The sequence below is a fragment of the Saccopteryx bilineata genome, chromosome 9, assembly GCF_036850765.1.
Source record: "Saccopteryx bilineata isolate mSacBil1 chromosome 9, mSacBil1_pri_phased_curated, whole genome shotgun sequence".
NCBI classification, from domain to species: Eukaryota; Metazoa; Chordata; class Mammalia; order Chiroptera; family Emballonuridae; genus Saccopteryx; species Saccopteryx bilineata.
Genome location: NC_089498.1, coordinates 65880625 through 65952713, shown reverse-complemented (window position 1 = coordinate 65952713; position 72089 = coordinate 65880625). Strand labels below are relative to the sequence as shown.

General features: G+C 37.5%; 1 non-coding gene across 1 annotated transcript; it reads left to right on the top strand.

Annotated features, from left to right (window-relative positions):
- Positions 1 to 46355: 46355 nt before the first annotated feature.
- On the top strand, positions 46356 to 46441 carry LOC136313822 (small nucleolar RNA SNORA35). The gene has a single exon (XR_010727249.1). It is a non-coding gene; the product is annotated as a small nucleolar RNA SNORA35 (small nucleolar RNA).
- Positions 46442 to 72089: the final 25648 nt, after the last annotated feature.

The following is a 72089-nucleotide window of genomic DNA, read 5'->3' as shown; positions in this document are numbered from 1 at the left end:
GTTTTCAGCATGCACTGTTTCCAGTATGGGGTCAGAGAGGCACCTGGACTCTCATCTGTTCAGGGCTTTCGTCCAAGGGCCCCTTGCTATCTCTAATTGTTAACCTAACCCTGTATATTTTCATGGCATTTTCCTACACAAACCATCTCCCATCACCATATATTTGGTGACATTACCTTTATCCTTTACTAACCTTTCACCCTCTTTTCTCTAGTAACCTACCATACTGTTTGTTGTCTGTGTCTATGAGTTTCTGTTTTATATTCCACATATGAGTGAAATCATGTTTCTTAGCATTTTCTGACTGATCTATTTCACTCAGCATAGTATTCTCAAGTTCCAACCATGTTGTCGCAAATGGCATTATTTCATCTTTTCTTATGGCAAGTAGTTTTCTATTTTATACTATATGTACCACATCTTCTTTATCTAATCTGCTATTGAAGGACAAATTGCTTGTCTTCATGTCTTGGCCACTATGAATGAGGCTGCAATAAACTTAGAGGTGTATATATCTTTGTGAACAAATGTTTTCAAGTGTTTGGGGTAGATACCCAAAAGAGTGATTGTTGAGTCATATGGTAACTCTATTCTTAATTTCCTAAGGAACCACCATACTGTTTTTCCATAGTGGGTGTACCAGTTTATATTCCCAACAGCAGTTCCCTTTTCTCCACAACCTCTCCAACATGTTATTATTGTCTTGTTAATAGTAGCCATTCTATCAGAAGTAAGGTGTATGTCATTGTAGTTTTGATTTGCATTTCCTTAATAGCTAGTGAAGTTGAGCATCTTTTTATATATCTGTTGGCCATTTCTATGTTTTTTGGGGAGAAGTGTCTGTTCAGGTCCTCTCCCTATTTTTTAATTGGATTGTTTGTTTTTTTGTTTGGTGTTGAGTCATATAATTCTTTATATATTTTGGATATTAACCCTTTGTTAGATCTGTTGTTTGTGAATATTATCTCTTATTCAGTTGGTCGACTTTTTGTTTTATTGTTGTTTCTTTTGCAGTGTAGAAGCTTTTTACTTTAATGTAGTCCCATTAACTTATTTTTGCCTTTACTTTCCTGGTGTTGAATTCATAAAATGTTTTCTATGACCAAGGTACATAAGTTTAGTACCTATGTTTTCTTCTAAGTAACTTATTGTTTTAGATTTTATATTTACATCTTTGAGTCAATTTCAATAAACTTTTGTGCAGGGGGACAAACTATAATCTACTTTATTCTTTTGCTTGTGGCTTTCCAGTTCTCTCAGCACCATTTATTGAAAGAGCTCTCTTTTCTTCATTGTGTGTTTTTGGCTCCTCTGTTGAAGATTATTTGTCCATTTATATGTGGTTTTGTGTCTGGTCTCTCCATTCTGTTCCATTGGGCTATATGTCTGTTTTTCTGCCAATACCATGCTGTTTTATTATAGCTCTGTAGTATAATTTGAAGTCAGGTTGTGTAACAACTCTGGCTTTGTTTTTTTTTCCTTAGAATTTCTTTGGCTATTTGAGAGTCTTTTGTGGTTCCATACAAATTGAAGATTTTTTTGTCCTATTTCTCTTTTTTTAAATGACATTAGGATATTGATGGGGATTACATTAAATCTATATGTTGGTTGGGTAACATGACCATTTTAACTATGTTGATACTTCCAACTCATGAACACAAAATATCTTTCCATTTCATTGTCCCTTTTCAACCTTTCTTAATAATGCTTTGTAATTTTCAGTATATAGTTTCTTCACATCTTTTGTTAAGTTCATTCCTAGGTTAATTATTCTTTTGGTTGTAGTTGCAAAAGGAATTGTGTTGTTGTTGTTTTTTAATTTTTCTGAAGTTTTATTGTTAGTAAACAGAAAATCTTTGAAACTCTAGTGTTGTCCTCCACACTCAGACACTGCAGTCAGTGTAGTAACAATGCATGGGCTTGGCGTGGGCTGCAGGAACCTGAACAGCTTCCTGTTGTTCTGCCCTCCAGGTAATGGTGACCTTGGACCTCGGCAGGGTCCCTCCTGAACTCCAATCCCTGGACCAGTCACAGAGATTCTATAGTACCAGTTCTCAGGTTCACAGATAATGTGCTCTGCAACATGACACTAAGGGTGAAGGAGGTGAGCTCTTGAAGATTATGGGGTGGCCAGGCTCTGTGGCGTTGTTTCTCTGTATGAAATGAGAAGCGCCTGACAACCACAATTATAAAGTGTTGTGTTCTTTCCCAGGTGTCTAAGTATAGCTGCAGCTTGAACTGCTTAGCTCCTGTAATAATACTCATTGAATATCTTTGCTTTTCTTGGCTGAAGGGAGTGCCAGCCAACAACCTGATTCCTCCCCTCTCCAGTCTGAGCTTTGAGGTAAGCTTTCAGCTACAGGGCTGTATCCTCGGCTTATTTCAGCTCTTCTCCCATCTCACCTCCCTAGTTTGCTCTCACTTGCTCACCTTTAAATGTTTCAATGCATAGATCTTTCAGGCATGTTTGCTCATTGAGTACAAAATTCTTTGTTGAATTAAAATGGTTCAAATTGTTTATACCTCAAAATGAGAGACCTAAGTGATGTGATTTCTGACCTTGCTCTAGATACATACCAAAATATACATTTTTGACCTTATAGTAACTTCAGCTAGCCTAATCAAATGGGAATAAATTCAAAAAAGGATGGTAGCTAAAATGGAACTAGAAGAAAGCCCTGGATATCTACTTTTACATTGTAAAGGCTAACCTGTGGTCCTCCCTTTATTCTTCCCCATTTTTCTACTCCCAGTTTTGACATAAATGAATCTCCATAGATCATGTCTGGTTTTAAGACTTTATGATTTAGAAAATTCAGTGTGACAGATATTTTCTGAAAGTTTTTCCATGGCAATAATATCATATTTCTACATTTTCTTCCACAATGTTGTCACATTCCATTAAGAGGTAAAGTCTATTTCTGATCCACTTTACTGACTTGACCAAAAGAATGTGGTGAATTTCATGTTATGTGGCTTTTAGTGATAGCTTATGAAAGGTGATGTGACTTTTGTGGTCTTGTTCTTCATAAAGCTTTCCTTTTTAGCCCAGCTTCCATGCTATAGGTAACCCAAATGAGCACTTATAGAATGGCACATATGTAAAGGAAATGAGACCTCTGACAATCAGCCCCGTGAATAAATTTAGGGATTAATTCTCCTGCTTTGGTCAAGCTTTCAGATGACAGAAAATCCACTTGATATCTTGATTGCAACCTCATGAGACAGCCCAACAACGTTTGTTGTTTTAAGCCCTGATATTGTGGAGTAATTTGTTATGCAGCAATATTTAACTAATGTACTTTTCTGTTAGGGTTGTATGAATGGAGACAACAACCTTTTGACCATACGTAAGACATAAGACCAGAAAAAAAAAAACACAAAAGAGAAAGACCCAGAGAATATGGTGAAGGAGAAAAAAAAATTCAGCAACCAAAGAAAGAAAGAAATTATAGTTTTCATGGCATGCTTTAAAAAACTCAAGGAGCTGAGGATAACTGATTTCAAACACAGTTGCCTGTGGCTGCTAAAAGCTCTTGAATCTTATGTCCAGTGATCTTAAAACTAACACACAAACAAACAGAAAACAGAAAATGCCCTGCCTTTTCTAGTATCATATGTGAGGCAAAGGACATTTAAAAATTAGAATTTTTGCAGCTTAAAGCAATTCAGTTTTCATACTTATGACAATTCTATTTTGTCCTAGCAAATGACTTGTACGACAACCTTATAACATAAATGCCAGCAAAAATGCAGAAGAAATCTCATGTTTATTTTAAATCTTCTCAAGATCTCGGAAAAGGAGAATTTGCCAATGTATGTAATACCTTGTACAAGCACTAACCTTTGGCAAATCAGAGCAGTGATTTCCGTGACATTCTGGGAACCACTATAAAAAACAATCAACTTCTGAGTGAAATAAAAGAAATGGTGATGCCACATTTTAGACTTTCTAAGATATCCTTGAGATCATATGTATTTTATATTTTTAAATTTTATTTAGAAAATTAAATTTAACAGGGTGACATTGATCAATAAGAGTACATAGGTTTCAGGTAAATATTTCTATAGCATTTGAACTGTTGACTATGTTGTATACCCATCACCCAAAATCAAATCAAATCACTTTTTGTCCCTCTTTACTCCCTTCCCCCAACCCATCTGCCACATTTCCCACCCCCTGGTAACCACTTCAATTTTATCTATGTCCATAAGTCTCAGTTTTATATCTCACCTATGTATGAAATCATACAGTTCTTATCTTTTTCTGATTTACTTATTTTACTCAGTATAATGTTCTCAAGGTCCATCCATGTTGTTGTAAATGGCATTATTTCATCATTACTTATGGCTGAGTAGTATTCCATTATATACATATACACCATATCTTTTTTATCCAATCCTCTATCGGGGAACACTTTGGTTGTTTTCATGTCTTAGCCACTGTGAATAACGCTGTGATAAACATGAGGGTGTATGTGTCTTTATGTACCAATGATTTTGAGTTATGGGGGTAGATACCCAGTGGAGGGATTGCTAGATCATATGCATTTTAGAATTCAGAGTTTCTTTGATTTCATAGTTTATGTATTATAGAAGTACCCCAAAATTAAAAATAGTAATATTTCTATAGAAAAATGAATAAATATTAACACAAAACAAAGTATGAGTAGTCTCAAATCTGTTCAGGTCAATGTTTATTGTTTTTTCAAATAAGTTTTAGCAAATAGAAACTTGTTTTTGAAATAAGTTTTATATTTGCACTTATAAATATATTTTGACGTTCAGAGCCTTTAGGATTTTAAAGTTGCAGGTAGGGATTATGTATTACAATGACAAAAATACTATTTGTTAGAGATAAAATTTGTGCTGGTAATCCTATATACCCTGTGAAAATAATGAAATTGAGGGTCACAGAGGAGATTAAGTAACATTTCCAAGGTTACAGAACTAATAGAAGACAAATTTAGGATTCCATTGTGAGACAGGCTTCAAATCTCCTGCCTTTAACTATTCTACCATATTGCAAGGGGTACAGCCCTGCTGGGATTTTGTTTATTTGTTTGTTTGATTATTTGTTTCTTTTAACAAAAGTAATAATGTTAAAGAATTTGGGGGGAATTACTTATAATTTACCATACTGACATTAATTATCACCTTTGTTGATCTTGCTATAGGTCTCATATCAGGATATACATTTCTGGTAATAGCTATAGAAGCAGTAATTCCATGCAGAGTGGTGGTGTAAAGAGAGGTAGGTAAAGGTGACAAAGATTTGAGATTAAGAAAAAGACTAGCTATAGAGGAATGAAAATTATTTTCCCACTTTGGGGGGGAAATGGTGGAGATGTTAAGAAAAGTAAGCAGTGATAGAACTCCCCCAAAAGCCTGACCAGGTGGTGGCACAGTGGGTAAAGCTTCGGACTGGGGTGCAGAGGAACCAGATTCAAAACCCCGAGGTCACCAGCTTGAGCACGGGCTCATCTGGTTTGAGCAGGTTTACCAGTTGGGCCCAAGGTCACTGGCTTGAGCAAAAGGTCACTCAGTCTGCTGTAACCCCCCAGTCAAGGCACATATGAGAAAGCAATCAATGAACAACTAAGGTGCTGCAACGAAGAATTGATGCTTCTCATCTTTCTCCCTTTCTGTCTGTCTGTCCCTATCTGTCCTTCTCTCTATCTGTCATGCAAAAAAACAAACTCCTCCAAAAAGATTGTTTTCCTTCAAAAACACTAAGAATTATTTGAGGTAGATAATTAGGTTCCCCAGATGACATAAGAAAGGATCAACTAGAAAAGAACTAAAAAAGTATCTCAAATCAGACAATTTCTCAGAATATTACACATATGAAAGCACAGTGCTAAAGCAATCTAGCGGGGTTCATTTTAGAAAGTTATTCACCCTATTGCTGCATGGTATAACATTTGACGACTTATATCCAACAAGCCTCTTTCTAAAACATTGTCTTAAGACTGCTGGCAGGAGGAGAATTAACTGGCCATCTTAAGTAGTTCATTGTCATAAGAACTGGGAAAGTCACCAAAGTGAAATATGTTATGCCCTTCTGATTTTAGCTCTGCAGCAAGCCAACTCATAAAAGCAATGTCTTTGACACAAAAGCCACCTATACTTGAGACTTAAAACCCTCTTAAACATTTGCATTTTATATCTTTTATGCCTTAAACCAATACTTTCCAATGAAAAGCATCATGTGGGTAGTATTTTAATGTGAACACATATGTTCTAAAAGTAATAAATACTTTAGTTTAGGAATAGGAATTGGAATAGTTTTAACCATCTACAGGAGAAGCACCAAGATCAGCAACCAGTTGTAAATATTAGGAAACAGTGCCTTACAAATTCATGCTTCAGAGGCATAGCTATAGATAATTGCAGATAATAACTATTTGTTGACTAAAATAAAATTGTCAAGCCTTGATCAGCACATAAGAGTGTGAACATTGACCCTCTATAAGATAAAAATGTTTGAATATTATATCTATTTTGAGAAAATTATATTTAGTTTTATTTGCTTGTGGACAATAATGCCTTTAAACAAAGCTTACATCTGGCTTAAAACAAATTATTATTAAAAAATAAAAGAAAGTGCCAAATTCATGCCCTTGTTTGTTGATTATTCTTACCTTGTGGAGACTTTAGCTAGCTATACAGTTGAGCCTTGAACAACTGAGGAGGTGGGAGGTGTTGCCAAGAGCACCAACCCTGCACAGCCAAAAATCTGTCTTTAACTTTTGACTTTACAGTGGGCCATTCACATTTGAATATTCAACCAACCACAGATTAAAAACAGTATTTTCACATTTCCAACCATGGATTAAAATACTGTTGGGAAAAGCTACACAATACCATCAAATGCTTCATTCTCAGCAATGCTTAAAATAGAGTTCCATGCCTAAAAGAGTGTGTTTTCAGGCTAATGAGCTGACATTAAATCTCTCACTTGTCCTTTCACAAGGGCAATCTACTGAAAATATAATGCACAGGTTTTCATTCAGAAATTGAAATATGGAGTATGAAATACTAATATTTCTTTTCTGAAGTTCAATCATTCAAATCTTCCCCATTTATCCCTTTATCTATATGGCAGGCTCCTGTTCTTCCTTATGCCAACGTCCTCTTCTTCTTGAACCCATTCTGAACTCTTCCCTAGGGTATGTGGTTCTCTTCTTGCTGTCCCTGTGGAATTCTGCAAAGAAACTAGTGCTTATTTTTATTATGATTTGTCTTTTTAAATGTGCTCCTTTCCTTATTAAATATAGGATTTCCCAAGGACAATTGTATACTCACCTTATAATTTCTACAGCAAAAATAATGCCTGGCATATATTAAGTTCTAATGTAAGTCTGTATGTGATGAAAATATGATAGAGGATATAATGATAATACTCTGTGTACCTAGCCATGTGCTAGGCATTTTCATTATATTATTTTATTTACTGTTCCCCTCAACACTGTGTGTATTATCATCTCCTTCTGGTCAAAAGGGGAATCAAATCCAAGTAGGTTATTACTGGCTTGATCAATGCTATGTTGATAGTAAGTGATAAAAAGAATCAAGCCAAAATTATCTGCTATCAAGCTTTTCGCACCACTGCAGAGGACTGTGCATATGTAATGTGTTTGTGTAGTGGTCATGCTGTTTTACTTCCATGGAATTGAATGGAGCAGTGTAAGAGACAAATGAACACTATGGATTAAATGAAGTGAGAAGAATCTTGATAAACTGGTGGGAGAACTTCCTAAGGGGTACAGCTACATGCATCTAAGAGGCTATAAATTGAATATAAATGAAAAACTATGCTGTCCAAATCAAAGAGAGTGAATATATCTATAAATGTTCTTCATCTATCCTTTCTTCAAATTATATGCAACACTATGTTTTGTATTAATTTTTTTCTTTACTCTCTCTCTCTCTCTCTCCACTCCAAAACTAAACACTTACTTTAGTGCAGGCAACATTATTTTTCACTCAATTGCATCCTCCCAAACACTCCATGATGATCAACAGAGAGTCACAGCTCAGGATGTATTTGTTGGGAAAAGATGCATTGACCAGCAAATGCAAGTATAATGGTGAATTTATCTCTATGTCATGTTTGATCTATGCACAACAATCTATCCTGAGCTTGAACTAAATGATCTCTGAAAAAAATTTTACCGTGTTTTCACTTTTGCCTTTTTTTAAGCACCAACATCTAGAGATAGTACTCTTTGTACATCATCTCTAATTCCACAGTAGCCCTATAAGAAGCATTTCTCTTTCTCTTTAGGTGAGAGGAGGGGAGATAGGCAGACTCCTGCATGTCCCCTGGCTGGGATCCACCCAGCAACCCCATCTGGGATGATACTCAAGTATCAAGCTATTTTTAGTGCCTGAGATTGATGTGTTCCAATGGAGCTATCCTCAGTATCCAGAGCCACACTCAAACCAATCAAGCCACTGGCTATGGGAGGGGAAGAGGAAGAGGAGAGGGAGAGGAAGTGAGTGTGAAGCAGATGGTCTCTTCTTCTATGTGCCTTAACTAGGGAATTGAACCCAGCACATCCATATGTCAGGCCAATACTCTATCCACTGAGCCACCAGCCAGAGCCATAAGATGCACTATTATGTACCTTGTATAAATAAGGACACTAGGTTCAGAGGCATAAACTAATTTAGGTAAGGTCACCCAAAAAGTAAACAGTGTAGTAAGTCCATTTGACTTTAACTGAAGTTTATATGAATCCAGGGCTCACATACTGTCCACTAAACCCAAAGTTCCTTGTGAACCTACATGGAAAACAGTTAACACATTGCTATAAAAATAAATGAAAAACTATACTATTATAATCTTAACAGTTTACCAAGGAAACAGTACCTGTAATGTTAGTGGCCAAGGTCAGGCAGGTTTACATGGGATTCAGGCAGATGGTAGAGGATGCAGAGCCAGAAAGTGTAGGACCATGCTGTTTGTTAGAGTCGTGCAATGGTGGGCAAGCACATAGGCAGGGGAAAACTATTTCTCACAGCAGCAGACAGACAAGCAGCAAAACGGTCCCTCATAGTGAGAGGCAAGTGATCTACCCTAACAGCAAGCATGCGTAGCCTTATATAGGCTATGCACCTGTGACTCTGCCACGTGTTCATACACTAATCATGCAAAGTGCAAGCAAGCAAGCCTACCACAGCTGTTGTCCCTACATTCCACCTCCTTAGGATTGCTCACTTCATAATCTATGTGATGGGCATCTTCCATGATAATCCCTGTGCAAGAAGTGAGGTACATTACATTACAGAAACAGTATAGACTACAGCAACTTCATTGTGAAGGCACAAGCTATACCAAAATGACAATAATTACAAAGATGCCCTTCACAATGTATCCCTGAGCACTCTATCCACAGAGTTAACTGGAGACCCATCTCTAGCTCCCTATCCCTTGATGCCAACAAGTTCACCCATCATGGAGGGGGGCAGGCTGTAAAGTCCAGGGCCATGTCCATTGATGTATCCTTGGTTTGTCTCTTCAACTAGATGGGAGCATCTTCCTGGTGCAGGAGGGCCTCTACAGGTGTCACAGTTCCCTCATCAAGGTCTTGTACTACTGTTCAAGTGACATGTCCATCCAGCAAGGGAGCCAGTGTCCCCCTCTTATCACAGTCCCTGCTTCAAGAGTCCATTACACCATTCACTAATCACTCCACAATAGACACCCAGCTAACTGCAAATCACTCAAGGTAAAAGTCCATTACAGGCAACTAGCCATATAGCTCTTTGATAATAAACTTCAGTGCCAATCTATATGTGTTCTGTTCATTGCCACAAGCTTCATCCAAACCCCGCAGCAAGCTCACAGGGCTTGGTAGGATTAAACACATTTAATTCTTGTGCAACCTTGACAGTTCTCTTAGCTGCAGCTGCTGCTGCAAAAGAGCACCTATTATCTTCTAGAGCCAACACCTGATGCACATTAGAAGGAGAACAGTGGATTACCAATTTCACGTGAGGTCTCTGGCCTCCTGTCTATCCCCCTTAGGTCCCTCAGCCTTCCCATTATTTAAAATGGAACAATGGGTCTTGGGGATCTTCTCCCACAGCTTTCTCCATCATATAATCTTGCAACCATGCAACCCAAACACCAACCTTTTTCTTGGCAGTTGCCAAGGCCACCAATTTCTCCCACTTTTTCAGCAGCTGAAACCTCTGTTCCAGTTTAAGCTGTCACCAAAACTCTAACAGGACTCTACTAGATCTGCCATCCAATTTCTATCTGCCCCAGAGGCAGTCAAATCTACTCATATCTGTGTTCATGTAACCCTACGGACCCATTTCTCTTGTTAGTTGGGGTTGGAGGGGACAGCACGGGCAGCCCTATAGTTCCATGCTGCCTCCAATTCTCCCAAATCTTCCACCATCTGATTGACAGTATTGATGGGCTCCACAGAGGAGCTCAAGATAGACATCAGTGACTCAAGAAGGGCTGTCAGGGCACTACAGAGAATAAAGTTCCTCATTCCTGCTATAAATACTGCCTTATCTGGCCCACAGGATCTCAGATTAAAAGCAGCATTCCTCATAGCCTAGTTCCTAGAGGATCTACTACAGCTCAGAATATGTCTACCACTGAGCCACTGCCCCCAGCAAGCCTCCAGCATTCTGCCAGATAGTACAAATGGCAGCCATCACCCATTTTAATAGGGTATGGTTTCCTGGGTTGTCATAGCAGTTCTGAACACATTTCCTCAAGGGAGAGTGAATAGTAATGGAGGCTAATTTCTCCATCTCTGCTCCAGAGAGCATGATGCCCTCCACCCACTATGTACCACAACTGCAGCAACCAAGCTTCCAGGGACTCAATGGGTTTCTGCCTGAATTTCTCCCCTAACTCTGTCAACGCTTTCTGAGTGTAAGGTCAAACCACAAAGTGCTCCACAACTTGTGGAGGGGGTTTTGCCTGCCCCTGCAGCACTTTTGGCTGCTGAGTCTTTACCTTCTGGATGACCACCAGCTGGGTTCTGTGTCTGCCAATGGCAGTTTCAACCCAAACCCCTCCTCCTCAGAAGAGGAGAAGTTGGAAACATCTGCTACCATTGACTCAGAACCACTCCAGTGGCATTAATGAAACTCCTTCAGAGATTGCTTCAGCTCTTGTAGCTGCTGGCTTTTGGCCTGAAACTAAAATTGGAGCTCTTGAACCCATATACATTTTCTCTAATAACTGTCAGTGCCAGCATTCTGCTTCTAGGACAAACTGAAGCTCTTGATCCCATAATTCTTCCTCAAGTGATTGTTCCAGTTCCAGGCACCACTGGTGTTCAGCCTGCATTTCATTCTGAAGCTCTCAAAAGCAGTCAGTCTCCTTCTCCAGCAACTGTTGCAGTTCAAGCCATCATTGGTTCTCAGTCTCAGGCTCACAATGGAGTTCTTGAACTTGGGTGACCTCTTGCACAGAGTTTTAAGTTTCTTCTTGCTGGGCTATAAAAAACACCCAGCCCATGGCCTCCAATAGGATAGCCACCAAGAACCATATGTTCAAGAAGAGCCACTCCTCTAATCCACCCTTCAGCAGCTCCATACCAATCTGATCTGAATTCTCCCCACTACACCAGATGTAATGCCAGTGGCCAAGGCCAGGAAGGTTCACATTGGATTTGGGCAGATGGTAGAGGAACTTTACAGCCAGAAAGCATAGGGCTATTCCTTTTTATTAGAGTCTTGCAAAGGCAGATGAGCCAACAGACAGAGAAAATTTTTTTCTCATAGCAGCAAGTAAACAAACAGCAAAATGACCCCTCACAGTAGCAGGCAAGTGATCCATCCTGAGGGCAAGTATCCATAGCCTTACATAGGTTGTACACATAAGGCTCTACGACATGCTCATGCACTAATCATGCAAGGTGCAAGTGACCAAGCCTAACACAGCTTTTTTCCCTAAAGTACCTTAGGTATTTGAGTATTATTGTTTTCTGACAGAGATAGTAATTGGGTGTGGGCTATCTTAGACAATGTGGAAGAGGTTGGTAGAAAAGCACATATGAGATTTATGCCCCCCTCATTTTGAGTTGACAACACAGTTTTATTTAGTATTATTTAAGATGTGTCTAAAGTGTTCTTTAAATCACAAAATTTTTATTAATTTCAGTGATCCCAGATCAACCTAGCCCATGGAGACAATTTAAATGACCTCAAATTTTGGCCATGATCTATACAACATACATCTCAAATGCAAATATGCATTTTAAAGTTATGGAGGAAAAAATACATTTCAGCAAAGTAATCTGCTAAAAACAAGGTAAAGTTTAAAGTAACGAAAGTTTAAGCAAAATGATTAGTTAGCCTCCATAAAGTTTGTTGCTAAGCAACCACATCAATGAAATATTTCAATTATGATTTGAAGTTCTAGAGCTCCCTTTAGAACTAACAAAAATAGACATTCCATGGCTAATGAAATCATCTCATAAAATATGAATACCTGAGACTAATTTTGTGAAACAATGTTTCCCAAAAAAACTTGGCAACATATTAATATTAAAACATAGAGTGAGGGTTTAGTAACTATAATCTGTTATTTTCCATTCCTTTCTAAAACAAGTTCTTACATAGGCCACTGTGTTCTTTAACATTCAGTAAAATAATTGGGTATTTCCTTTTTGAAATAACTATAGTTATTAAGTAGGTGAGTGATGAGGCAGTTATGCAACCTCCAGAGCTTCATATTTCTATTTAAAGCACAAATTCCTCTTTAGACTTTAATATCCATGTATTTTTGTATAAAATAAGAATGAATCAGGATGCCTTGCTATTAATTACCTGTTATAAACTGTAAAATTATTTTTGTATTTGAATGTAGGTTTCCTTTTTCCATTCCTCCAGCTAAGATCCGGTCATCATTAAAATGAAATAGTACAGGCTGGGCTGAGCAATGCCATGGGAAATTGTCCAGTACATTGTAACTTCTCCCGGTCAGACTATACCTGAAACAATTCTTGGCAAACGACTGTTGCTTCTCTCTTTGACAATTATCTTTAAAAATGAATGAAATGTCATCTTTTTAGTTATAACTAGTTTCAGAAACTAATATTTCTTTTCGATTAAAGAATGAGGAGTACTGCTGTATCTGCCTTAGCTTGGTATTCCCCAGGAGTAGATATTGGAGCAAAGATTCCAGTGCAGATAGTTGATGTTAGAGGTGATGCTACCAAGCACTGGTAAGACAGAGGAGGAGTGATACTAAGGATAGAAGGGAGCCTAGGAAGATGCATTATCAAGCAAATGATTACTTCAGGTAACTTGGACCTAATTCAGCTGGTGAGCTCTAGGAAATGGGATAGAATATATACCTGAGAACTATCCCACAGAATGACGAAGAGCTGGACTGTTTCTGAGAGAAGAAAAGTCTCTAATTCCCTGGGACTTCCAGCAAGGCACATGCGCAGAGGAAGACCTCAACCAAAGAGATGCAATATTCAGTTGGATTTTGGGTTAATGTGCACGGAAATGGTGAGGCATCGTGGGCACAAAGTGGAGTTAATGCTTCTATTGACCAAAGTCCAATGAGAATTGAAAGATAAGTCAGCTTCTTTGCCATTCATGTGGAATAACTCTAACACATGGACTATAATGATGTTCAGGGTTCAGAGCTCCAGACACCTGCAGCAATAACCTGTTTGATACTACTGTTGGGCTCTTTCTCTCACTTGTCTCAGGCTCCTGTAATCAAATCCCTAATAAAGTATTTGCCTTTACATCCTTGTCTCAGGGCCTGCTTCTGGGGAAAAGTAACCTAAAATATTAAAAAATTATTTTAACTTGTGACCAGGTCTTTTGCAAAGTAACAACCATTTTGCAGCAGTGGCAGTTAATAAGGAGCAAGACAGAATTTCATTATTAGCATGAAAGTCAAATTTATCTCTTCCTCTATTTTCTTCCCGCAAATGCTCTACCCAGATTAGTCATCTTATTTTTTCACTGTGTTACTGTTGTTGCATTGAATATTCAAATTTGCTGATTGGACAATAGCATATTAAAGTCATTGTCTTGGTATTATTGAAAAGATCACTCTTCCTGTGTCAGAACCTATCAACAGTATAGTAATTATCTCATCTGAGCTTCTCCAGGAGACTCTAAGTGCTATAAGTTCTCTCTCTCTCTCTCTCTCCAGTTCCACCATACACACTGCTGTCAAATCATGGCTTTAGTACATAGATGTAATAATATTACTTTCAAATTCAAAAACATTTGAGTATATCATGGTTATTAAAGAATACAATAAAATTTCCTTAACTTGAAATTCAATGTCTTCCAAAATTAAACTCCACTTTACATAATCAGAACAAGCTATACCACAGTAACTCTCCTACTAGGATCAATGTACAGCTTTTGGGCATATTACATGTGGGTGTTCGGGCAATGAACCATCCCAGTTTGTCTACAACTGACTGTCCCAGTTTTAACCCCGAAAATTCCGTGTCCCACAAAACCCCTTAGACCCAAGCAACCTAGGACAGTTGGTTACCATAGGTGTGATGGTGTACACTACTAATATATACTTATTTTTCATAGTTCAAGGAAATATTTGTGCTCAAATAAATTAATGGCCCTATGTTGAAAAACATGCACTTGAAAAAAAAAATATCCTACATGCCAAAACACATAGTGAAAGTGGAGGGAATATATATAAAGAGTCAGTTATAAAAGCAATAACTTATTATTCATCAGAATCAGAGCCTTATCACCTTATCTATTTCTCCCCAAATCCCTACTTTTATGTAATATATCATTAAACCTAAACTCCCTAACCTAAACCCCAATAACGCTCAAAGCTCCTACATTTCTGACCTTCAATCAGGTGTTCATGATGTTTTCCCCACCACTTGAAATGTGCCACACACCAGCCATCGATTCCTATTGCAGGGAATCCATTCTCCAGGGCTCATTCCAGTGACGTCACTTCCAGGAGGTTATTCCCGATTCCCTGCTCCAGGTTGGTTTTCTTTTCATTTAAGCCTTCATCCCACTTTGTTTCTTTTTCATGGCACTTCGAGGGCTTTCATTATTTTAAATGTATGCAGAGCAGTAAAATCACATTTCAGCACAGCATCACCTATACTTCCCAACCTCTCTGTGAGGCCCCAACCCAAAGCAAGGGTTCTGACACCTAAAGAGCCTAAAGTAGGTGGAGGATTAGATCAGCTGAGTTTAGAGTTTGAGTTCAGAGTTAGTGAGTGGCTGAACTGGAATTCAAGTCCAAAACTTCTAATTCAGGCTCCAGGTTCTGCTCCTTATATTTATATTTTTAAGCAACTCACTAGACTTAAAATTATTTGAGGTATCAGAGCCACACATTAGGCCTTGGCTGGGTAGCTCAGTTGGTTAGAGTGTTTCCCTGATACACCATAGTTGTGGGTTTTATCCCTGGTGAGGGTACACACAAGAATGAACTAATAAATGCATAAATAAGTGAAACAACAAATTGATGTTTCTCTCTCTTCCTCTCTTTCTCTAAATTCAATAAATAAAAATTAAAGAAACCTCACATTAGTCATAACTTTACATGGCAACAACATTTAAGTAGAAACTTTAATCTTAACATTCAAATTCTTCCCTTAGGTAAACCTTATTTCCTGGTACTTATCCCTGCAAACATACATTTTTCTGAGATAATTCTCATTTGAATTTTTTATAATTAGGTACCACATCTATTCTTTAGTGTGCCTCCCAGACCAAGGATACAATTTTAAGAGTACCTATGAGGCAGAGATAATCATTATAAAGCTAATCTCTCCCATCTAGATTACCTACAATAATTTACCAATTTTTAATGCAGTGTCCTTCAAATTATAATCTATAAAACATCTGCAATAGAATCTTCCAGAAGCCTTGTTTAAAAGGCAGATCAATATATCCTACCTCAGATTCACTGATTCAGAAAACCATGATATGTGGTCAAATGATGATCCTTATGGTAAAAGTTTAAACTGAATCTAAAAATTAAAGTTTACCTTCTAAACCTGGCATGCAAAGTCTTCTTAAATATAAAGATTATTACCTTTTGTTGGGAGCTTCTATTTCTGCCTGTCTTTCAGAATATAAGTTCTAGATCTGGTCTCCACAATGGCTATAACACCCTTTCTATTCATCCATGCCATTCCAATCTTACTCATTCCTATAGTCCAGTGATTTTCTACTGGTGTGCCCCAAGAATCTCTAAAACATTTAATACCTGACTATTTAGTCAGGGACATTGACCTTTTTTCTCTTAGGTTATAAAAAACTTAAAAAAATATTACAGCAGCCAACACAACAATAACCATCTGGTATGAATGAATCAAACTTATACCAGTTTTTTGTCAGATCAACAAAAATTATATTTTTTGGTGTGCCGCCGGATTTTAGTAATTACTTTATGTTGTGCCATGAGATGAAAAGAATGAATATCGCTGCTCTAGGCTAATCCAGTCTCAGCTCCTCTGAAGCCACCTGCTTGTCCCCTGAGTCATTATCATTGTGGTTGCTCTGGTTGAGGCACCACACATCAAGCACTTTATCATATGCCAAGCATTCTACTAAGCACCTTATATTTACTATCTTTGTAAGCCTCACAAAAACTTCATGGGTAAATCCCACCATTATCTTCCTTCTTCAGCTATTGAAATTTAAATCAAAGATGTTTAATGACTTGCCTGAGATCACACCATCTGTGAGGGACAGTGTTAGGACACAGACCTGTCCTAACACTGTGGGGGTCTCTGCTGCCAAATCCCATACCTTCAGTAACTGCACTATGTACCTTCAGTAGACTGTTTCCACCATGATAGTCACCTGTATAGTGACTATTGATGATGTCAACTCCATGAATAGCCTGATGATCAATAAAGCACAATGAATCATTCTTACTAGAAATTATGAAATATGAATAAGGCCAGTTTCTAAATTGTCCTTTTGGTTTGAATTAACCTGATTTAGAGGAAGAAAATTTTGTGAGCAGCCAAATAGTTTATTTTACTTCCAATGACACAATAGTCTACTCTACAAATGCTGCTAAAGATATTAAAAATGCATCTGATTAGTCAAGAAATAATAATGATGATAATAATGACAGAGATATATAGCTACTATAAAGATGGCCAGTATAAGCCAGGCACTATAGTTAGTATCTTTGTGTATTTGATAATTTAATTCTTATAACAATCTTAATAAGTAACACTGTTATCACCACTCCATTCTACAGATGAGAAAATCTAAACTCAGAGAAGTTAAATAGTCTGAGGTACAGCAATAAGTAGACTTGAATCTTAGTGTGCTTGACTACCAGACTCAATAAAGTTCATTGCTTTCTGCCTCACTAAAGAATCAATAACTATAAATTACTTTTAAAAAAATTTAAATACTAAAAAAAAATGCTCATTCAGCTCATAAATGAAGAGCAGACCACAGGACTTATCTGTGGGTCTTGAAGAAAGACTGGAAAATAGGCTTGCTGGTCACAGCAAAAAATGTATGTAGCTGTTAGCTTAGTTTGGCACCTACACACAAAATATATTATTAAAAGTCAACTGCAGCTAGCTACATAATAAAATGAGGTTGGACTCGGTCCAAAAAATAACCTAAATTTCAGATTTCTCTCAAATAGTTGATGTTTGTCAAAAATTGTTTCCTCTAAATACCACAAAGCAGCTCTGCACACACAATTTCCCAGCAGAAAAAGAGTTTCCCAGAGACTTGATAACAAAACAGAAATTTCTTCCAGATCAAGCAAGCATTCTGTCAGTTTGGTTTTACCTTTACTATGTGTATCACAGAAAGAGAAGGGATGACAGTAGACTAGGGAACATTAGAGGATAGTACTGATTTTATTTGACATTCCTTTGCAGAAGCTCTGTTCTCAGTTTTCTCCTCTGCTTCCCCTCTCCACCCTGGGGAGCAGGAGATCATGTCCACCTTCAACATCAAGCATAAGATATGAAGACTTCAATATTTTGTAATTTTCTTAGGTTGAAAAATATTTTACATAGATCACAAGGTGAAGATACAATGTTAAGGCTAGGCTACATCCTCATATCCTAAAACTCTTTTTTTTTAGGGATAAGGTAGCATCCTTCTCATTTACAAATACAGTATAAACATTTCCATTTCTACAGGGAATCTATAAAAAATAAGTCAAGTTAGTAAATGCCATGTAAAAGTTTTCTAATATCTTAAAGTGTTATATACACTGTGCTCTTCCCATGCGTCATCTTGATAAAGCTTTTTATTACTAGGTACATGAAGAAAGTTGTTCTGTGTGACTGATTAAAACTATATTTTCCATGGCTAAGGAATTTTATAAGCTGTCTCCAGGTGGGCTAACAAATCACATTCATTAATTCACTCATTTCAAGCGGAAGCTTCAAGTGGCACTTCCTAATTTTAATATACTTCATAAATTTGCTCTGCTCTCAGAACCTTCTGCTTAGTTTCTTCCTCAACCTATTTTGCTTTTTAAATATGGATTACCTGCCATTCTCCCTCTGAATATTCTTTCCAGTGCTTGTCCAAGAATCATTTCCACTGGAGCTCTCCCACATAGATCCTTATCTTCTCATACTGTATTTTTTATCCTCATTCTCAGTGAAAAGATTCTACTCTATCTCCTCTCTGTTAATTCGCCCTCTGTTTGACATTAGTTAGTTTTGTAAAGAGTCACTTTATTTACAAAAATTCAGTAAAGATAGGTAGATCTTTACAGGGACACATTGCTTAAAAGATGTTAAACACAATCAAATTTTGTTTTCAATTTTATTTTTCAGAAAAACCAAGGGCTCCAGGATTATTCTGCACATAACAGTTGTTGAGTTATCAGACAGTTTCTCAAAATTCCTCCTGCACAGGAGTAGACAGAAGGCTAACAAGAAGAGGTGGAAGTGCCCTAGTTCACTCCCCAGGGGAAGATAACAACCTCAGGATGCAGTTTCTGTGGAATGTTCAGAGACAGAAATGACTCCTTATCCCTCCACAGTTTGAAGCATTCTCTCAAAATTTCAATGTAGTGTTTGTTTTGAGGCAAAAACAAACAAACAAACAAACATTTAATTCCCTGGTTTAGTTTCTTGAAGTTTTCAAAATTATAAGTGAGTTTAGGACTTTTGGCAAGAATTCATATCTAGAAAAAGCTAAAATATTTTAGAAATAAAACTAACCAGCCCATTTTAAATACAAGTCATTTTCCAGGCCAATGTTGGTTTGGAATCAGAGCTACACTATTAAAAAGTCAGCTTGTCTCCTCTCATATTCTACCTGTTGGCCAGCCCAGTGACTGACTCTCAAAGGCCAACAACTGGAGTCACGAATGTAATTTCCTGTAGACAAGTTCTGCCGGGGGTGAGGACGACGGAGATGCAAAAACCCATTTCCGGAGACCTGGTTCAGTGACGCAGATCCACTTTATTCAGGAAGTACGCAAGCTTATATAGATGGGTTCAGCCTATAGAGTGTTACAGTGTGTCCTTCATAGCCAATGGCTGAAAAGATCAGGGAGCTGCGTGGTTGGCACTAAGTCACTTCCTTATAGTGGGCGAGCTCCCTTCCTGGGTATGCCCAGGAGGCTTCTGGGAGCTGGAGTATTCTCACAGCATTGCATCAGCCACAGCTGCTAGGAATGTGTTCTGTGCTCCACCCACATTTCCCCATTTCTCTCTTTTTTTTTTTTTTTTTTTTTTTTTGTATTTTTCTGAAGTTGGAAATGGGGAGGCAGTCAGACTCCCGCATGTGCCCGACTGGGATCCACCTGGCACACCCACCAGGGGGCGATACTCTGCCCACCTGGGGCATTGCTCTGTTGCAACCAGAGCCATTCTAGCGCCTGAGGCAGAGGCCACAGAGCCATCCTCAACACCCGGGCCAACTTTGCTCCAATGGAGCCTTGGCTGTGGGAGGGGAAGAGAAAGACAGAGAGGAAGGAGAGGAGGAGGGGTAGATAAGCAGATGGGTGCTTCTGCTGTGTGCCCTGGCCAGGAATCGAACCCGGGACTCCTGCATGCCAGGCCGACACTCTACCACTGAGTCAACCAGCCAGGACCCCCCTTTACTTTTAATTAGGGCCAACTGGACTTGATGAATAACAGCTTGCTGTTCTTGTAGCTTCTAAATGCTATGCATTATGCAATGGAACCCTAGTAGAACTAAAACAACTATAATACCTATTATACTATATGCTAATAGATTAGCTGGATTAAACAATGAGGCAAGCTTCTGTAATGTTTGACTAGTTAGGAAATAGAATGGGGGTCTTAAACAGGGGATTCCTCCTAGGGTCATGATGTCATTTCCCTCCCATTGTGTTACAGAGAACTTCTAGGTGCTGTTAAACACAGTTCCATTTTGATTGTAAGAAATGGATGTAGGTCCATGCATGCCCCCTTCCCACAAAGGTCCCAGAGTCCAAACACAGAATGGATGGCTTGCCACGGGCTGTGTACTGCATATGGTTGCATTTCGTCTCTCAGCTTCCAAAACTGGAGGGTTTGCAGGTGTTGGAGGCATCGTTGGTGGGGTCATCTTGGGACACTGGGAGTGGCCATATGTTCCTTCCTGTGACCCAAATTGGATGTGGGCTATTTTCTGGAAAAACACAAGCATAACCTCTCCCTTGTGTTAGAAGAGGGTGCGGTCCCTGCCACTGAACTGTGGCTGGGTCCTTCCAGCGTACTAACAGCAATGGGGTCGGTTGGCTATGAAGGCCTCCCCAATGTTTATAAGCAGGAGTTACTCCTTCAGAATCAAAAGTTAAATAATTGAGAGTGAATACAGCACTGAGGAGCACTTCTCCAGGTAAGGCCCGGGTCATATCCCCCCTTTCTTTTTGAATTTGAAGCTTAATGTTTCTGTGTCGCCATTCTATCATATAACAGCTTGTCCTTGGGTGTTATTTGGAATGCCAAGGTGGGGTGTGATTTGCCATTGGGAACAAAAGGCTTTAACCTTTGAGCTGGAAGGGCATGATTCATGGGAAATATCTCTTTGCTGACACATGGGGACATACAGGCTGATCCATGGGTCTGCAGCAGGAACACGTGTTGGAGAAAATGGCGTCTGAGAGGATGGGGTGGGGCATTGAGCCCCTGCAGGGAATGCAAAAGTAGCAACTTCCACTTTTCCCAGTGGCAGAGCTGATGGCGCAGTTAGCAATTCAGTTGGTTTCATTTCTGCATGCTCAGCCGCAATTTTGTCAAACTCGGAGGCTAAACTACTTTCCTCCTCAGTGGAGGGGGATTAATAGGGAGGTAGGGGCTCCTCAGAGAGAGAGGCAGCAATATCTTTGGCACTGGCAGAGGGTCCCCAGGAGGAGCACGGGTCAGGCAGGCATGTATCACTAGCAGGGCAGGAATGAGGCCGAGAGGGAAGGTTTGCCCTTCATGTACTTCAGCTGAACGGACACTCCGGAAAGCTGGGGCCCAAGTATCCGGGTCTCAGAGGGGTGCATCTTCGATCCAGGGATTGAGACCAGAGAGAATTTTCCAGTAAGTACAGAGATCATTTTCACTAACTTCAACTCACCGACTCTGCAATAGGGCATGCAGGGCTCGAGTCTGTGGGGCTCGAGAGTGGGGGAGAAGGTTTCCCATTGCAGAGGGTCACTCACCCATCCCTTGGATGCCGGTTAGGTCCCTGCCCCATGTTGGGGGCCAGTTGTGGACAAGTCCTGCCAGGGGTGAGGACGATGGAGATACAAAGACCCAACTCTGGGGACCAGGTTCAGTGACGCAAATCCACTTTATTCAGGAAGTACGCAAGCTTATATAGATGGGTTCAGCCTATAGGGTGTTAGAGCATGTTCCTCAAAGCCAATGGCTGAAAAGATCAGGGAGCTGCGTGGTTGGTGCTAAGTCACTTCCTTATAGTGGGCGAGCTTCCTTCCTGAGTATGCCCAGGAGGCTTCTGGGAGCTGGAGTATTCTCACAGCATTGCATCAGCCACAGCTGTTAGGAATGTGCTCTGCGCTCCACCCACAATTTTCTGCTCTAACTTCCCATTAAAATCATCTGGAAAATAGTAAACTGGTAAAATAATACCCTACCCCAGACCAATTAAAATATATGGGGTCCTAAGTGGTCATGGATGTTATTTATTTAAAACCTCCTCAGGGTATTTAACAGGCAGCCAGGATTGGGAACTATTGTACTTGACAAGAGACACAGACTTGATCAATTTATTCTTTGGGTCTGGAAAGTCAAGGATGAAAATTCTCAATAAGCAAAACCCTTCGTACTCAGAAGGAAAAGTAGAAATATTATTGGACTACAGAAGACAAGGTTGAGAGGAAAAGAGAAAGAACTTCAAGTCAAAGAGCCATCTGACATGAAAACTAATCACCCACCTATGCCTTCTGGGCAAAAATATAAGCCTTTACTTTTCAGAAGGGCTTTACCTTATTTAAACTATTCAAAATTAATTATATGCTCTTGAATATTGTCAAATGAGAAAGACTAATAAACAGGCTTTAAAATAACAAATCAGTGAGTATCTGATATAATAATCTAAATGTTATTTTGCTAAATAGATTTCAGAAAACAGAAAATCAGAAAAGTTAAGTGAATTACATGAGTGAATATCTAGGTCTGTATTTCCTGAAAGAATGTTCATTTTTCCCCACAATTTACCTACCTTGCAGATGTTTGTAACCCAGTCAGAGGTTGCATGAAAAGATGAGCTTTTCTGGACTTGACAGGGAAGAGAGAAAAAAAGAAGGAAGGAAGGAAGGAAGGAAGGAAGGAAGGAAGGAAGGAAGGAAGGAAGGAAGGAAAAAAGGAAGGAAGGAAAAAAGGAAGGAAGGAAAAAAGGAAGGAAGGAAGGAAAAAAGAAAGTAAAAGAAAGAGAAAAAGAGAGAGAAAACAGAGAAAAAGAAAGGAAGAGAAAAAAGAGAGAGGGAAGAAACGAAAGAAAGAGAAAGGGAGAAAGGAGGGGAGGGGAGGGGAGGGGAGGGGAGGTGAAGGGAGAGGAAGAGAGTAGTTGGACTCGTGGAAACCACAGCTGAGACAAACTGACCATGTTATCCTGGAATCTGTGAAAGAAAAGAAGAAGATAATAGGTAGAGATGAACAGAAGCTGTAGGCTTTAGAAACAGATTTAAAACCATGAAAATGCAAAGGATGAATTCCATCTTCACTGGAATTAAAGCATCTTCACAAAAACTTGAATAGCTCATGAAGAAAGACTAGAAATAAAATCTGACTATATGTGTTAAATAATTTTAATGCCACATAAAAGGTACCCTATGAACTGAAATTTTGAGAGCTCTCTCTGGGCACAAATTAAACTAATAAAAAGAGGTAGGGTTAATGGAGAAGTAACATAGAAACAAAGAGAATAGAAGAGTCTTGTGAATCTGTACTAACAGTGCCACAGCACCCAGAAGATTCATCAAAGACCAGTCATGCATTCAGTCAATATTCATTATGTACTTTAAAGTGGCAGCTATTGTCTAGGCACCAGAGATACAACATTTGACAAAAATGACACAGTCCCTGCTCCCAGAGAGCTTAGAGCCTCCGAAGGCCAACATATAAATAGGCTTATAAATAAATATGTAATTATAAAATGTGATAAATAATCTAAAGAAAAAGCACACAGGAAGCGTAGCTCAAGGAGGCCATGACCAAGAATGGAGTCTCAGGGAAAAATTTACCTGAGGCGGAGTGTGTGTGTGTGTGTGTGTGTGTGTGTGTGTGTGTATGCACGCGCGCGCGCATATTTGAGAAAGGATCTCCCAGACTGAGGACAGACAACACACGAAAAGGCTCTGAAGGGGAAATGTCTACAGACCATTTAAAAAACAAAGTGCCAGCTAAAGCAGAAAGATGCTCAGCCAGTGGGAGATATCCAGGCCTTAGACTGTGGAAAGCCCACTAAGTCATCATGTGATGGCTCTTTCTCTACTGAGGTGATTTATGCAAGAGAATCACATGACCACATTTGTTTTTTTTGTTTTTTTTTAAACAAGCTACAATGTGGTGAACATAGAAGGAAACAATGCAGAGGAAAGAAAGTCAGTTCTAATTGGTCTTAGCAGAGCAGGCAGGAGATGATGCTGGACGATGGAGCAGCAGCAGTATGGACAGATTAAGACATTTAAGAAACAAAACCATCACATTTTAGTGGCTTAGTGATAGATTTGGTAACAGGAATAAGAAAAAAGACTGATGAATGATGTTATCTGAGCCAACTTATTATATTCACTCATCTTTCTTTGGGGGGGGGGGCAGATGAGTAGGGGATTATTATGATTTTTACAAAAGTTCCCACCTTTTTTTTTATGCCATTTATATGTTAATAAAGCACACTCATTTGACCTGTCAAGCATCTCATATTCTGCATTTGAATGATTACTTTCTGGCCCTAGCTGGTTGGCTCAGTGGATAGAGTATCAGCCTGGCATGTGGACTTCCTGGGTTTGATTACCAGTCAAGGCATACATCAGAAGTGACCATCTGCTTCTCATCCCCCCACTCCCCTTCTTATTCTCTTCCCTTCTTGCAGCTCAGTTAGTTTGAACATCAGACCTGGGTGCACTGAAGATAGCTCAGTTGGTCTGAGCACCAACCTCAGGTACTGAGGATAACTCAGTTGACTTGAGCATTGGCCCCAGACAAGGTTTTTTCAGGTGGACCCCAGGGTGAGGCACATGCGAGAGTCTCTCTTTATCTCTCCACCTCTCACTTCAAAAAATGAAAATAAAAGAAATAATTACTTTATTTGCTATTGTTTACCTTGTTCTTATACCTGCTGGGTTTCCTATAAAATGGTACCTCTAAAGGGTCCATTGATCGTGGTTCAAATTGTTTTTTCTTTTGACTAGAATACCTCCTAGGTTATATCTCATCCTGAGAAACACAACATGTCAATGCACAACTTTTAGTGAGGCTTGCACTAATCTGGGGTGTAAGGGGGTCAGCATGGTCCTCCCATTATGAAGTTCCTTTCACCTTTGTAGTGATGTTAGTATCCTCTGAAAGTGGTTGCCTCAATCCACTAGAAGCTTACTTCTTAGATAAAAGAGAATAAATCACACAGATTTTTTAGCAAAAGATAACTTGGACTCCATCACCCAAGCTGCTTTACTTTTCCTCTGGCTGCTCTGGTCACTTCTCAATGGCTTCTTTAATTCTTCTGACTCAAAGTGTCAACACCAGTCCTATCTTCTGCCCCTTTTTTCTCTAGGCAGTCTCTTTTTGGTAAACTGTATCTACTCCTTGCAAACTCCTTCTACTCTATGCCAAGGTTCCACAAAACCTAACTCTAGTCTCAATCTGAGAGGCAATTTTCAATTGCCAACTAGTACCTCACTATGCCATAAATCATATTTGTTACACTTAATTTCCAAATCACTTTCAGACCTTCTTTTTGGGCCAAGAATATCATGATTCTCTCAATCACAACTGACTTGTCCTCTTCTTCTTCCTTTATTTTCTCTATTAACACATTGATAACTCTGTGTAATCTTCCTCCAACATACTGTTTTCATTTTTCTCTTTCCAAACCATTGCCATACCTCTAGTATAGGTTATTATCACTTGCCCAAACTCTTGCAAATAGTTTCTTAAGGGCTCCCCAGCTTTCTAACTCAGTCCTCTATCTACCCAGAATCTAGGGCTGGAAATGCTCCTGTAATGCAGGTAGAGACATGTAATTCCTATGCTCAAATAGCTTTACTTGTTGCCCAATAGCTACCAAAAAATGCAAGTTTTCAACAGCTCTTCTGCCTCTACAGACTTTGTTCCACCCAAGCATTACCCAGGCTTGTAGCACTGGGTAGCTGGTCTCTGAGCTTCTTCCCAGGAGTCATGCCTCAAACTAATCCTGCCTTCTTGAAGTTCAAACCATCCTTGATTACCAGCAACCTACTTATTATCTCTCCTCCTTACTCAGTGATACACACACACACACACACACACACACACACACGGTATATATACACACACACACATATATGTATATATATGGGAATCCTCAGGTTACAAAAGTCTCAACATATGACATTTTGAGTTTACAATGCTCACTCCCATAAAAATGTTAAAAAATTGAGATGTATTTCAGCTTATGCCACTAGCATCGTACATTTTTTACACTCACTTTTATTTTTTTGTCATTTTTTCTGTTAATACAGTACAGTGTACATTACAGGATATTTATGTCCTTTTCCCTTTTTCTGTGGTTTATTTGTATTTTTATGTTAGGATAGGTAAGTTATTTATAGGCTAGGGTGTGTTTCGACTTACACCAAAATTCAGGTTACTTCACTGTCATAGGAACAGAACTGTGTCATAACCCGAGGACTCCCTGTATATTTTATAGCCAGTGATTTGCATCAAAAGGTATTATATTCATTTTCTGATGAGTTCCCCTTCCCTTCTACCACCCTAAGGGAATACTTTATTGTTCTGTCTTCCATAATTGTTCTTTCCCTAATATAAAAATAGATGCACCCTTTTTTTTCCTGCTTGCACAGCAGTCCTCTCCTGCCTTTGAACCGGGATTTACTCCATTGGCCCCCTGCTTCTCAGGCCTTCATATTCTGCCTGGAATTATATCACTGTTATCCTTGGGTCTCCAGTTGTCAGGTCCAAATTGTGGGACTTCTTTGATTCCATAATCACTCTTTTCTTGGGGCACTTAAGGTATCTTTCAATAATAAGAATATATAATTATATATGATTCCACTCATATGTGAATGCTAATGAACAAACTAAACTAACATACAAAATAGAAGCTGATTTATAGAGAACAGACTGACAGCTGTTGGGGGGGGAGGTTGGAGGAATTAAGCAAAAAAAAACAAACTCAGACACAGACAACAGTATGGTGATTACAAGAAGAGTAGGGATGCAGGGAGGTAGAGGAGGGTATGGGGGTGATAGTGATGGAAGAAGACTTGAATTGGGGTGGTGAACACACAACACAATATATAAAAGATGTACTATAGAATTATAGATCTAAATCTTATATAATTTTATTAACCAATGTCACCCAAATAAAAAAATAAATAAGAAGAATGCTGCAAACCAGCACAGCTCGTAATTTCAGGTCCTGAGAGAGAATGGCATGGAATTAAGAAAATAGACTCACCAAGAAAAGAGGATGGGATCAGGAGGCCTCTGCAATGCTGATGGCAAGATCAGAGAGAGAAAGCCCCCAGTCTTGCTTTATTATATAGTGTAGACAATTAAAGCCTTTAATCCAATATACAAATAACAAAGTCTCTGATACGAAGCCACTTATCTGAGGCATAAATGGGATTCCTCATAAGAGTGCACCACCCCACATCATGCAACAGTCAAGGGTGTGGGGAAAAGCTTAGTTTTGAGAAGGATGTTGAGAAGATTGTAGTATTATAAGGGTGTGTGGAAGATTTTAGTATCAGAAGGGTGTTGAGAAAAAGTCTTAAAAGGGTGTGTGGGCATGCTGCAGATGGCTTTTCCAGCCTACCTAAATCATTAACAGCTAGAAGCAGCGGTCATTGGAACTTGGACGTGAGCTGCAAAGTATAGAATTGTGACAACAAACCAGTGCCATGCAGACTTTTCCTTGATGTGGACTTTTCCTGGACTCCTGCTCCTTGGGACAGCTCCTAACAGTCTGAACTGGGGTTGGGTTACATTTATCAGGGACTTGGCATGATGTTGGGGCCAACTTGGACTTGGTGAACATGTTAAGGACACTACTCTTTTATGGATTCTTGCTGTATTGGCCAAGAGTTTGCTTAAAGGCTTTAATCACTGTAAAAAAAGAAATAGAAGACTGGATAAAGAAGATGTGGCACATATACACCATGGTATACTATTCATCCATAAGAAATGATGACATTGGATCACTTACAACAAAATGGTTTGGATCTTGATAACATTATATGGAGTGAAATAAATAAATCAGAAAAAAACAAGAATTGCAGGATTCCACACATTGATGGGACATAAAAACGAGACTAAGAGACATGGACAAGAGTGTGGTGGTTACAGGGGTCAGGGGGAGGGAAGGAGGGAGAGGGGGAGGGGGAGGGGCACAAAGAAAACTAGATAGAAGGTGATGGAGGACAATCTGACTTTGGGTAATGGGTATGTAACATAATTGAATGACAAGATAAGCTGGACATGTTTTCTTTAAATATGTGTACCCTGATTTATTAATGTCACCCCATTAAAATAAATAAAAATTTATTTATTAAAAAAAAAGGGTGTGTGGAAGATGTTAGTATTAGAAGGCTACAGAAGAGCTTAGTCTTAAACTAAGCCCTAGGCTGTAAGGATTTTTTCAGCTTACAGCCTGTCTCCCACAGAAGAAAAGAATATGTAATTGTGTCCCTAAAAATGAAAAAGATAAACATGAATTTAGTTGACCAATTTGAACAGAAAACACTTGCATATATGTAAACTTGGTGATTTATCTTAAATAATATTATTTTGAGATTGTCTGAATCTACAGAACCGAAACATAATCAGCTTTCTATCTTAATTTTTATTGGTGAAGCAAATTTTATGGGCAAATTCTATGTCCATTTTTTTATTTATTAGTATTTTTTTAAATGTTACTGGATAACACCTACCAGATTATTTATTTATTTATTTAAATGGAAAAACCAATGTTTATTTTCTTTTTTATTAGACAATTTATGCTTTTGACTGTTAATTCTTTTTTTTTTTTTTTTTAATAAATTTTTATTAATGGTAATGGGATGACATTAATAAATCAGGGTACATATATTCAAAGAAAACATGTCTAGGTTATTTTGTCATCAAATTATGTTGCATACCCCTCGCCCAAAGTCAGATTGTCCTCCGTCACCCTCTATCTAGTTCTCTGTGCCCCTCCCCCTCCCCCTAACTCTCCCTCCCTCCCTCCCATGTCCTCCCTCCCCCCCCACCCTTGGTAACCACCACACTCTTGTCCATGTCTCTTAGTCTCATTTTTATGTTCCACCAATGTATGGAATCATGTAGTTCTTGTTTTTTTCTGATTTGCTTATTTCACTCCTTATAATGTTATCAAGATCTCACCATTTTGCTGTAAATGATCTGATGTCATCATTTCTTATGGCTGAGTAGTATTCCATAGTGTATATGTGCCACATCTTCTTTATCCAGTCTTCTATTGAAGGGCTTTTTGGTTGTTTCCATGTCTTGGCCACTGTGAACAGTGCTGCAATGAACATGGGGCTACATGTGTCTTCACGTATCAATGTTTCTGAGGTTTTGGGGTATATACCCAGTAGAGGGATTGCTGGGTCATAAGGTAGTTCTATTTGCAGTTTTTTGAGGAACCACCATACTTTCCTCCATAATGGTTGTACTACTTTACAGTCCCAACAACAGTGAATGAGGGTTCCTTTTTCTCCACAGCCTCTCCAACATTTGCTATTACCCGTCTTGTTGATAATAGCTAATCTAACAGGGGTGAGGTGGTATCTCATTGTAGTTTTGATTTGCATTTCTCTAATAACTAATGAAGCTGAGCATCTTTTCATATATCTGTTGGCCATTTGTATCTCTTCCTGGGAGAAGTGTCTGTTCATGTCCTCTTCCCATTTTTTTATTGGATTGCTTGTTTGTTTGTTGTTGAGTTTTATGAGTTCTTTGTAAATTTTGGATATTAGGCCCTTATCTGAGCTGTCGTTTGAAAATATCAGTTCCCATATAGTTGGCTGTCTGTTTATTTTGATATCAGTTTCTCTTGCTGAGCAAAAACTTTTAATTCTGATGTAGTCCCATTCATTTATCTTTGCCTTCACTTCTCTTGCCATTGGAGTCAAGTTCATAAAATGTTCTTTAAAACCCAGGTCCATGATTTTAGTACCTATGTCTTCTTCTATGTACTTTATTGTTTCAGGTCTTATATTTAGGTCTTTGATCCATTTTGAATTAATTTTAGTACACGGGGACAGGCTGTAGTCGAGTTTCATTCTTTTGCATGTGGCTTTCCAGTTTTCCCAACACCATTTGTTGAAGAGGCTTTCTTTTCTCCATTGTGTGTTGTTGGCCCCTTTATCAAAGAATATTTGACCATATATATGTGGTTTTATTTCTGGGCTTTCTATTCTGTTCCATTGGTCTGAGTGTCTATTTTTTTGCCAATACCATGCTGTTTTGATTATCGTGGCCCTACAATATAGTTTAAAGTCAGGTATTGTAATGCCCCCACCTTCATTCTTTTTCCTTAGGATTGTTTTGGCTATTCGGGGTTTTTTATAGTTCCATATAAATCTGATGATTTTTTGTTCCATTTCTTTAAAAAATCTCATAGGGATTTTGATGGGAATTGCATTAAATTTGTATATTGCTTTGGGTAATATGGCCATTTTGATTATATTTATTCTTCCTATCCAAGAACAAGGAATATTTTTCCATCTCATTGTATCTTTTTCGATTTCCCTTAACAATGCTTTGTAATTTTCATTATATAGGTCCTTTACGTTCTTTGTTATGTTTATTCCTAGGTATTTTATTTTTTTTGTTGCAATCGTGAAGGGGATTATTTTTTTGAGTTCGTTTTCTAATATTTCATTGTTGGCATATAGAAAGGCTATGGACTTTTGTATGTTAATTTTGTATCCTGCGACCTTACTGTATTGGTTTATTGTTTCTAATAATCTTTTTGTGGAGTCCTTCGGGTTTTCGATGTATAGGATCATATCATCAGCAAAAAGTGATAGCTTTACTTCTTCTTTTCCGATATGGATGCCTTTTATTTCTTTGTCTTGTCTGATTGCTCTGGCCAGAACTTCTAGCACCACGTTGAATAAGAGTGGAGAGAGTGGACAACCCTGTCTTGTTCCTGATTTAAGGTAGAAAGTCCTCAGTTTTATGCCGTTTAATAGGATGTTGGCTGATGGTTTATCATATATGGCCTTTATCATGTTGAGATATTTTCCTTCTATACCCATTTTGTTGAGAGTCTTAAACATAAAATTGTGTTGTATTTTATCAAAAGCCTTTTCTGCATCTATTGATAAGATCATGTGGTTTTTGTTCTTTGTTTTGTTGATATGGTGTATTACGTTAACCGTTTTGCGTATGTTGAACCATCCTTGAGATTCTGGGATGAATCCCACTTGATCATGATGTATTATTTTTTTAATATGTTGTTGTATTCGGTTTGCCAGTATTTTGTTTAGTATTTTAGCATCTGTATTCATTAGAGATATTGGTCTGTAGTTTTCTTTCTTTGTGCCATCCTTGCCAGGTTTTGGTATGAGGGTTATGTTGGCCTCATAAAATGTGTTTGGAAGTATTGCTTCTTCTTCAATTTTTTGGAAGACTTTGAGTAGAATAGGAACCAAGTCTTCTTTGAATGTTTGATAGAATTCACTAGTATAACCGTCTGGGCCTGGACTTTTATTTTTGGGGAGATTTTTAATAGTTTTTTCTATTTCCTCCCTGCTGATTGGTCTGTTTAGGCTTTCTGCTTCTTCATGACTCAGTCTAGGAAGGTTGTATTGTTCTAGGAATTTATCCATTTCTTCTAGGTTGTTGTATTTGGTGGCATATAATTTTTCATAGTAATCTACAATAATTCTTTGTATTTCTATGATGTCTGTGGTGATCTCTCCTCTTTCATTTTGGATTTTATTTATTTGAGTCCTGTGCTTTTTTTCCTTGGTGAGTCTTGCCAAGGGTTTGTCAATTTTGTTGATCTTTTCAAAGAACCAGCTCCTTGTTTTATTGATTTTTTCTATAGTTTTTCTGTTCTCTATTTCATTTATTTCTGCTCTGATTTTTATTATCTCCTTTCTTCGGCTGGTTTTGGGTTGTCTTTGTTCTTCTTTTTCTAGTTCCTTAAGGTGTGAAGTTAAGTGGTTCACTTGGGCTCTCTCTTGTTTGTTCATATAGGCCTGAAGTGATATGAACTTTCCTCTTATTACTGCTTTTGCTGCATCCCAGAGATTCTGATATGTCGTATTTTCATTTTCATTTGTCTGTATATATCTTTTGATTTCTGCGCTTATTTCTTCTTTGACCCATTCATTTTTTAGAAGTATGTTGTTTAGTTTCCACATTTTTCTGGGTTTTTCCCCCTCTTTTTTGCAGTTGAATTCTAGTTTCAGGACTTTATGATCAGAAAATATGCTTGGTACAATTTCAATTTTTCTAAATTTGCTGATATTTTCTTTGTGGCCCAACATATGGTCAATTCTTGAGAATGTTCCATGTACACTAGAGAAAAATGTATACTCTGTCGCTTTGGGATGAAGTGTCCTGTAGATGTCTATCATATCCAGGTGTTCTAGTATTTCGTTTAAGGCCACTATATCTTTATTGATTCTCTGTTTGGATGACCGATCGAGAGCCGTCAGCGGTGTATTGAGGTCTCCAAGTATGATTGTATTTTTGTCAGTTTTTGTTTTAAGGTCAATAAGTAGCTGTCTTATATATTTTGGTGCTCCTTGGTTTGGTGCATATATATTAAGGATTGTTTTGTCTTCTTGATTCAACTTCCCCTTAATCATTATGAAATGACCATTTTTGTCTCTGAGTACTTTTTCTGTCTTGTAGTCAGCATTATTAGATATGAGTATTGCTACACCTGCTTTTTTTTGGGTGTTGTTTGCTTGGAGTATTGTTTTCCAGCCTTTCACTTTGAATTTGTTTTTATCCTTGTTGCTTAGATGTGTTTCTTGTAGGCAGCATATAGTTGGATTTTCTTTTTTAATCCATTCTGCTACTCTGTGTCTTTTTATTGGTAAGTTTAATCCATTTACATTTAGTGTAATTATTGACACTTGTGGGCTCCCTAGTGCCATTTTATAAATTGCTTTCTGTTAGTTTTGTATCTAGTTTGATTCTTCTCTTTTGTTTTTCTATCATTTGTTTTTGTTTGTTTGTGTTCCATACTTCTTTCCTCTGTTGCTACCTTTTTTAAGTCAAGTGTTTTTGTGGTGGTTTTTTTAAGGGTGGTTACCATTAAGTAATGAAAAGGGTACCTACCATATTCATTGTAGTACCCTATCTTATAAGTATTTCTGCACTTCATCATCCTTTGCTACTGTTAATCTCCATCCTCTCCCCCCTTTTTTTCCTTTGTTGTCACAGTTTAAGTTTGGTTTTATTGTGTTCTTGGTGGAGCTGTTACTTGTGGTGTTGTTTTCTTTTGTTCTTTGAATCTGGTTGGAAAACCCCCTTTAGTATTTCCTGGAGTGGGGGCTTTCTGTTGATAAATTCTCTCATCTTTTCTGTATTTGTGAATGTTTTTATATCTCCTTCATACTTGAAGGATAGCTTTGATGGGTATAGTATTCTTGGCTGAAAGTTCCTCTCTTTCAGGGCTTTAAATATTGGGGTCCACTCTCTTCTAGCTTGTAGAGTTTCTGCTGAGAAAAATGATGATAATCTAATAGGCCTTCCTTTATATGTTGTACTCTTCTTTTCCCTGGCTGCCTTGAGAATTTTTTCTTTGTCATTGGTTTGTGTCATCTTTATTATGATGTGCCTTGGAGTGGGTTTGTTGGGGTTAAGAAAACTTGGTGTTCTGTTTGCTTCTTGAATTTGAGGCTTTAGTTCCTTCCACAGGCTTGGGAAGTTCTCGTCTATTATTTGTTTGAGTATATTCTCCATTCCATTTTCTTTCTCTTCTCCCTCTGATATACCTATTATTCTTATGTTATTCTTTCTGATGGAGTCAGACAATTCCTGTAGGGCTTTCTCGTTTTTTATTATTTTTGAGTCTCTTTCTTCTTCTCTCTGTTGTGCCTCAAGTTGTTTGTCTTCTATTTCACTAATCCTATCTTCAATCTGGGCTGTTCTGTTAGCTAAGCTTGTTACCTCGTTTTTCAGCTCGTGAATTGAGTTTTTCATTTCTGTTTGATTTGTTTTTATAGTTTCAATTTCCTTGGTAATATATTCTTTGTGTTCATTGAGTTGTTTTCTGATCTCCCTATATTGCCTTTCTGTGTTTTCTTGTATATCTCTGAGTATTTTTAAGATTTCTATTTTAAATTCTCTGTCATTTAGCTCCAAGGCTTCCAATATGTTAAGTCTTTTCTCCATAGATTTTTCCACATCTATTAGTGTTACCTCTCTTTCTTTTGTATCCATAATATTCGATTTCCTCTTTCTTATCGGCATCTGAGGGTGGTCTTATTGATAGCACTAATTAGAATTAATAAAGAGTAAAAAGAAAAAAAAAAAAAGGGTAAAACACCCCACAAAAAAAAACAGTAAGAATTTATTATTTCCCCCTTTTTTCTCTCTTCTCTTTCCCTCCTCTCCCCTCCTCAGGGAAATATTGTGCCTATAATGGAGGGCCTGATTTGGGGTGAAGAGTTCAAGGGCCAAAAAAAGGGAGTAGGGACCTACTAAATGCAAAAAAAAAAAAAAAAAAAAAGGAAGAAAATCTTAGACAAGCATAAGATGATTTGCTTGTAAGTGATGGTCAACTAAGAGATATAATGAGAGGGAAAGAGGGAATCAGAAAAAAGGACCAAAAAAGAATAATAAAGAAGAAAAAATAAAAATAATAAGTAAAAATCTGTTGTATTAAGTGGAGCGAAAACTAAATACAATGGAGACCTTGGGTTGGGAGGACCCAAAATGCCACAAAAATAAACAAACAAGAGAGAAAAAAAATAAAAACAAAAGCAAAAAAGAGAAATAAAACCAAAAAAAAAGCCTTGAGTCCCAAATTAACTAATTTGTTCGTGATTGAGGATTATATGGGAGGAAAGTAAAATGAGAAAAGAAAAAACAAATAGAAAGGAAAAAATAAGAAAAAGAGAAAAACAAAGGAAGAAATAAAATAGGAGAAGAAAACAAAATAAAGCAAGACAAAAAAAAAAAAACAAAAGAGGAGAGAGTGAAAGTTAAGTGTTTTGGAGTATTACCTTAAAGGAGGGTGAGGATGAAGAAGAAAAATAAAATGCAACACTCATGGGTAGTGTAGTTCAAGAAAGGGGAAGCATAAGATGGGCAGAGAATAGAAGGACCGAGGTGGAGGAAATAAAGGCAAAAAGATAGAAGAAACAAGCAACAACAACAACAAAACAAAAAAAAAAATTAGTGGATCAAGTTGTAAAGTCTGTGGGTTTTTCTTGATTTTGAGAGGTTAACTTCTTCCTTTTTCTTTTCTCTCCCTCTTCCTAGTCGGTGACTCTGTACCCCAGGCTCTGCCCCTGGGTCACTCTTAGTTAGGGATTTGCAGTTGATGGGATTCTATGGCAATGTCCTATAATTGGCTTTAGTCTTGCTGGAAGTAAAGGCTTGTTGGCGTTTGCAGGGTCCAACGATGAGAGAGTTTGCTTTCCTGGATTCTCTCTCCTAATCCCCCCTTTCTGAATTAGCAGCCTGGTGATCCAGCTATAAGGCTGCAACTGCTTCTGCCTGGGGAGTAAGAGGCTCAAAGAGCTGGGAAATCCCCACTCTATCCCCACTCAGTGCAAGGCTTTGGGAAAGGCTCTGAGAGTCAGGGCCTCCAGTGTAATCAGGCGGGGGTGGGAGTCAATTGTTGTCAAGGTGACTGTTCAGCGCCTATCATTCAGTTGGACCTCTCAACCCAGGCTTTCCACACTTTGTAGCCTGTTTTTGCAGGGAAGAAGAGGCACTAGTCTCTGCTTACGACTAGTGTAGTATAGACCTTATTATCTGCCAAGTCCTTCTTGTTAGCGTTTATCCCTGAATATGGAGGCTCTATCAATCAGAAGTTGCCCCCGCCCCTTTAGCGAGAGGCACTAAAAAATATCACGCCTCTTGTCTTGGATCGCTGAACTGAGAGAGATCTTATCAATTAGAACCGAGGGTGCGCAGATTTTATGGGTTAAGCTAATTTCAGTGATTGGGTCGTAGCTGTGTTTCCGAAGGTATTTTAGGCTGCCTGCGCGCACCCCTCCCCCAACGCTTGATTGTTAGCTTGAATGGCTGGGTGAGGTGCCCCGCCCACGGAGAGAATCTCCCAAGCCTCTCCCGCTCGCCCCGCAGCTGGCGGCTGGACCGCCCCAGGCGCAGGATAATGGAGCCCCCTGGGTGTGCGGGCCAGTAGGGCGCCCTGGGCGCGTGGAATGCCCAAGGCACGCGCGCGAATGGGGCGCTTAGAGCACCGGTGGCCGGCGACCCCCACTCGCAGTGTGCGGGCCGCTGGGAACGTCAGCAGTGCTCAACTGGACCGGGCGCGCGCGCGGCGGCTCGTGGTGGCGGTTCGCGGGGGTTCACGGCAGCTCGCGGGCTCGCGGCCGCTCGCGGCGGCTTGTGGTTCCCAAGTATATGGGCTGACTCACCGCGGGCACACTCCCTGGCGGCTTGAATGAGCGTCGCTGCGGTAGCTTCCTCCACACCCTCGTCTCTCAGATTCAAGTGATAACAGTCCTTTTGCTTTCAGTTTGTGTGGAACTCCGGAATGCTCCGAGGATAAATTTTTCTGTTTCTAGTTGATAAATTTGTTGTGATTTAGGGGAGAGCTGTCGGTCGCGCTTCTCACGGCGCCATTTCCGTGATGTCACTCTGTCTAATTCTTAACTAAAACTGAGAAAACAAATGTGTTCATTTTTCCTAAGTCCACTTTCTAAGTAAGCAAGTTTGCCAAATAGCTATTTGCATTTTTTCTTAAATGCATATATACACAAAAATATATTCTACTGTTTTGTATTATTCTATTCATTATTTTGACAAAATGGAGTTTTAATCACTTAAAATATCTTTTAAATTCAATGGATAGAAGGCATTATTATTATTAAGATATTAACATATATTTGTTTCAAATATACAACGTAACATCTTGACATTTGTATACAAAATAGAGATCAAACACCGGGCATTGTAACAAGCTCACTATCTGTATCTGGTTCTGTCATTGCAATAACATATAAACTTTTTCTTTATTTTAATTAAACTCCAGTTTCCTGTACTCTGATCTCTTCAGAGCCTGAGTCCCTGATTTAAGCTAATTCATTAAGTAATTTTAGGCAATAATTTTAGAAGAGTCTCGAGTGACGTCACGGAAATGGCACCGTGAGCAGCGCGTTCGACAGCTCTCCCCTAAATCACAACAAATTTATCAACTAGAAACAGAAAAATTTATCCTCGGAGCATTCCGGAGTTCCACACAAACTGATAGCGAAAGGACTGTTATCACTTGAATCTGAGAGACGAGGGTGTGGAGGAAGCTACCGCAGGGGCATTCATTCAAGCCTCGAGGTTGCGCGCCTGTGGTGAGTCAGCCCACACTCAGGAGCCGCGAGCCGCTGCCGCGAGCCGCTGCGAACCGCCGCCACGAGCCGCCACCGTGAGCCGCCGCGAGCCACCGCGAGCAGCCGCAGGCGCGCGCCCGGTACGGTTGAAGAGTGAGCACTGCTAACGTTCCCAGCGGGCCCCGCACTGCGAGTGAGAGTCACCAGCCACCGGTGCCCGGAGCACCCCATTTGCGCGCGTGCCCTGGGCATTCCACGCGCCCAGAGTGCCCTACTGGCTCGCACACCCAGGGTGCCCCATTATCCTGCGCCTGGTGCGATCCAGCTGCCAGCAGCAGGGCGAGCGGGAGAGGCACCAGGGTGGTCTTCTACTTGGGAGATTCTCTCCGTGGGCGGGGCACCTCACCCAGCCATTCAAGCTAACAATCAAGCGTTGGGGGTGGGGCGCGCGCAGGCAGCCTAAAATACCTTCGGGAGCACAGCTGCGACCCAATCACTGAAATTAGCTTGACCCATGAAATCTGTGCACCCTCGGTTCTAATTAATAAGATCTCTCTCAGTTCAGCGACCCAAGACAAGAGGCGTGATATTTTTTAGTGCCTCTCGCTAAAGGGGCGGGGGCAACTTCTGATTGATAGAGCCTCCATATTCAGGGATAAACGCTAACAAGAAGGACTTGGCAGATAATAAGATCTATACTACACTAGTCGCAAGCAGAGACTAGTGCCTCTTCTTCCCAGCAAAAACAGGCTACAAAGTGTGGAAAGCCTGGGTTGAGAGGTCCAACTAAATGATAGGCGCTGAACAGTCACCTTGACAACAATTGACTCCCACCCCCGCCTGATTACACTGGAGGCCCTGACTACCAGAGCCTTTCCCAAAGCCTTGCACTGAGTGGGGATAGAGTGGGGATTTCCCAGCTCTTTGAGCCTCTTGCTCCCCAGGCAGAAGCAGTTGCAGCCTAATAGCTGGATCACCAGGCTGCTAATTCAGAAAGGGGGGACTAGGAGAGAGAATCCAGGAAAGCAAACTTTCTCATTGTTGGACCCTGCAAACTCCAACAGGCCTTGACTACCAGCAAGACTAAAGCCAATTATAGGACATTGCCATAGAATCCCATCAACTGCAAATCCCTGCCTGGGTGTGACACAGGGGCAGAGCCTGGGGTACAGAGTCACCGACCAGGAAGAGGGAGAGAAAAGAAAAAGGAAGAAGTTAACCTCTCAAAATCAAGAAAAATCCACAGACTTTACAACTTGTTCCACTAATTTTGTTGTTGTTGTTGTTTGTTTCTTCTATCTTATTGCCTTTATTTCCTCCACCTCGGTCCTTCTATTCTCTGCCCATCTTATGCTTCCCTTTTCTTGAACTACACTACCCATGAGTGTTACATTTTATTTCTCTTCTTCATCCTCACCCTCCTTTAAGGTTATACTCCAAAACACTTAACTCTCACTCTCTCCTCTTTTGTTTTTTTTTTGTTTGTTTGTTTTGCTTTATTTTGTTTTTTTTTTCTTTTCCTTTTTTATTTCTTCCTTCATTTTTCTCTTTTTCTTATTTTTTCCTTTCTATTCGTTTTTTCTTCTCTCATTTTACTTTCTTCCCATTTAATCCTCAATCACGAACAAATTAGTTAATTTGGGACTCAAGGCTTTTTTTGGCTTTATTTTTCTTATTTGCTTTTGTTTTTATTTTTTTCTTGTTTGTTTATTTTTGTGGCATATTGGGTCCTCCCAACCCAAAGTCTCCATTGTATTTAGTCTTCGCTCCACTTAATACAACAGATTTTTACTTATTATTTTTATTTTTCTCTTCATTATTATTCTTTTTTGGTCCTTTTTTCTGGTTCCCTCTTATCCCTCTCATTATATCTCTTAGTTGACCATCACTTACAAGCAAATCATCTTATGCTTGTCTAAGATTTTCTTTCTTTTTTTTTTTTTTTTTTGCATTTAATAGGTCCCTACTCCCTTTTTTTTGCCCCTTGAACTCTTCACCCCAAATCAGGCCCTCCATTATAGGCATGATATTTCCCTGAGGAGGGGAGAGGAGGGAAAGAGAAGAAAGAAAAAAGGGGGAAATAATGAATTATTACTGTTTTTTTGGTGGGGTGTTTTACCTTTTTTTTTTTTTTTTACTTTTTACTCTTTATTAATTCTAATTAGTGCTATCAACAAGACCACCCTCAGATGCCGATAAGAAAGAGGAAATCGAATATTATGGATACAAAAGAAAGAGAGGTAACACAATAGATGTGGAAAAATCTATGGAGAAAAGACTTAACATATTGGAAGCCTTGGAGCTAAATGACAGAGAATTTAAAATAGAAATCTTAAAAATACTCAGAGATATACAAGAAAACACAGAAAGGCAATATAGGGAGATCAGAAAACAACTCAATGAACACAAAGAATATATTACCAAGGAAATTGAAACTATAAAAACAAATCAAACAGAAATGAAAAACTCAATTCACGAGCTGAAAAACGAGGTAACAAGCTTAGCTAACAGAACAGCCCAGATTGAAGATAGGATTAGTGAAATAGAAGACAAACAACTTGAGGCACAACAGAGAGAAGAAGAAAGAGACTCAAAAATAATAAAAAACGAGAAAGCCCTACAGGAATTGTCTGACTCCATCAGAAAGAATAACATAAGAATAATAGGTATATCAGAGGGAGAAGAGAAAGAAAATGGAATGGAGAATATACTCAAACAAATAATAGACGAGAACTTCCCAAGCCTGTGCAAGGAACTAAAGCCTCAAATTCAAGAAGCAAACAGAACACCAAGTTTTCTTAACCCCAACAAACCCACTCCAAGGCACATCATAATAAAGATGACACAAAACAATGACAAAGAAAAAATTCTCAAGGCAGCCAGGGAAAAGAAGAGTACAACATATAAAGGAAGGCCTATTAGATTATCATCATTTTTCTCAGCAGAAACTCTACAAGCTAGAAGAGAGTGGACCCCAATATTTAAAGCCCTGAAAGAGAGGAACTTTCAGCCAAGAATACTATACCCATCAAAGCTATCCTTCAAGTATGAAGGAGATATAAAAACATTCACAAATACAGAAAAGATGAGAGAATTTATCAACAGAAAGCCCCCACTCCAGGAAATACTAAAGGGGGTTTTCCAACCAGATTCAAAGAACAAAAGAAAACAACACCACAAGTAACAGCTCCACCAAGAACACAATAAAACCAAACTTAAACTGTGACAACAAAGGAAAAAAAGGGGGGAGAGGATGGAGATTAACAGTAGCAAAGGACGATGAAGTGCAGAAATACTTATAAGATAGGGTACTACAATGAATAGTAGTACCTTTTGAATGAATAGGTAGGTACCTTTTTCATTACTTAATGGTAACGACCCTTGAAAACCACCACAAAAACACTTGACTTAAAAAAGGTAGCAACAGAGGAAAGAAGTATGGAACACAAACAAACAAAAACAAATGATAGAAAAACAAAAGAGAAGAATCAAACTAGATACAAAACTAACAGAAAGCAATTTATAAAATGGCAGTAGGGAACCCATAAGTGTCAATAATTACACTAAATGTAAATGGATTAAACTTACCAATAAAAAGACACAGAGTAGCAGAATGGATTAAAAAAGAAAATCCAACTATATGCTGCCTACAAGAAACACATCTAAGCAACAAGGATAAAAACAAATTCAAAGTGAAAGGCTGGAAAACAATACTCCAAGCAAACAACACCCAAAAAAAAGCAGGTGTAGCAATACTCATATCTAATAATGCTGACTTCAAGACAGAAAAAGTACTCAGAGACAAAAATGGTCATTTCATAATGATTAAGGGGAAGTTGAATCAAGAAGACATAACAATCCTTAATATATATGCACCAAACCAAGGAGCACCAAAATATATAAGACAGCTACTTATTGACCTTAAAACAAAAACTAACAAAAATACAATCATACTTGGAGACCTCAATACACCGCTGACGGCTCTAGATCGGTCATCCAAACAGAGAATCAATAAAGATATAGTGGCCTTAAACGAAATACTAGAACACCTGGATATGATAGACATCTACAGGACACTTCATCCCAAAGCGACAGAGTATACATTTTTCTCTAGTGTACATGGAACATTCTCAAGAATTGACCATATGTTGGGCCACAAAGACAATATCAGCAAATTTAGAAAAATTGAAATTGTACCAAGCATATTTTCTGATTATAAAGCCTTGAAACTAGAATTCAACTGCAAAAAAGAGGGGGAAAAACCCAGAAAAATGTGGAAACTAAACAACATACTTCTAAAAAATGAATGGGTCAAAGAAGAAATAAGCGCAGAGATCAAAAGATATATACAGACAAATGAAAATGAAAATACGACATATCAGAATCTCTGGGATGCAGCAAAAGCAGTAATAAGAGGAAAGTTCATATCACTTCAGGCCTATATGAACAAACAAGAGAGAGCCGAAGTAAACCACTTAACTTCACACCTTAAGGAACTAGAAAAAGAAGAACAAAGACAACCCAAAACCAGCCGAAGAAAGGAGATAATAAAAATCAGAGCAGAAATAAATGAAATAGAGAACAGAAAAACTATAGAAAAAATCAATAAAACAAGGAGCTGGTTCTTTGAAAAGATCAACAAAATTGACAAACCCTTGGCAAGACTCACCAAGGAAAAAAGACACAGGACTCAAATAAATAAAATCCAAAATGAAAGAGGAGAGATCACCACAGACATCATAGATATACAAAGAATTATTGTAGAATACTATGAAAAATTATATGCCACCAAATACAACAATCTAGAAGAAATGGATAAATTCCTAGAACAATACAACCTTCCTAGACTGAGTCATGAAGAAGCAGAAAGCCTAAACAGACCAATCAGCAGGGAGGAAATAGAAAAAACTATTAAAAACCTCCCCAAAAATAAAAGTCCAGGCCCAGACGGTTATACTAGTGAATTCTATCAAACATTCAAAGAAGACTTGGTTCCTATTCTACTCAAAGTCTTCCAAAAAATTGAAGAAGAAGCAATACTTCCAAACACATTTTATGAGGCCAACATAACCCTCATACCAAAACCTGGTAAGGATGGCACAAAGAAAAAAAACTACAGACCAAAATCTCTAATGAATACAGATGCTAAAATACTAAACAAAATACTGGCAAACCGAATACAACAACATATTAAAAAAATAATACATCATGATCAAGTGGGATTCATCCCAGAATCTCAAGGATGGTTCAACATACGCAAAACGGTTAACGTAATACACCATATCAACAAAACAAAGAACAAAAACCACATGATCTTATCAATAGATGCAGAAAAGGCTTTTGATAAAATACAACACAATTTTATGTTTAAGACTCTCAACAAAATGGGTATAGAAGGAAAATATCTCAACATGATAAAGGCCATATATGATAAACCATCAGCCAACATCCTATTAAACGGCATAAAACTGAGGACTTTCTACCTTAAATCAGGAACAAGACAGGGTTGTCCACTCTCTCCACTGTTATTTAACGTGGTGCTAGAAGTTCTGGCCAGAGCAATCAGACAAGACAAAGAAATAAAAGGCATCCATATCGGAAAAGAAGAAGTAAAGGTATCACTTTTTGCTGATGATATGATCCTATACATCGAAAACCCGAAGGACTCCACAAAAAGATTATTAGAAACAATAAACCAATACAGTAAGGTCGCAGGATACAAAATTAACATACAAAAGTCCATAGCCTTTCTATATGCCAACAATGAAATATTAGAAAACAAACTCAAAAAAATAATCCCCTTCACGATTGCAACAAAAAAAATAAAATACCTAGGAATAAACATAACAAAGAATGTAAAGGACCTATATAATGAAAACTACAAAGCATTGTTAAGGGAAATCGAAAAAGATACAATGAGATGGAAAAATATTCCTTGTTCTTGGATAGGAAGAATAAATATAATCAAAATGGCCATATTACCCAAAGCAATATACAAATTTAATGCAATTCCCATCAAAATCCCTATGAGATTTTTTAAAGAAATGGAACAAAAAATCATCAGATTTATATGGAACTATAAAAAACCCCGAATAGCCAAAACAATCCTAAGGAAAAAGAATGAAGCTGGGGGCATTACAATACCTGACTTTAAACTATATTGTAGGGCCACGATAATCAAAACAGCATGGTATTGGCAAAAAAATAGACACTCAGACCAATGGAACAGAATAGAAAGCCCAGAAATAAAACCACATATATATGGTCAAATATTCTTTGATAAAGGGGCCAACAACATACAATGGAGAAAAGAAAGCCTCTTCAACAAATGGTGTTGGGAAAACTGGAAAGCCACATGCAAAAGAATGAAACTCGACTACAGCCTGTCCCCGTGTACTAAAATTAATTCAAAATGGATCAAAGACCTAAATATAAGACCTGAAACAATAAAGTACATAGAAGAAGACATAGGTACTAAAATCATGAACCTGGGTTTTAAAAAACATTTTATGAACTTGACTCCAATGGCAAGAGAAGTGAAGGCAAAGATAAATGAATGGGACTACATCAGAATAAAAAGTTTTTGCTCAGCAAGAGAAACTGATATAAAAATAAACAGACAGCCAACTAAATGGGAAATGATATTTTCAAACAACAGCTCAGATAAGGGCCTAATATCCAAAATTTACAAAGAACTCCTAAAACTCAACAACAAATAAACAAACAATCCAATAAAAAAAATGGGAAGAAGACATGAACAGACACTTCTCCCAGGAAGACATACAAATGGCCAACAGATATATGAAAAGATGCTCAGCTTCATTAGTTATTAGAGAAATGCAAATCAAAACTGCAATGAGATACCACCTCACTCCTGTTAGATTAGCTATTATCAACAAGATGGGTAATAGCAAATGTTGGAGAGGCTGTGGAGAAAAAGGAACCCTCATTCACTGTTGGTGGGACTGTAAAGTAGTACAACCATTATGGAGGAAAGTATGGTGGTTCCTCAAAAAACTGCAAATAGAACTACCTTATGACCCAGCAATCCCTCTACTGGGTATATACCCCAAAACCTCAGAAACATTGATACGTGAAGACACATGTAGCCCCATGTTCATTGCAGCACTGTTCACAGTGGCCAAGACATGGAAACAACCAAAAAGCCATTCAATAGAAGACTGGATAAAGAAGATGTGGCACATATACACTATGGAATACTACTCAGCCATAAGAAATGATGACATCAGATCATTTACAGCAAAATGGTGAGATCTTGATAACATTATAAGGAGTGAAATAAGTAAATCAGAAGAAAACAAGAACTACATGATTTCATACATTGGTGGAACATAAAAATGAGACTAAGAGACATGGACAAGAGTGTGGTGGTTACCAGGGGTGGGGGGAGGGAGGACATTGGAGGGAGGGAGAGAGTTAGGGGGAGGGGGAGGGGCACAGAGAACTAGATAGAGGGTGGCGGAGGACAATCTGACTTTGGGCGAGGGGTATGCAACATAATTTAATGACAAAATAACCTAGACATGTTTTCTTTGAATATATGTACCCTGATTTATTAATGTCATCCCATTACCATTAATAAAAATTTATTAAAAAAAAAAAAAAAAAGAAGAGTCTCTAGGTAGGCAATGGGAAGCATTCATTTGGTATTTTAGACTTCTGAAACCAAGTTGTTAATACTTTTATTTCTTGTTTTTCTTAAAATAATTAAATTAGTTCACTTCTTTTATGCCACATGCAAAGAAACACTTCAACTTTATCTATTCTACACCATCATCCAAGATGGTATCCCAGAAGAAGGACCTTAGGGAAATGATTATCACAATAACTAGTTAATATCTGTTACTAGAGACAGCCGTAGATTTTTTTCTTGTATTGAAAACTTTAAGATTTACTCTCTTAGCAACTATGCAATATATTATTAATTATAGTCATCATGATGTGCATTACATTCCCATAAAATTTTACCAGAAGACATTATTTTAGTTACATCATAATATTCCATATTTATATAACATGGTCAGCCATTATTAATAAATATTGACTATTTTGATAAGTTTTATAATTATTTTCATGATTAAATAAGCAATATTTTATATGTAAAACAAATAGATGCACAAAAGTATACCTTTGACAAATTGATTTATAAAGAGGTCATATTATATATAATATATATTTATATACATATATCTGTGATTAACTTTTCTCATATAATTTACATATTATATTTCACCTCAGTTCATAAAGATCTGCTTTATTCATGCTAATAACAGCCTCATATCCTATAATATTAGTAGTTCTTAATTTACTCTATCATTACCATATAGAAACATTCAGTTTATTCCCTTTTATTTTATTTTTTATTCCTTTTTTATAACTACTTCACACAAGGCTAAAATAAATATATATTTTTATGTAAATCTTTATAACTCATTCTGTCTTTTTTCAAGTCTAGTCTCAAAAAATAGATTTCTGGGTTAATTGGCATGCATAATTTAAATTCTAATAAAGACAGCCAGATTACTTTCCAAACACAATAATGTAGTCTTATGCCAACAATATACAAAGGAAATATGCATATTTCTATACTCCTTTTCTAATAATAATATAATATTTTTTCTGTCAAGTTATTTGACAATTGATATCTCTGAACATTACATACCCATTCTCTGAGACCCCCATCTAAAATATCACATCTCTGATGAATCCCTTCATCATTCTCTCATCCTAGATATCTTCCTTTTCCTCCAAAACTTTTGAAGCACATGTTTGTCCTTTTGTGGAACTTTTCATGTTACACTTTGTGCTGAATTCAGTTTCCTTATTATACATTACTAACATACAGTACCTCAAAAAGGGTATGTCCCATATCTTACCTATTCAAATAACTTTCATAATAGCATCCCAATTGCAGAGCATAGGAGATGCTCCAATTTCTGCTTAATGGGATCCAGTTGATCAGTCAGAGAAATGGGAGCTCAAGGCTAAGAACTAAATGTTTATGACTGTGTTCTCGGGAAGAAAATTACCAGTGGATTGCTACAAAATTCTATCACTGACAAAACAGTTGAACAAAACAAATATACAAAAACTAAAAATAAAGAAACTCCAAAACATACCATATTTCCTCATGTATAAGATGCACCCTTTTTTGAAAAATTTGGGGTCTAAAAATTAAGTGTGTCCTCCTTGGCTAGCTGGGCATCAAGAAGTGCAAAAGTAAATCCCTCCTAAAGCTGGGAGAGTCACACTGTGGGCTACTCCTGCATACAGGTGGATACATGTCAAAAAAAAAAAAGCTGAAACGAAGAGGACTCTTCAACCAAGGAACACTGAAGAAGCCACACAGAGACTGCTTAGTGTATCCCAAGGTTCTCTTTATCATGCCACAGTCGCAGAGCTCCAGGGTAAAGCAACCTGGTCTCAACTCTCCAGGCAGAGGAGAACAGAAGCTCCATATCCACGCATGCTGCAAATGGCTTTTCCAGTCTACCTGAATCATTACCAGCTAGAAGCAGCTGTCACTGGGACTTGGACATGAGCTGCAAAGTATAGAATGGTGACAACAATTCCAGCGCCATGCGGACTTTTCCTGTGGGGACTTTTCCTGGACTCCTGCTCCCTGTGACAGCTCCTAACAGACTGAACTGTGGTTGGGTTGCATTTCTCAGGGATTTGGCATGGTGATGGGGCCAACTTGGACTTGGTGAACATGTTAAGGACACTACTCTTTTATGGATTCTTGCTGTATTGGCCAAGAGTTTGCTTAAAGGCTTTTAATCACTGTAAAAAAAATAGAAGACTGAATAAAGAAGATGTGGCACATATACACCATGGTATACTATTCAGCTAGAAGAAATGATGACATCAGATCACTTACAGCAGAATGGTGGAATCTTGATAACATTATGCGGAGTGAAATAAGCGAATCAGAAAAAAACAAGAACTGCAGGATTTCATACATTGGTGGGACATAAAAGCAAGACTAAGAGACATGGACAGGAGTGTGGTGGTTACAGGGGTTGGGGGGAGGGAAGGAGGGAGAGGGGGAAGGGGAGGGGTACAAAAAAAACTGGATAGAGGGTGATGGAGGACGATCTCTCTTTTGGTGATGGGTATGCAGCAGAACTGAATGACAAGATAACCTGGAAATGTTTTCTTTGAATATATGTACTCTGATTTATTGATGTCACCCCATTAAAATAAAAATTTATTTATAAAAAAAAAAGCTAGATGTGTCTTATACAGTGGTTGTAGTTTTTTTACTTGCATTTCCCGCTTTTTCACACTTGTTTTTATGTTCATTGTTGAAGACAGCGATTCTTCATCAGACACAGATGAGGACAAGTTAATGGATGGGAGTTTTGACAGTGATGAAGAGTTATATAAATTTTATGATGAATAAAACTTGAGTTTAATAACTTTATGTAATACACTTTTTTAAAATTCAAGCCCCAAAATTAAGGCACGTCTTATACATGAAAGGTCTTATTATCTACTGCTCAAATATGTAGGGTAAGTAAGCCAATCAACAAGAGTATGACAGCATTACAATGTTTATAAGCTAGAACTCTAGGCAGAGCAAATTTAAACAATTTGTAGCTACCTTATTTTAAAGTAAACTGTTTAAAATCGGTGGGTAAAAGATAAAGATTATAAATCAGAATACAACTAAAACAGGCTTAACACAGATGCACTCTGGGTACGTACCAGTATCATGAGAGTTGCCTTGCATACATTAACCCATTATACACACATACGTGGGTATAGTAGGTACTATTATTATCCACATGACATGTATGGGGAATTAACTCTCCCAAGGGCATAGATTATACATGTAAAGGAAAGTCCAGCTCTATTTGAGTTTAGGCTGCCTATAATATTCTATCTATACTGTAGAGGCATTAAAACAGAGACCAGACAACTCTGTCAGAAATGCTAAAGAAATGAAAATTTCATTAAGACAGAGAACAGAAGGATGACATCTAACCAGGTCATAGAATTGTTTATATTATCATAGAACTTAGAATTTCCTCACTTCCAAAACTATAAGAAAAAACAAACAAGTAGTATTCTACTTAACATTAATTTTTAAGGATGAAGAAAGGCCCAGAGATGTCATAGACTCACTTTAAAAATATATAAACAATGCAAATACAAAAGAATGAGGAATAAAAGATATCTACTGAGTACAAACAGTACAGTCACTTAACACTGTGATAAAGTTTAGTTTCTGAATGATTTCTTGGCCAACTATACCCAGTCTTCTGAATTTGAGCCACTTACTATGTAAGACAAATGTTAAATGCCACATTAGCACTTCCTGGCTGATTGCTCAGAGCCTCAACCAGCTCATTCTATTTCATCTGGCCTAAAGTTTTCCAAAGTTGCTAATGTCTAATAGTCTCTTAAATATTGTCCTTTTAGTTTTCTCTTGCTTTGTCCTTGAGACAAGAAAGCACTGATAACATCTGAATTCAATCTTCCTGCACTGGATTGAATCAGTGGAGATCCTTCTCTGTGCAGGTAACTCTCACCAACTCTAGAGGCCAATCATGAAACAGACAGAGATGAGAGAGATCAAAATGTGTAAGATAAGAAAGTATGACTAAGAAAGATTCAAATTCTTAAGCTTACTGCTGTAGGATCTTGATAAAATGTTTAATTTACTTGATCCTCAGTTTCTTAATTTATATCAAGATCATAACAATATCTTCTTCATAGGATTTTTGTGAGTATTAAATTAGATGTTGCATGCACAATCAATAATAAATTTCCAACTAGTGGAAGATAATTATTATAACTATTAGCAGAGTCAGCCACTTTTAGACAAAACTAAAAGATTAAAACTCAAATGAGCTTCTAAACACCATGAATATAAGTTTTAAAATCTATGTGAAAAAAAAAGATTCTTTCATTTTCTATTTGTCTAATGAAAGATAAGACCTAATCCAATTGCAGCATATAATAAGAAAACTACTGATGAGCTTACTTAGATTCTGAATGAACTGAGTAAGAGGAAGTATCTCACACCCTTAAGGGATGCTGGGGTACATGAAAAATGATGTTGTGTGGGTATGTTCAGAAGGTTAATGTTTCTCTTTCAAGAAAGGAGGATGAGAGAAGGAACCTTAAGAGTAGAAATCATACTGTGACCTATAGCATAAGTAGAAGACAGAATTTATTCAAAGCCATATTAATAGCAAAATATGAAGAAGTCTCTAAGAGGTAAACATAATCTGCAGAATTTAACTTTATTAGTAGTATATTTCCATCTCATCTAGGTAATAGTACTCTATCAATGTACTTGTATATGAAGTAACTCTTGTTGAAATAGGTGATTGGCCACAAGCTGCATGAAATCAGAATACGTGTGTCAGCCACCTACCTCCAGCAAGATGGGAACAGGAACAGACAATATGACAGCAGCGGACGCTGGTCTCCAAAGGGCAGGTGGGCCAGAGAGCCACCTGTTAATGGATTTGAGATGGAGAATATCAAAGTAGTGTGGTAAAAAATTTGCCCTGGCCGGTTGGCTCAGTGGTAGAGCGTCGGCCTGGTGTGCGGGGGACCCGGGTTCGACTCCCGGCCAGGGCACATAGGAGAAGCGCCCATTTGCTTCTCCACCCCGCCCCCCCTCCTTCCTCTCTGTCTCTCTCTTCCTCTCCCGCAGCCAAGGCTCCATTGGAGCAAAGATGGCCCGGGCGCTGGGGATGGCTCCTTGGCCTCTGCCCCAGGCGCTAGAACTCGGCTCTGGTCGCTGCAGAGCGACCCCCCGGAGGGGCAGAGCATCGCCCCCTGGTGGGCAGAGCGTGGCCCCTGGTGGGCGTGCCGGGTGGATCCCGGTCGGGCGCATGCGGGAGTCTGTCTGACTGTCTCTCCCCGTTTCCGGCTTCAGAAAAAAAAAAAAAAAAAAAAAAAAATTTAGGAACCTCTCCACTAGTTCTCAACAATGGAGAGAGATAGTTTAAGTTAGAAGATTAGGCAGCCCAGTAGAGGGTTTTAAAAAGAATTAACACACGTGGAAGGAGACAGAGAATGTAAATGAAACTAATGGAGAAACAAATTTTTATTTTCTAGAGCACAAATTTGCTTCTATTGAAAGTGGTTTTGACAAATAGGACCAAGATGATGATGTTGGTTCCATTTGCTATGAATCATGTAGAATAGACCTTGGACTATTATGGATCAAACACAAGGCATCATAACAAGCTAACTATCTGTATCTGGTTTTGTCATTGCAATAACATATAACCTTTTTCTTTATTTTAATTGAACTCCAGTTTCCTGTACTCTGATCTCTTCAGAGGCTGAGTCCCTGATTTAAGCTAATTCATTAAGTAATTTTAGGCAATAATTTTAGAAGAGTCTCTAGGTAGGCAATGGGAAGCATTCATTTGGTATATTAGACTTCTGAAACCAAGTTGTTAATACTTTTATTTCTTGTTTTTCTTAAAGTAATTAAATTAGTTCACTTTTTTTATGCCACATGCAAAGAAATAGTTCAACATTCTCTACTCTATACCATCATCCAAGATGGTATCCTAGAAAAAGGACCTTAGGGAAAAATTAAAAGATTCTGAATAATGTATGGACATTAGTTAAAATTAATGTATCCATGTTGTTCATTAATGGTGACAATGGACCAAATTAATATCAGATATAAAAACTTGGGGACACTGGATGCAGGGACATGGGAACTCTCAGTACTATCCTTACGATATTACTTTAAAATCCATAGTATTCTAAAATAAAATGTTTATATTTTTTAAGTCAATAGTCAAAATGCTTATATTTGTGTATGTGTGTATGTGTGTGTGTGTGTGTGTGTGTGTGGTAATGTTGTCCTAAGGAAAATTCTAGAAGCATAGACCCAAGGCTCCTAACTCTACTTGGTTTAGAGGTGAAAAATAAGGATAAAGACCCTAATAGACAAAATATTAATACAAGTCTTCATTCTGAGTTGTGCTTTTGTTGTTGTTCCACATGTACATAATCAATCAATGAACTTGGAGAACTATCCCTTAAAAAACTACATACAGCCTGACTGGGCAGTGGCACAGTGGCTAGAGTGTTGGACTGGGATGCAGAGGACCCAGGTTTGGGACCCTGAGGTCACCAACTTGAGCACGGGTTCATCTGGTTTGAGCAAAGCACACCAGCTTTAGCCCAGGGTCGCTGGCTGGAACAAGGGGTCACTCGCTCTGCTGTAGCCCCCCCAGTCAGGGCACGTATGGGAAGATAGTTGGTAAGCAGCTAAGGTGCCACGGCGAGAAATTAATGCTTCTCATTTCTCTCCTTTCCTGTCTGCTTGTCCTTATCTGTCCCTCTCTCTGACTCTCTCTGTCACTGTAACACACACACACACACACACACACACACATATACACACACAAAAATTGTTAAAAAAAAAAAGTACATACATATTTTCCTAAAGTTACTAAAAGTTAAAACTTTAACCTTGTTTAATTTTATAAAGGCAGAAAAATCAAACAACCTTCTGTTTAGTTTAACAAATTACATGTAAAAATGCAATCTTAACCAGGTCATAACAATTAAGGAGATATTTAGCATTCTAAACTTTTGTACCTAGAGAAAGCCAAGAATATCAGACCAAATAGCAATTATCATTTCACATGCCATTGACGGATGATCTGCATCCAAAAGAAGAATAAATTGAAAGAAGCTCATTGCCACTACTGTTAAATCTGTCAAACAAAACTCTAATACCATTAAGTAGAGAAGAGTCCAGTGGTAACAAACTCATGGCACACATAGCTTAGTAAACTGGTCAGTAAATAATACATAAGCTGCATAACAAAGGCCCTAAAATATATACAGATATTAAGGAGAGATATCCCCACATTTTTCTCTTACTATCTACCTCAACCTGTTCTTTCCACAACTGGAAATGTATTTTTTTACAACAATCTTGCGTCTCCGATCAGGCAGCTGTGCTAAAAAATTTGAAAAGGACCTACGGCTACTGTAGCTATCTGAGTTCAGGAAAATCAGGCCACTTTCAAAGGGATCCTATTGAATGTCAGGTTTGAGTCAAAGTTTTAATTTCACACTAGATTTAACTGAAAAGATTTAATTTTACCAAATTAAAAATTCATGCCTCACAATAATCCCCCAGCCCTCCAGGAGTGAACTCAGATAGAGACAGTTTGATCGGAGCATCAACTAGAAAGTAAGAGGCAATGATGTCAGATGCCCTTGTTCAAACCCTCAGAGGCTCAGAGTGGGGGAAAATGAACAATGAACATTCTAAAAAGGACACCATTCTTGTTGACTACAGTCCAATTTTCCAAAGGGCACCCATCTTGCCTCAGCCTATCCCTTCACAGACCCACTATCATATATGAGGAGCACAAATTGTGTCCATGAAACTACTAGTGATTGAGGGGAGAGAATAATGGTTAATATTAGTAATCAATAATATGCTAGTACCTCTCATGACTGTGACCATGAGTGAGATAGTAAGTGAATAAAAAACCACCTGTGAAATGTAATCATGTTAAGGGAAGAAGAAAGGGGAGGAATCAAGGTAACATAGCAGCTGATGAGAAAAATGCTGAGTAAAGAATAACATGAGTTGTGACTAATACTAATATATCCTTAGCATGTGGCAGACATGGTGATGGACTCTAATATACATGATCTCATCCTCATAATGACCCTACAATCCAGATATCATTCATATTGTAAAATGTAAAACCCAAGGGTCACTGGGGTTTAATTAGCTTGCGCTAGAAACATTTTGAAATGTTAGACATAAATAAGACAAAATCCAAGGTCTGTTTAAATCCTGGAGTCTTTGCTTTTTGCATTAAATTATCCTGCCTATCCAAGGAAGAAAGCATCTTGATAATGTAATCTGTAAGATAAAGCAAGTTTATGTGTATATATACCTTAATTCCCCATCTAGGTTATAAACTCCTTAAGACCAGGACCAACATGTTCATGTGCTTCTAGGAATAATAATATTTTATAGATAAATAAACTTGATGAATCAAAGAATGTGATTTAATAAAAATTTGAGTTTGCAGAAGCTGAACTAAGACATTCTACCAACAAAATAAAATATTGATGCTCTGTTACACAGTCAAAAATGTTGATCTGTCAATCTGTAGATATTTACACTTGAAATTGTATATTTATTGCATATGCATTATAGACCAATTAAAAGTAAAGGAAAAAAATGAACACCGATTTTTACTTCTGTGTATGCTAGGTGTAGCAGACCTGTATTTCTGTGAAGGACAACATGAAAATTCAGCTAAAATATAAAAAAGTTATCCAAAGAAATTGGATTGCTGCTGAGAAAATGAAAAAAACCTCAGGGGTCAAAATCCTAGAAAGAAGGAAATTCAGTGAGATGAGTCAAGTGTTTTGTGTCTAGCTTCACTCCTTGTGGCATAGATATTTTCTTGGTTGAGGAGACAAGCTAAGAAACCAAGAAGAGGGTGATTGCAATGAAATCATCAGAGTTCAGAAGCCTTTCAGAACTGAGGAAACAAAAATTAAAGGTTGCGGTTCTAACTTAGCCAGGAATGGAGAGGTCAGTGTTTCCTAGAGAATGAAGATACAAAGAAATTAGACCAACAAACAATGACTTGCCCCTCAATGTGTGTGATAAATACTTAAGCTACACCTCATGAGCAAGAAGACAGAAAGCTGATAAGTAGTTGAAAAACAGAGTAGAGTTTTTGCAGTCTTGTGGTGCATAAAAATAAAAATTGGACTTTAGCACCCACTAACAAATAGATCAAGTTCCATAAAGTAATACTATATAGCAATGAGAATTCGATTCATGAAATACTATGGATGAATCCAATAAAAATGATTCTGAAACACATGAAGCTAGCTACCAAACATAAGTAAATAAATGTGATATATCTCTATTTATATAAATTTCAAGAATAGGCAAAACTAATCTTCTGTGATTAATTAAGATTGTTATTATCTATGGGGGAGTAGGGAGTAGGAAAAGACAAAAATAGGGCTTCTCAGTTATTAATAAGTTTAGTTCCTAATATAGGCATATTCACTTGAGGAAATTCAATAAACTATAAACCTATGATTTATGTATTTCCTTCTATTAATGTTTCAATGAAGTAAAATATACTTACACACAAGAAATCTCATCTAGACCCTGGCCCATTGGCTCAACAGTAGAACATCGACTGGGTGTGTGGAAGTCCTGGGTTTATCCCGGGTTCAATTCCCAGTCAGGGCACACAGGAGAAGCAACCATCTGCTTCTCCATCCCTCCCCCAATCTATCACTCTGTCATTCTTTCCCTCCCACAGCCATGACTCGAGTGATTCGAGCAAAGTTGGCCCCAGGCACCAAGGATGGTATCATGGCCTTGGCCTCAGGAGCTAAAATAGTTTGGTTGCCAAGCAATGGAGCTATGGCCCAGCCAAGCAGAGCATCACCTGTCAGGAGCTTGCCAGGTGGATCCTGGTCATAGCACCTGTGGGAGTCTACCTCTGCCTCCCCGCCTTTCACTTAAGAAGAAAGAATGAAAGAGGGGAGGGGGGAAAGAAAGAAAAAGAGAAAGAAAGAAAGAGAGAGAGAAAGAAAGAGAGAGAGAAAGAAAGAAAGAAAAAAAGAAAGAAAGAGAGAAAGAAAAAAAAGAAAGAAACCTCATCTACTGCCCTTAGCCTATGAATAGAAACTAAAAGAAGACAAAATGAATACACATGTAAGATAGACATTTTTTTGAACACTTAGAAATTAGAAACATAGGTATTTAAAATACATTAAGCATTTAAAAGTGCAGAGATCTATATAAATATAGATTATATTTTGAGACAATCAGTACTGGTTAGAATACTAGATTTTATTAATAAACATTTTGCAATATCCAATAAATAATATAATGAAATTAAAATATTCCTATGTCTAAACTTTAAACAATTTTTTTTTAATTTTTATTAATTTTAATGGGGTGACATCAATAAATCAGGGTACATATGTTCAAAGAAAACATGTTCAGGTTATCTTGTCAATCAATTATGTTGCATACCCATCACCCAAAGTCAGATTATCCTCTGTCACCTTCTATCTAGTTTTCTTTGTGCCCCTTCCCCTCTCCCTCCCTCTCCCCCCTCCCAACCACCACAATCTTGTCCATGTCTCTTAGTCTCATTTTTATGTCCCACCTATGTATGGAATAATGCAGTTCTTGGTTTTTTCTAATTTACTTATTTCACTCTGTATAATGTTATCAAGATCCCACTGTTTTGTTGTAAATGATCCGATGTCATCATTTCTTATGGCTGAGTAGTATTCCATAGTGTATATGTGCCACATTTCTTTATCCAGTCTTCTATTGAAGGGTTTTTTGGTTGTTTCCATGTCCTGGCCACTATGAACAATGCTGCAATGAACATGGGGCTGCATGTGTCTTTACGTATCAATGTTTCTGAGTTTTGGGGGTATATACCCAATAGAGGGATTGCTGGGTCATAAGGTAGTTCTATTTTCAGTTTTTTGAGGAACCACCATACTTTCTTCCGTAATGGTTGTACTACTTTACATTCCCACCAACAGTGAATGAGGGTTCCTTTTTCTCCACAGCCTCTCCAACATTTGCTATTACCTGTCTTGTTAATAATAGCTAATCTAACAGGTGTGAGGTGGTATCTCATTGCAGTTTTGACTTGCATTTCTCTAATAACTAATGAAGATGAGCATCTTTCCATATATCTGTTGGCCACTTGTATTTCTTCCTGGGAGAAGTGTCTGTTCATGTCCTTTTCCCATTTTTTTATTGGATTGTTTGTTTGTTTGTTGTTGAGTTTTAGGAGTTTTTTGTATATTTTGGATATTAGGCCCTTATCTGAGCTGTTGTTTGAAAATATCATTTCCCATTTAGTTGGCTTTCTGTTTATTTTGTTGCCAGTTTCTCTTGCTGAGCAAAAACTTCTCAGTCTAATGTAATCCCATTCATTTATTTTTGTCTTCACTTCCCTTGCCTTTGAAGTCAAATTCATAAAATGCTCTTTAAAACCAAGGTCCATGAGTTTAGAACCTATGTCTTCTTCTATTTACTTTATTGTTTCAGGTCTTATACTTAGATCTTTGACCCATTTTGAATTAATTTTAGTACAAGGGGACAAACTATAGTCAAGTTTTATTCTTTTGCATGTAGCTTTCCAGTTTTCCCAGCACCATTTGTAGAAGAGGCTTTCTTTTCTCCATTGTGTGTTGTTGGCCCCTTTATCAAAAATTATTTGACTATATATATGTGGTTTTATTTCTGGGTTTTCTATTCTGTTTCATTGGTCTGAGTGTCTATTTTTCTGCCAATACCATGCTGTTTTGAATGTCATGGCTCTATAATATAGTTTGAAGTCAGGTATTGTAATGCCCCAGCTAATTCTTTTTCTTTAGAATTGCTTTGGCTATTCAGGGTTTTTTATATTTCCAATAAATCTGAGGATTTTTTGTTTCATTTCTTTAAAAAATGTCATTGGAATTTTGATGGGAATTGCATTAGATTTGTATATTGCTTTGGGTAATATAACCATTTTGATTATATTTATTCTTCTTATCCAAGAACAAGGAATATATTTCCATCTCATTGTATCTTTTTCAATTTCCCTTAACAATGCTTTGTAGTTTTCATTATATAGGTCCTTTACATTCTTTGTTATGTTTATTCCTAGGTATATTTTTGTTGTTGTTGTTGCAATCATGAAGAGGATTATTTTTTTGAGTTTATTCTCTAATGTTTCATTGTTGCCATATAGAAAGGCTATGGACTTTTGTATATTAATTTTGTATCCTGCGACCTTACTGTATTGGCTTATTTTTTCTGGTAGTCTTTTTTAGATTCTTTGGAGTTTTTGATGTATAGGATCATATCATCTGCAAAAAGTGATACCTTTACTTCTTCTTTTCCGATATGGATGCCTTTTATTTCTTTCTCTTGTCTGATTGCTCTAGCTAGAATCTCTAGCACCATGATAAATAAGAGCAGAGAGAGTGGACAACCCTGTCTTGTTCCTGATTTAAGGGGGAAAGCCTTCAGTTTGTGCCATTTAATATGATGTTAGCTGATGGTTTATCATATATGGCCTTTATCATGTTGAGATGTTTTCCTTCTATACCCATTTTGTTGAGTGTCTTAAACATAAAATTGTGTTGTATTTTATCGAATGCCTTTTCTGCATCTATTGATAAAACCATGTGGTTTTTGTTCTTTGTTTTGTTGATATGGTGTATTATGTTAACCGTTTTACGTATGTTGAACCATTCTTGAGATTCTGGGATGAATCCCACTTGATCATGATGTATTATTTTTTTAATATGTTGTTGTATTCGATTTGCCAGTATTTTGTTTAGTATTTTAGCATCTTTACTCATTAGAGATATTGGTCTGTAGTTTTCTTTTTTTGTGCCATCCTTGCCTGGTTCTGGTATGAGGGTTATGTTGGCCTCATAAAATGTGTTTGGAAGTATTGCTTCTTCTTCAATTTTTTGGAAGACTTTGAGTAGAATAGGAACCAAGTCTTCTTTGAATGAATGATAGAATTCACTAGTATAACCGTCTGGACCTGGACTCTTATTTTTGGGAAGGTTTTTAATAGTTTTTTCTATTTCTTCCCTACTAATTGGTCTGTTTAGGCTTTCTACTTATTCTTGCCTCAGTCTAGCAAGGTTGTATTGTTCTAGGAATTTATAGATTCTTCTAGATTGTTGAATTTAGTGGCATATAGTTTTTTGTAGTATTCTACAATAATTTTTTGTATATCTACGATATCCATGATGATTTCTCCTCTTTCATTTTGGATTTTGTTTATATAAGTCCTTTCTCTTTTTTCCTTAGTGAGTCTCGCCAAGGGTTTGTCAATTTTGTTGATCTTTTCAAAGAACCAGCTCCTTGTTCTATTAATTTATTCTATAGTTTTTCTGTTCTCTATTTCATTTATTTCTGCTCTGATTTTTATTATCTTCTTTCTTCAGCTGGTTTTGGGTTGTCTTTGTTCTTCTTTTTCTAGTTCCTTAAGGTGTGAAGTTAAGTGGTTCACTTGGGCTCTCTTGTTTGTTCATATAGGCCTGAAGTGATATGAACTTCCTCTTATTCCTGCTTTTGCTGCATCCCATAGATTCTGATATGTTGTATTGTCATTTTCATTTGTCTGTATATATCTTTTGATCTCTGCGCTTATTTCTTCTTTGACACATTCATTTTTTAAAAGTATATTGTTTAGTTTTCACATTTTTTGTAGGGTTTTTTTTTCCTCTTTTTTGCAGTTGAATTCTAGTTTTAAGGCTTTGAAATCAGAAAGTATGCTTGGTACAATTTCAATTTTTCTGTATTTGCTGATGTTATTTTTGTGGCCCAACATATGGTCAATTCTTGGGAATGTTCCATGTACACTAGATAAAAATGTAACTTTGGGATGAAATGTCCTGTAGATGTCTATCTTATCCAGGTGTTCTAGTGTTTTGTTTAAGGCCAATATATCTTTATTGATACTTTGTTTGGGTGAACGATCTAAAGCTGTTAGCAGTGTATTGAGGTCTCCAAGTATGATTATATTTTTGTCAGTTTTTGTTTTTAGGTCAATAAGTAGCTGTCTTATATATTTTGGTGCTCCTTGGTTTGGTGCATATATATTAAGATTGTTATGTCTTCTTGATTCAGTGTCCCCTTAATCATTATGAAATGACCATTTTTGTCTCTGAGTACTTTTGCTGTCTTGTAGTCAGCATTATTAGATATGAGTATTGCTACGTCTGTTTTTTTTTTTTTTTTTTTGGATGTTTTTGCTTGGAGTATTGTTTTCCAGCCTTTCACTTTGAATTTGTTTTTATCCTTGTTACTTAGATGTGTTTCTTGTAGGCATCATACAGTTGGATTTTCTTTTTTAATCCATTCTGCTACTCTGTGTCTTTTTATTGGTGTGTTTAATCCCTTTATATTTAGTGTAATTATTGACACTTGTGGGTTCCCTATTGCCATTTTATAAATTGCGTTCTGTTAGTTTTGTATCTTGTTTGATTCTTCTGTTTTTCTATCCTTTGTTTTTGTTTGGTTGTATTCTATACTTCTTTCCTCTGTTGCTATCTTTTTTAAGTCATGTGCTTCTGTGGTGGTTTTTTCAAGGGTTGTTACCATTAAGTAATGAAAAGGGTTCCTACCCTGTTCATTATAGTACACTATCTTGTGAGTACTTCTGCACTCCATCATCCTTTGCTACTGTTAATCTCTGTCCTCTCCCCATTTTTTTGTTTGTTTTTGTTGTCACAGTTTAAATTTGGTTTTATTGTGTTCTTGGTGGAGCTTTTACTTGTGGTTTTGTTTTGTTTTGTTCTTTGTATCTGGTTGGAAAACCCCCTTTAGTAATTCCTGGAGTGGGGGTTTTCTGATGATAAATTCCCTCATCTTTTCTGTATCTGTGAATGTTTTTATTTCTCCTTTGTATATGAAGGATGCTTTGATGGGTATAGTATTCTTGAAAGTTCCTCTCTTTCAGGACTTTAAATATTGGAGTCCACTCTCTTCTAGCTTATATAGTTTCTGTTGAGAAATCTGATGATAATCTAATAGGCCTTCCTTTATATGTTGTATTCTTCTTTTCTCTGGCTGCCTTGAGAAATTTTTCTTTGTCGTTGGTGTATGCCCATTTTAATATGATGTGCCTTCAAGTAGGTTTGTTGTGGTTAAGAAAACTCGGTGTTCTGTTTGCTTCTTGAATTTGAGGTTTTAGTTCTTTCCATAGGCTTGGGAAGTTCTCATCTATTATTTGTTTTAATATCTTCTCCATTCCATTTTCTCTCTCTTCTCCCTCTGATATACCTATTATTCTTATGTTAGTCTTTTTGATGGATTCAGACAATTCCTGTAGGGCTTTCTCATTTTTTTTTAATTTTTGAGGCTCTCTCTTCTTCTCTCTGTTGTGCCTCAAGTTGCTTGTCTTCTATTTCACTAATCCTACCTTCTACCTGGCCTGTTCTATTAGCTAAGCTTGTTACCTCATTTTTCAGTTCGTGAATTGAGTTTTTCATCTCTGTTTAATTTGTTTTTATAGTTTCAATTTCCTTGGTAATATATTCTTTGAGTTCATTGAGTTTAAACAATTTTCAATATGTTTTCACATTCAGGTATCATTTTAAAGTATCTCATTATCTCATTTAAAGATAGCTCACTTAAAGCTATTTTGTTAATATTTCCATGAAGAAGTCAGAACAGAATTATTTTTCACTTCCTTTTGATAAACAAAATAAATAAAATAAACCAGCCTCGGAGTAGCTTATTTGTTCGTGCTGTATAAACAGTACTTGGCTAAAGTGAGCATGTATTATTTTGGCCTCTTCAGGATCTCCTCTCATGTATTTGTTTCTCCCCACTCTTTCTCTTTATCATTTTGGTACTGTAAATCAAGGTCCCTCACTACCACACTTGCTGTATTTTGGTCATATAAGAAAACTAAGGAAAGTCAATCAGATTCTTATCTCTTACAAATCAGAATCTTAAATTAAGTAATACATGAATTGAAAGTACTTTGTATCTATCCATACTATTGGCAGTACTCAAAAAAAGACTGTCCATTCATTTCTGTTACTCAGATTACTGAAGCTTCTCAGCTTCTAGACTAATTTCTTATAATCTAATTGTTCAAGTTTTACTTTGACTCTGTAGATTATTCATTATCTTTTTATATTAATTAGCAGAGTTAGTTTCTATTACCTAAAACTAAGACTGCTAATGATTTCTGTAGCCTACCAGTAAATTATAAGGCCAAATCTATAACCCAAATCTTACTCCAAGGTTATAGCCTTCTCTTGCTTACCAAAGAATGTTTCATGTACACCACAAAGAAATACTACTACCATTCAATAGGATAAATTACCAAAAGTTGAATATACCAATAACTAAAGCTATAAATTAATAATGTTGCATGGAGAAATATATACAATGTTGAAGGATCTTCAAAAATATCTAATTGAGATTTTTATTCAATGTTAGAGTTCTGTGATAACTTTAAAGAAGAAATCTTGGGTTTATGCAGATGATGATTTCATTATTAATACTCTAAGGTTAGCTTTAAATTGTGCAATGAAAATAACATCATCTCTAAAACTAGAAAATCCAATTAAAATGTTATAAATTTAGCATTTCAAATTACATTTTTTTTCTAAAAATGCTTTTTTTTAATTTAAATGATAGTCTTATCTTCCTAAATCATTATTTTTCTCAGAAAACTGAAGGAAATGCAAATTTTAAAGATAATGGATTCAGTTATACAGGATATAGAAAGAAATAGCAGAAATGAAATGTTTAGCAAGAGGGGAAGAGATAGGTGAATTTTTTAATAGGGTAAAATTTGTTAGTAAAACTAGTTTATGTCAATAAAAAGTCAAATATTGTAAAAAGAAAGCAAGGTCTAAAATAGTAAAATCCATAGTAAGAAGTAAGAAAGCTGACATTACTGTCAGATGTGATTCACTTGAGAAGCACACATAAGGAAAGCTAATTTTATTTTTTTGCCTGGAAAAATATGATCAATTACACAAGTATCCCAAGGCACCAGCCCAAGAGGCCAACAAACATTATATAAATCTTTTATGGCATTCTTTGAAGGCCCTTAAAGTTTCAGAATTCTAAGAGGAAAGTATTGTTATTCTGAAACTAGTTTTCTCCAAAGCAATGATTCAACAATGATTTCTCTTTTCTTAAACTAATTGTTGGGCTCAATCAAATCATGAGTCAATAGATGAGTGGTTCTCAAAATGTATGCCAGGATGCACTGGTGTGACCTAAAAGATTTCCAGGTGCATCTATTATATTCCAGAGAAATATGTGTCTGTTGGGGACCAAAAAACCAACAGGGTTTTGGAGTTTAGATTTTTGGGGGACACAGGTGTGGTTAATTAGCTGTAAGCTGACAGTCTGCCCAACCCCCCACCTCACTTGCCTGATTAGGTTGCAAAAGGCTGTTAAGCTGTGCTGCTGAATTGTTTAAACTACCCCGCCCTGTTTCCCGGAAAGACTGGAGGCAAGTTTCTACTATCCTTTGTTTGGTGTAAAGTTAATATGTATGGTGGGGGTTTTTGATTGATGATTAAACATAAGGAATTGTCTCTTGAAGCCTTTTGGATTTATATAAAAGGAGAATATGTGGCAATATCTAAAAAAGCTTTGAACATTTTACTACAATTTTCAACATCCTATTTATGTGAATTAGGATTTTCTACCCTCAACACAATTAAGAGTAAAAAAAGAGGAATTCTTCAATGTATTGATAAGGAAATGACAGTTTGCCTTTCAGATATATGTCCAAACATTGAAGAAATCGCTAGGACACATCAGGCTCATGTTTCTCATAAACACAAGAATGAAAAAACTTAACACATTCGTGCTGGGACCTGCCGAATTTACTAAATCTTACTAAGAATGTATCTATATCTATTTACCTATATCTATCTATCTATCTATCTATCTATCTATATAGATATATATATGTTTTTTGTTTTTTTTATTTTAACCCCTCTTTTTTATAAATTTATAAAGCATAACAAAAAATGTAACATAAAAATGTTTTTAATGTCAGAATAACTTTAATTTTGTCATTTATTTTGTTTAATTACCATTAAATCATGCTTGGACTTTATTTTTTTCTTTAATATTTGACTTAATTATTATAACATATTTCTCAGAAATTTGTATGTAGTGTGCCTACAATTATTTGTAGGATTTTAAATGTGCCCCAACTTCAAAAAGTTTGAGAACCACTGCAATAGACTAAGTGAAAAATGACAAATATCTCATCAAAGAGCAATGTCCATCAACCCTTTGACAAGAGACTCTGAAACTGACAGACATCAATGATGACTCTCCCAATACCCTGGCCAAATCTACACAGAAGGTTGATTAGTTAGGCTTGGCTTGAAATGTAAAAACAACTCACAGAAGATACTAAGGGAGCCTGACCAGGTGGTGGCACAGTGGATAGAGCATCAGACTTGGATGCAGAGGACCAGGTTTGAGACCCCGAGGTTGCCAGCTTGAGCACGGGCTCATCTGGTTTGACCAAAAGCTCACCAGCTTGGACCCAATATCACTGGCTTGAGTGAGGGGTTACTCCATCTGCTGAAGGCCCACGGTCAAGGCACATATGAGAAAGCAATCAATGAACAACTAAGGTGTCACAATGAAAAACTAATGATTGATGCTTCTCATCTCTCTTCATTCCTGTCTATCCTTATCTATCCTTCTCTCTGACTCTCTTTGTCTCTCATTTTAATTCCCTCCAACTTGCACATTCATACTGGTAGTTCAGCCTTTCAAACAAAGCTTGAACATGATCAAGAAATCTACTAACTCCTACTTCTCAGTCTCAAATACTTTTTTTCTTTTCTCCTTGCCTGCACAGGACCATTATCAAGTTATTATCCCCCTACTTCCATCCCATGTCAACTACAAAACATTGGGAATTTTTAAACATCTTCATGCCAAGTAGAACTGATACTCTGGAATCAATGGAAGGAAGAAAAATACCTACCAAACTGTTTTTCCTGCTGCATTCACCTAGTTGCTGTTGTGGTCATAAAAAAATGCCATGTTTCAGTGACCCTCTCTCCCCAGTAGAAAAACCCATTCCTTCCAAGCAAGAGCTCAGAGACTGTTCATCCTTGCCATTTCCTCCAACCCCTTTACTACCCTTTCCAATCTTCTAAGATCCTTTATTGTCCTTACACTTACAGAGCATCCTACCAATACTAGGCAAGAAGTCAGAATAAATAGATGTTGATTTTTACAAGCCCAATAGTGCTCTTTCTGTTATTAATTCCTATGTGTTTTCTGAGAACTACAACATGTTTATCCCATTTCCAGGAATTCAAAATTAGTACTTTGTGAGAGTGTATGAGACAGAAATAGAGAGACAGACAGTATAACAGATAGGGACAGACAGGCAGGAAGGGAGATAAATGAGAAGCATCGATCCTTCATTGAGGCACCTTAGTTGTTCATTGATTGCTTTCTCATATGTGCCTTGACCAGGGGACTACAGGAGAGCAAGTGACCCTTTGCTCAAACCAGTGACCTTGAGCTCAAGCCAGTGACCTTGCACTTCAAGCCAGCAACCTTTGGGCTCAAGCCAGTGATCATGGGGTCATGTCTATGATCCCATGCTCAAACCAGCAACCCTGTGCTCAAGCTCATGAGCCTGAACTCAAGCCAGATGAGCCCACATTCAAGGTGGCCGCCTAAGGGTTTCGAACTTGAGTCCTCTGTGACCCAATCTGATCCTCTATCCACTGCGTCACTGCCTAATTAGGCTCAAAATTAGTGTTATACATTTGTTCCAAGCAAGACTCTGAGCAACTTAAAGAAGTAAGACCTACACACAAATAAAAATTAATACAAGTCTTTATACAAAGGAGTACAAGTTAGATAGAAATTTAGGAGAAGCATGTCAGTAAGGATTGTAGTTTTCAAGAAAGGATTTGTGGGAAAAGTATAATTTTTAAATTTTTTTAACAAGCTTTCATTCTGATCACAAAAACAATATATGTACTTTCAAGAATTCAAACAATACATAAATATAATAAAAAGTCAATTTCCACCACAAGATCACAGTCCTTTAGAGATAACTGTTATTAAAAATATGGTTAGACCCTGGTCGGTTGGCTCAGTGGTAGAGCGTTGGCCCAATGTATAGATGTCCCGGGTTCAATTCCAGGCCAGGGCACACAGGTAAACAACCTATCTGCTTCTCCACCCTTCTCCCTCTCCTTCCTCTCTGTCTCTCCCTTCCCTTCCCACAACCAAGGCTCCATTGGTGTAAAGTTGGCCCTGGCACTGAGGATGGCTCCATGGCCTCCACCTCAGGCGCTAGCATGGCTCCGGTTGCAACAAGTAACACCCCAGATGGGCAGAGCATCTCCCCCTAATGGACATGCTGGGTGGATCCCAGTTGGGCACATAAGGGATTCTGTCTCTCTGCCTCCCCATTTCTCACTTCAGAAAAATACAATATATATATTTGTCTTTTTTTATTATATATACACATATCGGATTTTACTTATACAACATTTTGTTTTTATTCATGATATGCCTTGATCATGTTTCCTCACCAGGACACAGTTGTAACTCATTTTTTAAAACTTTCTACATGATATATTATAGATATAGGAGGAAAACATTGGGTTGAAATATATGGGGAGAAAAAAAGGCAATATTTCAGGTGGAGGAGACAGAGAATAGGGCTGAGCATAGAATATTCCTGAGACAGTCAGAAAATGGCCATAAAATAAAGGAATAATAGATGTGAGGATAGAGAAGGTGTCAGATTGTAAGGAGTCTTGAAAATTAAGCAATGAATTTTAGACCAGGCTAAAAACAGAGATTCCATGATCCCTTGTAACTCTGGGGAAACTATCCCACTTTAATGCACCATGTTTCTGGTATAAATTAGAGGCTGAGCTATTACCAGGACTGGGTACCTGAACTTTGCTCCACATATTAAAATATAGAATATTAATTTAAAGAGTAAACAATTTAAAAAGCCACTGCATTTACATCGTGGTAGTGCAGTAAAAGCAACTGAATCTAGCAAGTGCAATTTGTTAAGACCTGTAGCTAGGCATTAGATGCAATGTTCTCCTGTGGACTCAACAAGAGGGTTGATTTAAAGTGTAACACTGGCATTGTTTTTAAAACTACTCATCATAGCTCTTGTCTTGATCCCCTTCTTTACATCTTAAGTGTCTGTATGTGGGGGTTTTTGTTGTTGTCCTCTTTTCTTTTTGTTTTTCACTGAAGAACTGAGGTGATTCCCTGGCTTGTTAATTTAAAACCAGCTGACTCTGACTTACTGAGTTGGTGACCAGGCCTTGGAAGACAGGAAATGAAAAAAAAATCTCCCAGTTCCATCTGTGGCTCAGCACGTATATAAAAACAAGCCTTCTCAGCATCACCTCCAACAAAAATAATAGTGCCCTAGGAAATATAAAAAACCTTGACAATCTGTTCTGCTTGGGTCTGTATAACTTGAATTTTTTTTTTAATAAATTTTTATTAATGGTAATGGGATGACATTAATAAATCAGGGTACATATATTCAAAGAAAACATGTCTAGGTTATTTTGTCATCAAATTATGTTGCAAACCCCTCGCCCAAAGTCAGATTGTCCTCCGTCACCCTCTATCTAGTTCTCTGTGCCCCTCCCCCTCCCCCTAACTCTCTCCCTCCCTCCCTCCCATGTCCTCCCTCCCCCCCACCCTTGGTAACCACCACACTCTTGTCCATGTCTCTTAGTCTCATTTTTATGTTCCACCAATGTATGGAATCATGTAGTTCTTGTTTTTTTCTGATTTGCTTATTTCACTCCTTATAATGTTATCAAGATCCCACCATTTTGCTGTAAATGATCTGATGTCATCATTTCTTATGGCTGAGTAGTATTCCATAGTGTATATGTGCCACATCTTCTTTATCCAGTCTTCTATTGAAGGGCTTTTTGGTTGTTTCCATGTCTTGGCCACTGTGAACAGTGCTGCAATGAACATGGGGCTACATGTGTCTTCACGTATCAATGTTTCTGAGGTGTATAACTTGAATTTTTAAATTGTTATTTGTTCTCATACTACATTTGCAATAAAAGCATTTTAAATATTAAGAGAGAAATTTTTCAAAGAAAATTCTCATTCACTTCTATCCCAATAGACTTTTTTCTCTGATTATAAATTCTGTTTATTTTCCTTTCTTTTTGCAACTTCTACTTTATGAACTCTAGTGTAATGGTTTGGATGGATTTTTCTTGGGGAGGGATGATAAATAACTTTTAAAAATTCTTGTAGTACGTGTTAAAGTCAGAGTCCATGTGTTCACTACAACAAAGTTATTACATAAACTAGTTCAAAAAATGAGAACAATAAAAATTAATTTAATTCCTTTTGCTTCTATTATGAGACATGTTTCTGACCCATTTTCCTACCTGCTGTACTGAGGTGCCCTTTTATGTGACGTCTACTCAAGGTCATTATAACTATTTTGAAATTCATTCCAGGGAGCTACGTGACTTCATTGTATGAGTTTGACCTAGCATCTGGCTCAAACATCTGTTCAACTGTGGACTATGGGACAGATTGTCCCAAGTCATACAAGTATTTGCTCTTACAGTAAAAACTTAATAGCAAAAAATAGAAAATGCCCTGTCCTACATACAGTTCACATTCTAGTTGAAGCTGAAAAATCTTAATATCAAAAGAATCTCTTCCTCTGAACTAAGATTTCTTGCTCTCAGGTCTTAATGAATGACTTGGGGTATATATTGACTTTAAATACTAAATGAAAATTTCTGGAAAGCATAGATGTCAAAAGCTTTTGGATGGAAAAAATTTTTTTTCTCTTAAAGTTTTTCTAGGTAAGGGCCTAGGTAAGGTAAGAAGATTTCTACTCCAGTGCCATAAAAATTCAACTGTAAGGTGTCCATGACAAAAGTCTTCCTTTGGCAGTCATTGACAAAGTAACAGAACCTTAGGATTGCTTTTGGTACCACAGCTAGTACAGCTTTGACTTGTCCTACTTGACTTAAATCTTACATACATGATGAAGATATTGATTATTATCTGACCTTAGGTGTAGAATAATTCTTCTTCACTACTCTTCCCTACAATGGCCAGACCACTTTTGCCATTAAAGACCCAGACTCGCCTAGTGCTGAATATGTGGTAATTTTAGCTAGCTGAGAGGGCAGAAAGGATCTGGAGAGGACAGTATCATTCCTGATGCTTTCTGCACCACTGGCCTCTACATAGTAGTTGTCTATGGATCTGTCAATGCTTATCCTCAGGATCTGTTTGAAAAAGTATATGTTAATAAATGTTGCTCCCAATCTAGGGGCCCCTAGATAGGGCTTCCTTTATTACAGAGCTAAGGAAAGTAAAGAAATCATATTAGGTTTCAGACAGTCATCAAAATGAAATGAAAATAATACAAAACATAAGCCTTCTCAGTGACGAGGACTTACTATTGACCATTGGAACACAAACACACACATATGTAAACCCTGATCTCATTGGTCTTTTTACCAAGATTGTAAGGGAAAAAAATAGAAAGGAATATGGTCATTGATTTGTTTCTCCTAAGACCCGTGTAAAAAAGTGAGGATCCTGAATATCATCAGCTAAATTATGTTACCTTGATTAAAAAAAAAAAACAATCTTGATCTTGAATACATCAGAATGTTCCTTTGGAAAAATCATATAAACCAATGCAGAATTATTTCTGAACAGTTAAATGCAGTACATCAAACCATTCTTACCATTTAAACCTTGACTATCAATAAGCTTCTGGCTTCTACTTTTTCTATAAGAAAAATGCCTAATTTAGAAATAAGTTATTTGCAATCACTAAGAAAATCTAGAAAGGCAGTTACATTCAAAATCAGTATCTAAAGACCAAGGCAAGTTTTATTTCTAATACAGAGAAGAGAATGCCTAACAAAATAGTCCTCCTGAAAATAGCTATAAACTCAAGAGAAAATATAAACCCCAATGACCTAATGTTACTAGAGACTGAATGAAGTCAGGAAGATTTGGAGGGGAGCAAAAATTGGAGCAAAGGATTATTAGTGTTACTTCCCTTGTTTGTAGTTTCCCCTTCAGGGTAGCTAAAACTCTAATGAAATAAATGCTTGTCATCCTTCCAACAGAGGAACTGGTGAGATGGTTGTGGTGGGGCTGAGGGGAAGCCTAGAGAATCTGAGGCTATCAGAAACAGAGAGAGGACCTAGAAGAGAAAAATCCGTAGACAGGTAATCCCAAATTTTATACTTAAACATTGCCTAAATCTCAGACTGACCTCTGAACCACTCATTCATGAAGAAAAGAGAAAGCACCTTATAGCTAAGGCTTAAAGAACTGAATTAAGATCTGAGCTCCTAGACTTCACAGGCATGACGATTTTCAGTTTGAATCTAGCCAAGTTTATTGCCTTTTGTATTAGTTTCCTAGGCCTGCCATAAAGATATGCTATGGACTGGATGCCTTAAACAATAGAAATTTATTTTTTCACAATTCTGGAAATTAAATGTCCAAAATCAAGGAATCGTCATAGTGGGTTTCTTCTGATACCTCTCTCCTTAGCTCACAGATAGTCATTGTTTTCTTGTGCCTTCACAAAGTTTTTCCTCTACATGTATGTCTCTGTCTAAGCTTCCCATTCTTATAAGGACACATATTGAATTAGACCTCACACTAATGACCTTCTTTTTACTTAATTATGGCTTTAAAAACTCTATTACCAAATGCGGTCACATTCTGAGGTCCTGAGGATTAAGACTTCAACATATGAGTTTGGGGAAACAAAACTGATTCCTAACACATGCTAAAATATTGATTGTCTTGGGAAAATTTAACAAAATTTAGAATATCTATGATGTAACATTCACGATGTTTTTTAGGTATGCCAAAATTACTTTGGTCCATATGAAGAGCCAAGAAAAAATAAGCTAGTCTTAAAAAAAAGAAGTCAATCAACAGATGCTAGTCCCAAGATAAATCAGATGCTAGAATGATCAGATAGGGTCTTTAAAGAAGAGATTATAACCATGCACAGTAAGACAAAATGCTTGTAATGAATGAGAATATATCTCAGCAGAGAAATATATAATACTAAATCAAACCAAATAAATATAAATAAATTACATTTATATCAATAAGCAACAATTAGAAAATGAAATACATATAAAAAGTACAGCATAAGAAATATAGTCAACAATATTATAAGAACTATGTATGGTGCCAGGTGGATACTCACAATATCAGGGGGACCACTTGTAAAGTATATGATTGTCTAATCACGATGCTGTATACTTGAAACTAAAATAAAATAACAGTGAATGTGTACTAATTAAAAAATAAAGAGTAGAGCCCTGACCAGTTGGTTCAGGGGTAGAGCATAGGTCCAGCATGTGGATGTCTTGGGTTTGATTCCCAGTCAGGGCACACAGGAAAAGTGACCATCTGCTTCTTCACTTCTCTTCCCTCTCTCCCTCCCTTCCCTCCTTGCTAAAATCAATCAATAAATAAAAAGTAAAAAGTGTAAAGAGTATGTTAACATCAAAAACACACACATGCCTGACCAGGTGGTGGCGCAGTAGATGGAGCGTCGGACTGGGATGCAGAGGACCCAGGTTCAAGACCCCGAGGTCACCAGCTTCAGTGTGGGCTTATCTGGTTTGAATAAAAGCTCACCAGCTTGGACCCAAGCTCACTGGCTTGAGCAAGGGGCTACTCAGTCTGCTGAAGGCCCATGGTCAAGGCACATATGAGAAAGCAATCAATGAACAACTAAGGTCTCGCAACAAAAACCTGATGATTGATGCTTCTCATCTCTCTCCATTCCTGTCTGTCTGTCCCTGTCTATCCCTCTCTCTGACTCTCTGTCCCTGAAAACAAACAAACAAACAAACAAATAAACAAAAACCACACATATGTAGTAGTAGTGTAACAAAATATGTATAAGAACTTAAGGAAGAATTATATTACTTCATTGAGAGAGATATTAAGAGGCCAGTGAATAAAATATCATGTTTTGGAAGTTTTAATATTGTAAAATTGTAAATGTTTCAAATTGGTTCAGAGATTTAACGCAATCACAATCAGAATCTTAGCAGGTTAAATTGTAGAACTCAACTGCAAATTTTAAAATTTACATAAAAGTGAAATAAAAATAGCTAGGTCACATCTGAAAAGAAATAGGGTGGGTTGATTTACCTTAAATTTTAGATATTACATCATTTGATAGTAACAGTAATTAAGATAATGTTGCAGAGAAAGAGAATAAAATCCTTGCGCTGGCCTGTGGTTCAGTGGATAGAGCGCTGGTCCGGCATATGGGCATCCCGGGTTTGATTCCTGGTCAGGGCACACAAGAGAAGCTACCATCTGCTTCTCTCTCCCTCTCTCTTTTCTTTTTCTCCCCCTTCCCCTTCCACAGCCAGTCGCTTGATTGGTTTAAGCATTGGCCACAGGCTTATCAGCCCCAAGCAGGGTTGCTGGGTGAATCTCGGTTGGGGCACACGTCTGTCTCACTATCTCCCCTCCTCTTACTTAAAAAATAAATAAATAAATAAAAATCCCAGGTATATAACTTCATTAAATGCTTGGTTTATGACAGTTGTCATTGCAATGAACCGGGATATGATTTTCAAAATAATTTTTAAAATTTTTTTCTAATACTGCCTACAAAAAAAATTCATGTTTATTAACAACATAAATAATTAAGTAGAAATTATAACATTTTTAGAAAATATTATAGGATAATATTTTATGGCCCAAAGTAACAAGGCTTTTCTAAGCAAGCCATACACACACACACACACACACACACACACACACACACACACACCTCCACTGATCTTAAAGAAACAGTCATTAGTCTGAGTGGTTTTAACTTTGACTACATAGCTCCCTCCTCCCAGGTTGGTACCCAAATTCTGTACCTACAATTTTTCCAATGAGAAATGAGAACTTAACGTGACCATCTACCTTCACTAGCATTCTGGGATTCTTTCTGAGAGGTCCACAAATAACACACCTCATGAACCACTGAGGGGGTACAAGGCTCACAGCAACTAGCATATAGGACCCCAGCACCTGAGCATAGATCCCAAACAGTTGACTCAGCTCATTCACAAAGCAAAGCGAGTGGCTCTGTCTGGTGAGGCTACACAGTTGGCAGTTTTGCCCAGTTTGGGTTATAAGTCAATATGCCATCCTGGCCATTGAGCACATTCTAGATCAGGGGTCCGGAACCTATGGCTCATGAGCCAGATGTGGCTCTTTTGATGGCTGCATCTGGCTCACAGACAAATCTTTAATAACAAATAATAATGTTAAAAATATAAAACATTCTCATGTATTACAATCCATTCATTTTCTACCGCTCCTGTTCTT